The 71519-nt window shown below is 34.6% G+C and overlaps 9 protein-coding genes across 9 annotated transcripts in view; 5 read left to right on the top strand and 4 right to left on the bottom strand.

The window, feature by feature from the left end:
- LOC134265390 (alcohol dehydrogenase class-3-like) overlaps positions 1-493 on the top strand; it is a 10992-nt gene extending 10499 nt beyond the window's left edge. Inside the window, exons 11-12 of the mRNA XM_062747602.1 lie at positions 232-315; positions 356-493. Of these exons, the coding sequence (XP_062603586.1) occupies positions 232-256 (25 nt within the window). The 3' untranslated portion in view covers positions 257-315; positions 356-493. The remainder of the gene's footprint in view (positions 1-231; positions 316-355) is intronic.
- Positions 494-2691: 2198 nt separating this feature from the next.
- On the bottom strand, positions 2692-7517 carry LOC134265389 (NFX1-type zinc finger-containing protein 1-like). The gene is made up of 2 exons (XM_062747600.1): positions 4369-7517; positions 2692-2788 (listed from the first exon to the last, which is right to left on the bottom strand). The coding sequence occupies exon 1, from the start codon at positions 7447-7449 to the stop codon at positions 4390-4392; it is 3060 nt and encodes a 1019-aa protein (XP_062603584.1). The 5' UTR covers positions 7450-7517; the 3' UTR covers positions 2692-2788; positions 4369-4389.
- Positions 7518-11612: 4095 nt separating this feature from the next.
- Positions 11613-17676, bottom strand: LOC134265388 (NFX1-type zinc finger-containing protein 1-like). The gene is made up of 2 exons (XM_062747599.1): positions 12536-17676; positions 11613-12304 (listed from the first exon to the last, which is right to left on the bottom strand). The coding sequence occupies exons 1-2, from the start codon at positions 17667-17669 to the stop codon at positions 12108-12110; spliced, it is 5331 nt and encodes a 1776-aa protein (XP_062603583.1). The 5' UTR covers positions 17670-17676; the 3' UTR covers positions 11613-12107.
- Positions 17677-25275: 7599 nt separating this feature from the next.
- Positions 25276-31194, top strand: LOC134265387 (NFX1-type zinc finger-containing protein 1-like). The gene is made up of 2 exons (XM_062747598.1): positions 25276-30740; positions 30863-31194. The coding sequence occupies exons 1-2, from the start codon at positions 25469-25471 to the stop codon at positions 31048-31050; spliced, it is 5460 nt and encodes a 1819-aa protein (XP_062603582.1). The 5' UTR covers positions 25276-25468; the 3' UTR covers positions 31051-31194.
- A 3818-nt stretch (positions 31195-35012) lies between these two features.
- On the top strand, positions 35013-36161 carry LOC134265379 (uncharacterized). Its single transcript, XM_062747592.1, has one exon. It carries the CDS (start codon positions 35013-35015, stop codon positions 36159-36161), a length of 1149 nt encoding a protein of 382 aa, XP_062603576.1.
- Positions 36162-41660: 5499 nt separating this feature from the next.
- LOC134265381 (SET domain-containing protein 9-like) lies at positions 41661-44467 on the top strand. Its single transcript, XM_062747594.1, has 6 exons — positions 41661-41754; positions 42175-42488; positions 42740-42863; positions 42960-43075; positions 43370-43496; positions 43662-44467. The coding sequence occupies exons 1-6, from the start codon at positions 41669-41671 to the stop codon at positions 43747-43749; spliced, it is 855 nt and encodes a 284-aa protein (XP_062603578.1). The 5' UTR covers positions 41661-41668; the 3' UTR covers positions 43750-44467.
- A 2942-nt stretch (positions 44468-47409) lies between these two features.
- LOC134265385 (uncharacterized) lies at positions 47410-49161 on the bottom strand. Its single transcript, XM_062747597.1, has 3 exons — positions 48988-49161; positions 48395-48688; positions 47410-48281 (listed from the first exon to the last, which is right to left on the bottom strand). The coding sequence occupies exons 2-3, from the start codon at positions 48597-48599 to the stop codon at positions 47413-47415; spliced, it is 1074 nt and encodes a 357-aa protein (XP_062603581.1). The 5' UTR covers positions 48600-48688; positions 48988-49161; the 3' UTR covers positions 47410-47412.
- Positions 49162-53904: 4743 nt separating this feature from the next.
- LOC134265380 (protein BUD31 homolog) lies at positions 53905-57120 on the bottom strand. Its single transcript, XM_062747593.1, has 4 exons — positions 56964-57120; positions 54926-55048; positions 54495-54661; positions 53905-54328 (listed from the first exon to the last, which is right to left on the bottom strand). Exons 1-4 carry the CDS (start codon positions 57055-57057, stop codon positions 54278-54280), a joined length of 435 nt encoding a protein of 144 aa, XP_062603577.1. The 5' UTR covers positions 57058-57120; the 3' UTR covers positions 53905-54277.
- Positions 57121-66012: 8892 nt separating this feature from the next.
- LOC134265384 (28 kDa heat- and acid-stable phosphoprotein-like) lies at positions 66013-70013 on the top strand. The gene is made up of 7 exons (XM_062747596.1): positions 66013-66083; positions 66603-66730; positions 67068-67193; positions 67813-67940; positions 68358-68509; positions 68923-68978; positions 69688-70013. Exons 1-6 carry the CDS (start codon positions 66074-66076, stop codon positions 68952-68954), a joined length of 576 nt encoding a protein of 191 aa, XP_062603580.1. The 5' UTR covers positions 66013-66073; the 3' UTR covers positions 68955-68978; positions 69688-70013.
- Positions 70014-71519: the final 1506 nt, after the last annotated feature.

Raw genomic sequence — 71519 nt, 5'->3', positions numbered from 1 at the left:
TGATGAGGGAGGTGATTTGGTGTTTATATTTAATTGATTTAGCAATAAAAAGGGTCAATGAGGCACCCTTGGAAGAGATGAGGGAGGGCCTGAGAACCAAGAAATTAATTTTTTTTTGCCTTAATTTACAGTCATATACCCACTTAAGCAAATAACTGAGCTCTTAACCAAATAATTGCATTGATAAATCTTAGTTCAATTTTTCAAATGTTATTTTTCTCTATATTGCAGCATAAGGACTGTTGTTCAGTTGTGACCAGTTTAAACGTTCACTCTCCAAGGAACCAAGCACGATAGCTCTGACTGATTCTGTGTAGCTCTGACTGATTCTGTGTAGCTCTTACTGATTCTGTGTGATTGTGGTTGTTGATTGTATACTTGACATTCTGTTAATCTGTGATGCAAAAATGCTTAATCCAAAAATATTGTGATGTATTCAGACGTTATACAATGATGCTTATGATAAATAAAATGATGATAATGACACAAGTTATAAAAGATTTATAACTGATAAAAATTAATAAAGTGCTGCAATGTATTCTGATTTGTTTTCTACAGGCAAAAGTTAATATACAATGATTGAAACAAGAATCAAGTGTTGACATTAGCTTATGGACAGGAAAGACTTTTTTATTATCTTTTTTACAAGTTTATCATACATTTAAGAAATGAATTTGATTTTTGAAGATTCATAAGGACATGAACTATGACGGTTCATGAAGCACGTTTGCGCTTTATGATCAATGTGCCGACTTGAAGCGTTTTTGTTCATTTACCTCATGAGTTTTCAAAAATTAAGGGGGCCGACTATAGTTTTATTGTGTGAAAACTACAATAACGAAACTCTTCATTTTTATACCATATATAACTGACATTGACATCAGTGTACATGCTAAGTTTTTAGTAAATCTCCGTTCAGGTATTTTTGAGGGACCGTCTCAAAATACAGTATATTTACTATAGGATTATATAGGAAAATGCCCATTTTTAGCACTTTAAAGCAAATTATACAAATACTACAATAGACATTTTGTTTAAACTATAATGTTTTATGAGATATACTTTATTATACAATATATGTAAGAAACACAAAATTCTACCGTCTTGTTACCAGAGGGGACATCTCAAAATGCAAAAAATTAGCAAATTTTACTATTTTTATAAAGTATTACAAAATATGACGTGCAAAATGGATTCACATGAAAACATAGTAAAAATATCGGAGATATTCTCAAAATTCTATGTTTTGAATTTCAAGAGCGTATGTGTATTACTTTTTCTTTAATAATATTTTTATTACCCCTTTCTTTAAGAGCTACAGATTATCATAACGTCAAAAACACACTGCAACGACGTCAACCTGCCTATCAATTGCAAAATCGGTTAAAAAATCAGTTATATCAAATTCTAATTACATTTTTATACCTATTATTTCTTAATTTTGTTTAATTTTAATAATTAAGCGAAAAAAGTTGCATTAAAACAGTAAATACTCTTCGTTTTACTATGATGCGCGAAATATTGCGCAATGGAAACTATAGTTGGCCCCCTTAAATACATTTCTTATATTTACAAAATTTTCTGATGGTGTAACAACGGAGATATTCATGCTCATCTATGGTAGTTCATTAGAAAGTAAACAGTCTTCTGATTTGCTAGTTCATGAGAAAGTAAACAGTCTTCTGATTTGCAAAGAATCTTAAGAAAAAATACATGGAAGTGTAAATATACTGGTTGGAACATATCTTGAATCAATTAATTTTATAATACAAAACAAATACGAGAGGTACTGTGAGCAATGAGCTTACTAAATGATACATCCCCCCTCCCATATGATTATAATGGAAAGGTCTATGTTTTGCTGTGGCCGGGAAACCCAAAATATGTGTCGGATCAAAGAGTAAAATAGGAGGTGCACAATGGCAATATGTAATAAAGATTCTTTGAAAGTTTCATTAAATTTCACGCAGTGCTATAAGAGGAGTTGCGGGTAAGAGATAGGTACCCCAAAGCGTAACAGACAGACGGACGGACATAGCAATTACAGTATACCCTCCCACTTTTCAAGCAGGGGGTATAATGATTATGTATGCTTTTAAATTATAAAGCGTAACTCAATATTGGTGTGAAAATCAAAGATTTTCTATGATAAAACTATACAGATAGATACAATCAAAAAAAGAGTACAAAAAAGTGAAAGGATATAAAGTTTTAATTACTTGCATTTAGAAATTGCATTTCTAGCGATTGATAACAATGAAATAAAACTGTGAAATTGAAACATTTAATATGTATGGCAAGTAATTTAAATAATATACTTTAATTTTATTGGAAAAGCAGAATAATTTGTTGAGGTTAAACATGTCAAATATATTTGATAAAACATTTTCCCTAAAAATAATTTTAAAAATATAATGCTTTTCTTTAAAACAACAAAATTTACTCCCACGAATTTAATTGCTTTTGGAGTGAGCGAATATGATAATTTGCAAAATAATAGGATATAAGCCTGCTCATTAACATCTCCAACAAGTTTATAATAAAAAAAAAAGTATCAGATTGAAAAGAGACAAAAACTACAACAAAAGTCATGACGTAGTGACCACTTTGCCTCTTCTAGTCTTGCTGGATATTTCTTCACCGTATTTGATCATATCCTCCATTGGAAGTTTGATCAAATCCACCACTGGGAAGTTGTGTATGCTCCAGTAAATATGTCATACCTTATGTTATCAAACACGACAACATTCATACTCCATTTAGTGTCATTTCTTCTGGACTACTTTCCCTACAAATAGTATAATCAATATTTATGAAATAAACGTTTAAAAAATTGGGTTAATTTATAAGATTGAAACAAGATGCGTTTGTGAAACACTGATGACCAATATGGCAGCTTATGGGGAAGGTTGAAGTTTCTCAAATAAAAGTAAAATTTCGAGGTCAGGAGATCAAAATTGTTTTTACTCAAAGAGAGGACTTGTGTCAATGGATATATCTGGTAAATATGAAAGCCCAAGCATCAAATATTCAAAAGATATGGTCATTTTAATATTTTCTAAAAAAGTGGGCCAAACTCCAACGTCAATGGGTCGAAATTAATGGTACGCAAGGGAATACCTTGTCATAAGAAATACACATGCAACATATAAAAGCCTTAGCACCAACTGTTCAAATATTTGGCGAAGGTTAAAAGTTTATTTTCGTGTGGAAATTGAAAATTTAGTAATAAAAGACATGGCAAAGGTTAGATTTTTTTTTATAAATCAAACCCTAAGGTCAAGGTCAAATATAGTTAACTCCTGCAAAGGACTTGCCATGATGATTACACGTGCAAAAAACAAGCCATAGAACTAACTGCTCAAAAGTTTTGGCCAAGGTTAAAGTCGGGTAATTTTTTGCAAAAGTGTTTCAGATTCCAAGGCCAAGAGGTAAAATATGTTGGTACCCAAAATGGTCTTGTCACAAAAAATTAACACGTGAAGTTTGAAAGTTATAGCTATAACCAATCAAAAGATGTGGGTAGGGTAAGAGTTTTTGCGGACAAACAAACAGACAGACAGGGCAAGAACTATATACCCCCAAATCTCTGATTTGACCAAGATACATTTTGTGCTGCTATTTTTAGAGATTCTGAATTTCCTATTTGAACTGGTGCACGAAATGTGGAGATAACGAACAGTATTCAAGCTCAAACTATACAAACTCTTTGGAGCTGACATTTAAATTAATCTTAGGTAGGATCAAGTGACACGGAGAAGCAATCAACCGCTGCCGACCGGTCACACCAACCGTGTGCGCCTTGTCATGATCAGTGTTTAAATGTTGGCCTTATTTTGTTCTCTGCATCTTGAAAATCCCCCGAAATATAAGGCTCATATTACATCATCCATCATCGTGTTCAGGTTCGAAGAACGCGGAGGGCACTTTTTTTGCTAAGATTAGTATTTTTTGATGGAAGTTGCCTCCCCCACTATTAAACCATTTCTGTGGTCCTGTGTACATATTCTAAATATTCGACGATAAAAATAGGATATTTTTGTACAGGTTTTCTCCTGTTTTTATCTATTGCAGACCTCTTCTTGTTTTAAATGACCTTGTGATTTGTTTATCGGTCTTTCTATGAGGTATATCCATGCATCTTTCCGATTTCAAGAAGATAATACATTTTCTTATTTTTCCTATTCCTTACGTCATCCAGTGATAATAATAATCTTTATTAATACCCTTCCTTTAGCATTTACCAGTAATTGAAGCATGGTTGTCATAAGCGACATATGTGTCATGTTTCTTCCTAAAATGATTCATTTAGCACATAATTGGAAGTCCCTATTTTGAAGGGTGAAAAAAAAGTAATACTTTACTTACTTATATAGTTTCTAGATCATGTCACCATGGTGACGACATCGGATCCCGATCCTGATCAGGTTGGGCCTCAGACGAGGACGGAAGGCCAGAATCTTTTTCACACACGCGACAACTTATATATCCGAGAGGTGTCCGTAACCTTGTGGAACATCTAAGTCGTAGTTCGTGTTTACATCTTGGGTGTACTTTTCTCACCAACACTTCACAAGGTCTTTCATGGTAGGCAGCAATAGCATGGCATGTCAAGTCGCATATATGACCACACTCTCGCCGGTAACCACATGGTTTGCCACATCCTCCAAATGGGATCATGTCAAAATCCTCTGGTTTAGATACCTCTGTCGTTTTATTTGGATGATTGACACACTTTAGCAAGATGCTGTTTCCATAATTTCCATCATCTTTCGCTTTAAAAACTATTTTTTTCCAGGTCTCATTTTTCTGAATGCTTTGAAAGTTTCCAAAGACGAACAAACAATTTTTAGCCCTGGAAAGTGCAACGCATATTCGTTTTGTGTCTTTCAAATGACCGATTTTCATTTCTTCATTACTTCTTACCAGTGAAAGTAAAATGATTTCATTCTCCTCACCTTGAAAGTTATCGACTGTGGTAACTGAAATTTTCCCTTTGTTGTCATATATTTTATGGGATATTTTGTCTTCTGCTGACTTTATACAGTGCCTGATCACTTTGACCTGATCTTTATAAGTAGATAAAATGGTTATGCCCTTCTTGCTATATCCTTGTAAGAACAAGTATAGACACAATCTTGCAATCATCTCTGCCTCAAATGCATTTTTATGACTTGTTGAGTTCTCTGACTGGCTCTCTCGATTTGTATGGCAAAAAAAGAAAATATCGTTCTTTATCCCTCGAATACGTTCATAGTCTAATACACTTGGATGATTTCGCAGTGTTTTGTATATAGTGGGAGTAAGCATTGCAGATATTTCTGGACGCATTCTATGTTGCTGTGAAAGACATTCGTATGGCATTCTATTTAACACTAGTCTCTCCATCAAGGAAACGTCAGTTTTGTGAGTTTTTGACAATTCATAATTGTGAACGGCTGGTCTGAGTTGTTGGTGATCACCTATGAGTATAAGATGTTCTACGTTTTTCGTCAGACAACCTAAAATATGTTGTTCCATGACCTGAGCCGCTTCTTCCACAATGACAATTCTGGGAAGCACTTCTTGTAGGATATTCATCCCAGCTCCTGTTGTTGTCATGCCGACAAGAAAACAGTTAGAGACGATTTTAATATCATCAATTTTTTTCTCTTTTAGGTATATTTTGTTTTTCTCTTCAAATTCTTGCATTAGTGTGATTTCTTCTTGACGAAGCAGTTCTTGAAATTTCCCTCTCCAGAACTTGTAGAGCCTCCACCTATCATCGATAGAAAGTTCCCAAACATTTTTAACTTTATTTACTTCCTTCTCCATCATTTCGCCATAAAGACGGAATCTCATGGAGACATATTTTAGTATTTTCTCTCTGTTCTTTAAGCTGAGTGCTTTCCAAAAAGGATGCAAGAATGATTCCTTTTTAGGAACCAGAAGCTCCTCAGACACAACTAGATTTGATAACACTCCCCGAAGAAATTTCTTTTCGTCAAAGTGCAGATCATCAGCATAATCCACAATTCTTTCAACCAATTGTGATTTGAAGTCTTCTTCATCGTCTGCATCAAGTGTTATTTGATTATTTTGATTAACCGTGAAGTTCGTTGTTAAGACTGAATCACTAAAGGTTGGATTTTTTAATTCAAGCCATTCGAAAATAATTTTTTTGTAATCGGCGCCTTGCTGCTTGAGCGAATCTATATGTTCTTTTGAAATGCATCCCTTGGAATACAAATGATCTGGAGAAATGACACTGCTCTTGGTCTTCTCTTTCCACAGTTCGTTCTCATGCAACTTCTGTTTTAAATCGAAAATGTTTTTTCGGTGTGCTTTTGAATTGCTATGCCTTTGTTTTTTCCTGATCTCTGTTAGACTGACCGCTTTAATTCTTTCGATATTACTCTGCGAACCAATGCGAACAAATGGTGGTTCTGATCGATGTAATAGTTTTTGAAGACTTTCAATATCAAATAAAGCATTGAAAAATTGATCGAGCGCGTGATTAGTATAACTAAGCAACAATATGGGGTTCCTTCCTCGTTCACTGCATCCAAGTCTGTTATTTATCATAAACTCTACGATCTTTAGTCCCATCCATGTTTTGCCTGTTCCTGGGGGTCCTTGTAAAATTCCAAGCTCTTTGGTGAGACAGAGTCTAAGCGCCCTGTGTTGGTCTCCGTCCATGCCTAATTCTTCTGCTTTTGGCCAATGTTTTGTTTTGAGGAGTGGTACTCTGCTATAATTATGTTTCATTGCCTTATCTCGCACTAAACAATCGAAATCACCATTACTTAATATGCTGTAACGAGGTTCAGCGATACGGGTTTTGAGATCGACAATATATTTTGAGAACGGAATAACTTCTCTTTCACGGCGGAGCATTCTTTCGGCCATTGATTTCATTGACGTAATTGTATGTCGGTAGGCAGTATAGAAGGATGTGCTTTCCAGCATAACAATCCTTCCGTTTGCAGCTGCCTTCATTTCTTCAAAAGCGGAAAATTTTTTACCAATTATATTCAGGGAAATTTTCCCCTCTTTCAAGTTCTTAGTTTTTCGCTCTGCGATTAATGCATAAAGAAGTGTGTCACAATTGTCGTATGTTAAGCAAACGATATTTCCATATTTCAAAAAGCTACAGAAATCCCATTTAACCAACTTGTGTTTTTTTGTATCAAACTTAATTTCAACAACTATTCCAGAATCAAGGACACACTTTCGTTCTAGAATATGTACTCCTTCATAAATTCTTATACTTTTGGGTCTAAATTTTTCGTTTCCATTTTCTAAAGAATTTGATGTATTTGCCATGAATTCCTTTATTCCTTGCCTCAGTGGACCAAGAAAGTCCTCAACAAACAGATAGAATTGTTCAGCAAGGTAGTCTTCTTGGGACTTATATGCGACGCGTAACTGTCTTTTCGGTAGTGGTGGAGCCTCTTCATTTCTGATCATTTTACTTGTGGGCAATATTTTAAAGTCTATTAAGGCATTAAGAATGTCACTTGGACTATCTCTGCTATGGATTAACACCTTTCTGTGGTGAAACTGATCATCAAGACTAGGTCTACGACTGGTTTCTGATATTTTTCTGGAATTGCTTGATACCTGTAAATCTTTCTTATCATCTGTTCTTGACTTGGCACTGAGTGTACCTGCCTTGTTTTCTGAGACAACCATTTTCTCTTTTGGTAGATTCGACATATGTTTATTATTGTTATTATAAGCAATCGAACTTTCTGCACCTTTTCTCTGATTGCACTCTTGTCTGGTATACGCATAATTTATTCCGCCTGAAGAAATAACCGATCTGTCTACAAGGTGATCATCCAATTTGCTTCTGAAATTGTCATCAGTTACTTTACAAGAAAAATCATCATAACCATTCTTTTGTCTAGTTCCATCTGATCTACTAGAACTATTTAATCGTTGTTCTTCTGAATTATTTTTTACCACGCCTACGTCCCCTGAAGTGTTTGCATTGTTTCTTTTAGACTTTAATTTGTCCCTGAGATCGCCTAGTGTATTGTGAGTACTACTTTTAAAGGTTTTTGGATGATATGGTGTGTAGGAACCATTTAATCCATCGGAAACGCCCGTATTGCCTCTGCTTGACCAGATTGGGCTATTTGATAGGGTGCTTCTGTTTATTTTTGAAATTCGTGTATCTTCCAACTGTATGCTGGTATGCCCTCCCAGAATCTCTTCAAGTTCAGGTACATGATTTTGCCCCGAGCTGTTCTCGTCTTTTTTGGAATTTATTTCCCTTAAATCATGTTCATAGCGCGGTTTTTTTTTATGGGAAGGCTCTTTTTGTCCTTTTGTTCTTTTACGAGAGTTCATCTTTGAAACGTAAGTCAATCAGTTTCTAGATATATTGAATTTGTTCTCTGTATTTTTCTTTTTAAGATTTACGGGTGTTTTACTTAATTTCATTACTTTCAAAATCCTACAAAAAATTAAGTAATTTACATATAGTTATATTATATTATTAATCATTCAGTTATTTGCAAATAAACTCTACTTTACAACAAAGAGCTTTCCAAAAATGAATATTAATGATAAAATAATAATAAAATGATATTTTATGAATCATTAGAAAAATGAATCTTAATTTTATATTTTTGTCATAATACTAGCATTTATTTGTATATTCTGCGATAAGATCTTTTAAACATCTTGCAAATGAAAAGTATGGCTACTTTCGATAATTTTTGTACTAGCTTATTGTTTATCTTTCCTATTTTTATTTTTAGTTAAAAGTCTATCTACTGCTCTATCAAAGACTTTTGGAACAGGCAACGTTTCATTAATCAAGATTTTTGTTAAACTAATTAGATCTTAAGCAAGAGAGAAACAAACGAAATGAATTACTTTCTTTTATGGATTAAAAAGACTGTGCTTCTTACCTTTTGTCGGGCTAAGTATATGTAATATCATTGTAAAGAATACACTTATTTGTAAATCAATGAGGAACTTATTTCATAATTTCAATTCGTGGAATGAATATACTCATCTCCGGGTGGTTTTTAAAAACCCGTTTTTGTTTATTGCCCACGTTTTTGAAATGAATTAAAGTTAAATGTATTCATGACGCAGCAAATGTACTTTGACAGTTGAGCGGCTTTCAGTATGATCCCTGGTACAATAACGAAACATGGCTTGATTTCAACATGATCATACTAATCAAAACTCATTTCATACCGAAATATAAAAAACAATCCATTGGAAACAGTACAAATAAAAAGAAATATCGCATACAAATAAGAAATTATATCATACAAATAAGAAATTGTACAAAAGACAAATCGGTATAATGAAATTAAATAAATTGCACATTTGTTTCATAAGTTTTTGCTGAGTAAGGTTAAAAATATGTCGCAATTTTTTTTCGAGATATTTACACATGCCAATAATTTTCTTTGTAAAAACATCATAAGAGCAACAGCTTAAAAACTTTTCAACTTTTTATGCAAGTATTCCCCAGAGATAAATTAAAGTCCATGTTTTTTTTTAAATCATTGACAACTGCTTTTTCAATAAAAATGGAACTCATAAATTTACTTACCTGTTCATTGGTTATTTGCAAAATTAATAAGTACTCTGAAGTTGACATCAAAATGATGCTTGAGTTTCTGATTGAAAATATCTGTGTGTTTTTTTTTGAGACCAGGTCTTCCAACAGCATATTTGAATTTCCATGGGTACCAATTCCGCTCCATTATTAGCTGACCTATTTTTTTTATTCATATGAAACAGGATTCGTTCAAAAACTTAACTTGCATGAAAAGAAGGAAACAATTGCTGTGGCCTTCATCTCGACATTTAGATATATCGACTGCGTATTGTCAATCAACAACGGTAATTTCCATTCCTATGTCGATACGGCATATCCTGGTGAGCTTAAGATAAAAGATGCCACAGTCTGACACATCTGTTTCATACTTGGATATTTTACTTGAAAAATACGTTTATGGTAATCTAACAACCAAGATCTATGAAAAATGTGATGAATTCAACTTTACTATCGTCAACTTCCCTTACTTATGCAGAACTACACCTTCATCACCTGCATAATGAGTTTATATATCTCAGTTGATTCGATACACATGAGACAAGGGGCTCACGGCGGGTGTGACCGGTCGGCAGGGGATATACACCCCTGCGTAGCAGCTGATCCCAACTCTGATGTTTTGGAGGTCCCTGTTTATGCTCCTATTTTGTATTGTTTTATGGACTTTGATATTGAATACTGTTCATAATCTCATTGTGTTTCATCTCCATATCCTTCATACCCCTGTTTAAGCCGTTCATCTGTGTATACGGATGTGTACCACAACAAAAAATATAATTCAAAGTATTTACACTTATAATGTTCTAAGAATAATGTGATCTGGAATTTTTAAATACTTTTTTTATTTTAACAAATCAATGGTCTATATTAAAATGTTAATAAAAACGTTTGCTACTGCAATCCTTAGTAATGAAAATCAAGTAAAATTTTCAGAAATGCAATGCAAAATTTCAGCAATAAAAATATGTGACATTTATCAATGTATTCTGACTGTATTGACTAATATATAAATAATCACATTGATATAAAATTCAATCAGTTGTGACCAGTTGAATCACCCACACTGCAGGGAACTGAGCATGATAGTTCTGTGTGATTGCGGCTGCTGCATTGATTGTGTTTTAACCTGTAATCCAAACCTTTTTAACCTGAGAATAGTGTTATGTAATCATACTTGATATCATGTTGCAAAATATAAATTAAATAATAACAAGATTGCAAGATAAATAATTGATGAGAGAAACCAGTCAAGTTCTGCAATTTATTTTCTTTGTTGTCTAAATGCAGAAGTGGATATACAATGATAAAATCAAGAATGACATAAGCTCCCAGGAGAGAATACTTCTAGTCTTTTTTAAATGTTTATCAAATATACTGATTTTAAAAATATCTTAAAACAATAGATTTTACAATTAAACATATGTGATAATACAAATGTATGTGTTACTATAAGATTGTACAAAACAAGGCAACTACATGTATAATTGAAAATGAAAGATACGCAGAATCTGTTTAGTTGGACAGAATAAATCAAACAGGAGTACAAAATGAAATAAAATGAACATGCCATTTTGAACTACATACAGTATTTTGAATGACCAGCAAACGTAATTACATTAAATAAAACATCCTCTGTAAACTCGAAAAATTTACTATGTATGGCAAGTAATTTAAATAAAATAATAAAATATACATTTGTTCATGTAAATGTTATTGTAAAGGTAAAAAAATTTCGTCATTGATTAATTGCCTTAATTGCTTTGATAACACTTATTAATGAAATGAAATTCTCAATATTTTTCCAAAATAAAAAAAAAAACGATCTTGATAACAACAAAACTTTTTCTCTACGAATTCATTTCAAAGCATGAATGAAATGTGAGTTTCTAAACGTTGTACTTTTGAGTGTGGACGTAAGCTTATATGTTGTTTTCTCGTTTACGTTGAAAGGTTCATAGCAGGACAAAGTTGTGTATTTGTCATATTGTAAATTTTGAATTTACCGGGTGGCAGTAAATACAAAATTTACAACATGACATATTTATAAAAGCATAATATACAGTTTAACACTAAAAACCTTGATTTACTAAATGCCAGATCGATTGAAATACAATTTAACAGCAAACATCTTTCAAAAAATACTAATGAGTACTTGTCATGGCATTGATTAAAAATCTCACTTATGTCATGGTTAAATTAAAATATTCTAAATGATACAAAATGGATGAAACTGATACAAATGTAATTCTAACAGAGAAATCACGTCTAACATGACAGAAAAGCATTAAATCACTGATTTTTCTCACGTTTTACATTTGCTGATCCTCAACAAAACAATGTACAAAACAATGTGACTGATTTTCAATTGAGAAAAAAATATTCAAGCAAAAATGCAACAAAATTTTCTTTCATTCTGTGTCGTTAAAAAAATCGATTTAAAATTGACCCCAAGGAGTAAATCCTTTAAACTAAAAACAATATTGATCATATTGTCTCAATCGCATGTAATAGTGCCGAAGTTTTTTAGTAATAGAAAGTGTCAAAATCTATCATCAATTTCGTAATTGGCCATGTTAGCTTGTTCAGACCAGGCTGAAAAGGCTGCGCCGTCCATTTCTCCAGCAACCTCGTTGTCTCCCCGCAACTGATGTCGAGACCCACCAATCGTTTCATCGCATTCTGGACATTTAGACTCCACCATCGCTCCGCCACAGTCCCCTATAGCGTAAATATGACCTGTGAAAATCAAATAAAACATTCAATAACAAAAAATATTAATGAAACCTAGAACACTTTTCATATTAAACGGCGAACTGTTTCTTTGGCTGATTTATGATTCAAATATATTAAGAAAATGTGGTCTTACAAGACTGAAAAGTTGGGATTAAATATTGTCAAAACTGTCATGTGAAACGTTGCAGTCTTTGATCTTTTTCATTTCTTACTGCATAAAAGAAAAATTCTTACCATTTTTGCACTTGTACCAGTGTCCTTTCTTGGAAAAGTTAAACGCCTTCAAAATCATTGCCTTCTCCTTATCTGATATTCCTAGACCAGTAAGTGGTAGCTTTTCTTGCATGGTCGTTAGGATCTCTTTGGAATGTAATATATCCTCTATTTCCAGTTGCTTAGGGATTGGCCATCTTAGGTTAACTACTTGCTCATTAAGTGTGTTTCTGTCTTCTTCGGTCACTTGGGATGGATTATTTGAATCCACTTGTTGAACGAGCAAAGCATAGTCTACATATAGAAAGAATCTGTCTACTTCTTCACTGAATTGCTTGACCTCGTATTCGGTAAACATCGTACGTCTGTGTCGCAAAAGCCATTCAGTAAGCATTTGAAATTGGTCTACGATTTCAGTAGTTTCTTCTGAGGATTTTCCCATCATTTTATCAAACCTTTCTTTATATTTTGGAACTAAGAAAGTAAACAATTTTTCAGCTTGTTTGTTTGAGAATTCAAAGTCGTAATACTGTTTGGTTAAATTTAATTTAAATCTCAAAATTTCATAAGCTTCGTTAAATTTAGAGAGTTCCTCAAAAGTCTCTTTGGCGTTCAAGGTACATACTTTCTCTTTTTCAATTGTTTTCACGGCATTCATATCCTTTAAATTTTGTATTATAATGTTTTTGTATCTTTTACTGCGTCGTATTGGTGTCTGGCATAAAGGACATCGCAGAAGTTTTATTGCATGGCTTTCTGAAACCGATTCATCATTTCTTTCCACCTCCATTTCCATGAACTTGTCAAAGCCGTTCACTTCAAAGACGTGTTTGCAGTCTTCTAGTTCGATAAACAATGCTTTAGGATCGTCCTCTTCCCCAAAGAAAATTGTTGTTAATTCCTCTTTGTTACATCTTCTGCACAGCCTAGGACAGGGCTCACCGCATAAACCTACACAACGATGCTTACATCGCAAATCTCGGTTACATCTTCTGTTACAACGTGGTCTATCGCATTTTTCAAAACATTGCTTTTGGCAACGATATTGGTTTTCGCAATTTTCATCGCATTTCCAATCACATTGCTCCCTGCAATCAATACATGTTTCGCCACATTTTCGACGACAACCACGTTTTCCCAAATGATTACAACCGGACATGCAGGGTTTATTACAAGGTGGACAAGCTGTAGAGCATGAATGCTTATTGTTACAAGAATGGCCACACACGAGGACACGCTGGCATAATTGCTCACATACCACATGAAGCCTCCCACTAGAACAGGAGAAACAGTCCCCCTTGCATGCATGGCCACAGGGCAGAATCGTCTGACATTTCTGCTTGCATTTTATTTTCTTTGGTTTGGAACGTATACAGCATGGAGCCTCTATTTCATGCCCACATCTCGGGTGAACAACTGGCACTAGAACTGAACATTGATCTGGCTGGCATTTGCAACCGCAATTTAGTTGACAAATATGACCACAGGGATTTGTTTTGCTACATTTCTCTCGGCAGGGGTAGGTTTCTAAGTCTATAGAACACTTTACTTGTACTTTGTGATTACATTCCGTGTATACCTTGGTTACTAGAGTTCCACATGGTCCACACGACCAAGGATGCGAACAAACTCTTTTGCATCTATGCCCTTTATCACACATTTCCTTTTCGCAAATTTTCCTGCATGGCATATCATGGTATGATGGATCCGCGTGACATTTCAAGTCGCAGGCATGCCCACAGTTCAGCTGGTACCCACACGGCTCGTTACATCCTCCCACTGGCACCATATCAAAATCTGATGGTTTGGATACTTTTGTTATAGTCTGGGGATGATTAAAACAGTTCAAGGGAATATAACTTCCAAAGATATTATCTGCTTCTGCTTTTAAAATAATTTCACTCCAGGTCCTACTTTTTCGAATGGTTTGAAAGTTTCCAATAACAAAAAAACCCTGTTTTGCTCTTGAAAGTGAAACACATATTCTTTTGATATCATGCAGATGACCTATTTTTCTTTCGTCGTTTCCTCTTACTAAAGATAATATAATAATTTTGTTTTCTTCTCCTTGGAAATTATCTACGGCCGTAACTGCAATCTTTTCTTTAATATCAAGTCTAGAGTTTGGTAAATCATTTTCCAAATTCTTTACATAATTCCTGATTAACTTTACTTGATCGTTGTATGTCGCTAGGATGGTCACATCGGTTTTGTTATATCCTTGTAACAATAAATAGCGACACAATCTTGCAACCATTTCTGCCTCGAATTCATTTTTATGACTGGTTGAGTATTCCGATTGGCTCTCCTGATTTTTATGATTAAGAAAGAAAATGTCGTGTTTCATACCTTGAACATGATCATATGATAACACACTTGAATGATCCTGCAAGTTCTTGTAAATCGTGGGAGTAAGCATTGAAGATATTTCAGGGCGCATTCGGTGTTGCTGTGAAAGACACACATACGGCATTTTATTCATTACAAGTCGTTCCATTAACGAAACATCTGTTTTGTGAGTTTTTGATAATTGGTAATTGTTAATTGAAGGTCGAAGCTGTTGATGATCACCAATAAGTATCAAGTGCTGTAAATCTTTTGTAAGACATCCTAGTATGTGCTGTTCAAAAACTTGAGCGGCTTCCTCAACAATCATAATTTTTGGTTGAACCTTCTTCAAGAGGTCAATATTTTGTGCAGCTCCTGTTGTAGTCATACCAACAAGATGACAACTCGACACTATTTTGATATTTTCAGCCGTTTTCTCTTTTAAATACTTGCTATTTTCCATCTCGAAATCTAGCATAAGTACGTTCCTTTTATTTAGAAGATAATCTTTAAATTGCTGTACCCAAAACTTGTATAATCGCCATCTATCCTCAATGGTTATACACCAAACGTTTGCAACTTCTTGAGCTTCATACAAGTTCATGGCAACATCCAACCGCAATCTTAAGGAAATGTAACTCAATATCTGTTCCCTCTCTCGAAGTTCGAGAGATTGCCAGAAAGGGTGCAGTTGAGTTGATTTCTTTTTAGGAATTAATAATTCTTTAGTCACAAGAAGGTTTGACAAAACATTCTGAAGACACTCTTTTTGATCAAATCGCAAATCATCCGCATCTTCTACAATCCTTCTTACTAAATGAGACATAAAAAGGTCTTCATCGTTTTCGTCCATCTCCCACAGCTCATTTTTCGGAATATCTGCGGTATTTGCTTCATTGGAGAAATCTCTTATCTCCCTGCCACGAGGACCTATTTCTAGCCACTGAAAAATGATAGCAACAATATCAGTTCCATTGCAGAGATAACGTTTGTCCTGAAGTGATCGACTATGATTCTCGGAAATGTATTCATTTCTAAACAGAAATACAGGAGACACAATGCTGTCCTTTATTTTCTCTAACCACAACTCTATTTCAAATATCTCCTGTTTTAGTCTCATGCCATTCTTCCATTGAAATCTTGATCTGTTTCCTTTCATTTGCTTTCTGTGTTCTGTCAAAGTACAGTTCTGAATTCGTTCAACATTACTTCGTGAACCCACACGGACGAAGGGTTGCGTTGTTCCTGAAAAAAGTTTCCTGAGGCTATCCATATCAAATAATGCATTGAAGAACTGATCAAGAGCATGATTGGTATAACTTAGTAGCAATATGGGTCTCTTTTCGCCCACCTCCTGGCCAAGATTGTTGTTCAGTAGAAATTCTGCAATTCTCAAACCCATCCATGTTTTTCCAGTACCAGGAGGTCCCTGTAAGATTCCAAGTTTCTTTGTAAGACAGAGTTTAAGCGCCGAGTACTGGTGTTCGTCCATTCCTACTTCCTCTGCTGAGGGCCACATACTTGTATCAAGAAGCGGTACTCTTGTGTAATCCTTGTCCATTATGCACTCCTCAGGCTTCAATAGGCATTCAAAGTTTACAAGTTTGACCTCACCGTCTTCACTTCTGCTATAGAGAGGTTCGAGTACATCAGTTTTGAGGTCAATAATATGCTTTGCAAAAGGAATTCTTGCATCTTTGGGATAAAGCACCATATTTCTAGCCATAGATTGCATGGACTCCAAGGTGTGCCGGTATGCAGTATAAAAGGCTTTACTCTCCAGCATCACAATGCGTCCGTTTGCCACATTCTTCATTTCTTCAACCTCTTGGAATATCTGTCCTATCAAACTCAGAGAAATTTTCCCCCTTTTCAGGTTTTGGGTGTTTCGTTCTGCAATTAATGCATACAAAAGTGTATCACAATTACCGTGAGTTAAACAGACAACGTTTCCATACTGTAGAAAATTGCAAAAATCCCACTGAATTCGTTTAAATCCTTTTGCCTCAAACTGTATCTCTATTACCATGCCGGAATCAGGAACACATTTCCTCTCCAGAATATGTATGCCTTCATAAAGCCTGACACTTTCGTGGCGAAATCTCTTTTCTGTGTCGGGATTCAGAGCATGTTCCATGTAATCTTCTATTCCTTGTCTTAGAGGACCAATGAAATCCTGCAAAAACAGATAGAATTGTTCTATAAGGTAGTGCGCCTGGGACTTTGATGCACGTTTTAACTCCCTTTGTAACAGTTTTGGGGTAACCTTGTCTCGGATCATAGCACTCGTCGGTAATATTTGGAATTGACTCATGGTAGACAGTTCTTTTTTCATTGAATCAGAGAATACAATTTCTCCTTTTTCATCGACTTCTAAATTTTCTCTTTTTTCCTTCATGTCCAATCGTGTTGATATTTCTGATAAAGTTTTCTCCCTTTCCTGGTTATTTGTACGCCTAACCAAATGAAGAATTAGATTCAAAAACGCCTTCACTTTACTCGACCTTAATGTAGTATCTAAGGAGAGAGCAACCAGTACCTGATAGGAATGTCTTATAAATTCTTCATCAGAATTTGTCAGCTCAGAACGAACTAGAATACCAGATATTAATGCCATAAGGTCTTTTCGTGCAAAGAAATCAAATTTCATCAACGCTTCACACACATCCGAGTTTTGTTCTTCGAACAGATGGGCTAACATTTTCATCAAACACTGTAAATTTTCATCTCTGAAATTTTCTTCTGATGCCAATAACAACTTAAGATCATCAAGATATTTCAAATTAAATCCATCGAAGTCTTGGATTCTTTTAAAACGCTGCATCATGTCACCTTTGTGTATTGTTTGTTTTCGTTTTGAATTGCTGTTAAGAAATCTGTCTGAGCTTGTATGTCTCTTGTTTTTCTGGTGATAAATGTGTACCCTTTTGTATAGTGTGTGCCCTCGGAATGGAATTGAAGGATTGATTTTTGATGTGTCCTAAAGTAGTTTGATTGTGGTCTGATCTGAAACTATGGTTAAATGGTTCACAAGTAGAACTGGTTGGTCGCAGTGGTCTGTAGCAAGGACTGGTTGGTTTGTAGCTAGGACTGGTTGGTCTGTAGCTAGGACTGGTTGGTCTGTAGCTAGGACTGGTTGGTCTATAGCTAGGATTGATTTGTTTATAGCTAGAATTGATTGGTTTAAAGTCTGGACTGGTAGGTCTGTAGCTAGGACTGGTTGGTTTGTGGATAGAACTTGGTTTGAAGCTAGAACCGGTTGGTCTGATAATAGGACTGGTTGGTTTGTAAATAGAACTGGTTGGTTTATGACCAGGGTTGGTTGATCTGTTTTTAGAAATGGTTTGTCTGTGGTTAGAATTGATTGGTCTGTGGCGGCAAGGACTGGTTGGTCTGTAGCTAGGACTGGTTGGCTTGTACCTAGGACTGGTTGGTCTGTAGCTAGTACTGGTCGACTTGTAGCTGGGACTTGTTGATCTGTAGCTAGGACTGGTTGGTCTATAAATAGGGCTCTTTGCCCTATATCTTGGGCTGTTCTTTCTGTAGCTTGAATTTGTCCTTGGTGATTCTTCTCTATGTGTAGAAACGCTTGCCTTGGTTCTGGATGTAGAACAGTCTTGATTGGTTTCTATTTCCCAAGAATCCGTCGAAGGGTGGTTCAAGTTTCTTAAACTGTGTGAAGACCTTTGTGGATTAGCATGACCTTTAAGTTTCTTTCTCAAATCGAAAGGACAATCATTATCTCTTTTTGACCAAATAGTGTTTCTTTTTTGTGCGCTTTTTCTTGTTGGCATATAACTAGACTTTGACGTAGAAGCAAGCCTTGAGTCACTACTTCGTTCATATTTCTTGTCCTGCAACATTTCAGATGGCCGTAAACTATCATTCCGTTCCGTTGCTGGGTTAGGGTCATATCGAATTCGCTTTGTATGGCGATTATCTTGTTCCTGCCTCCTCTTCCGGGAATCCATGTTTATTTTCTTTCTATCCAAATTTAAAATTTGTCAACTGGTTACTAGTTTTCTGTCCGAGAAATTGCATTTGACTGAATAATCATCCTCGGTTATGATCTCACCTTATACTTCAGGATCCTGCAACACAACAATATAGTGTGTTTCTTTAAAGTGTAAATAGATCAGAACCAGGAAGCATAAAATATAAAATGTTAAAAACTAGTAATATACATTATTCGGGACATTGCTCTTTTGGCTATAAGCCAGTTTTTGTAATAAATCCTAGCATTTTTATTCCAGTGAAAATTGGAACACTACTTATCGAGTTCTTTTAAAGAGATAACCCCTTCCATTCTCAATTTAAGGAATATTAAGGATATTGAAAATAAAACGTCTATTGCTGAATTTCTCGAACTCCAAATCTAAGCTTTACAGACTGAATTGCTCGTACAATAAAAGCTGTTAATTCATATAAACAATTCAATTCTTCCATTAAAAAAAATATATGGACTTTCCCTATATATTTATACTCAATCGCATCATCTCGGATTTTTCCGTCAGAGGTCGGAAAAACAACCTCGAATGTATTAACATCATCGGATGTTAAAATTTTTTTACATCTTCCTGTTTATTCAAATATAGGATAGACAGATTTAGAAGTCCCTTATATAGTATATTCTAAGTAATTTCATAACATTCAGCAGTCTCGTTTAAAGGCATTAGTTCGTAAGTTCTATGGTCGATATAATGACCTTGTCAGCAAATACAATTTAACACTGAGTCAAATGCTGACTGACGTTTTTTATACCAATTATTAGTCCATTATTTATACACTATTTGACGACGGATTTTTCCGTTTTTTCCTGATCATGACAACGAGCACACGCCGGTGTGACCGGTCGGCAGGGGATGCTCACTCCTCCATGGCACCCGATCCCATCTCTGATGTTTCAGGGGTCCGTGTTTGCTCTGCTCTGATTTTGTATATTGTTTAATGGACTTTGAGATTGAATACTGTTTGTTATCTCCATATCCTTCATTGAATAAAGTTAAACTCCATATTCCACAGATAACAGGTCTCTATGCATTTATTTCGTGAAAAAGGAGGGTTGTCATGGCGGCTACCATATACATTCGAGGTCGTTTTTCCGCTAGTCGGAAAGGCCCGAGAAGTTGTGATTGTATAAATTTATACTGTCTGTGATATAGATATCTACTCCTATTATCAGGGTATTGTGGACATTGGAAAACTTAAACTTATAATTGTCATGATTTGAACAATTGGAAGTTCATTATGGAAATAAAAAAGTAAAAATATGATGTTTTAATTATAATTAGGGAAATTATGGAAATATTTTAAAATCTTGACAAAGTACATACCATGCATTTTTGCAACCTCTAGATCTAGCGAATGTAGATCATTACTTTTTTTACATTTACATTTTCTTTTTTTTTTCATTTCTTTCTATATCAGTTTATGTTGCCTTTTTTAAGGTAAGCTATTCAAAAAGTTGTTTCACAAACAAATGCACAAAGTTTCTGTGATTTAGCTGTAGAACCTTTTCATGTCATTAATAATAAAAAACTAATAAATTCTTACCTTCTTTAGGAAAAAGATGCCCCTAAAAGTATGTAACATTCAAAATCAGATTACGTAGACCGGTCCAAATCATGTATACTAGCATATGTTCTACTTTCTTAATTGATTCGGGGAAAATAAATGTATTTACGCAATCCACCTTGTTTTTAAAAAACCATGTTCTGGATTTTACGGAAGAGTAGGATTATCTATAATGAATATATCAGTTTTTTAAACTTTATTTTATGCTTACCTTTTATAGTATACATAGATTCAAATGGTATATCTAATGCACGTGAATGATTTATTTATAGGTATGACTAGGTTCATTATCAATATCTTTTCTACTGACGATATGCTTTAGTGCAGTTGAATAAACTGCACTCAATTTTAAAATCAATTGTTGCTGAGTAAGGTTTTTAAAAAACGTGTTTCGATTTCATTTCGTAGAACTCTTTTGTTGTCATGTTATATATATTCTTAAACATCTAAGCATTTAAATTTAATTCTGGACAAAAAATACGGTAAGTTCATTTTCTTACGTTTCCTGGAGTTCGTGGAATTTTTTCATATTTAATTTATTTTCAGTGGAATTGGTTGAAAATTACAAATGAAAATATAGACACTTCATGAATATTTAAAATTTAAAAAAGAGTTTAAATATATTTAATAGTAACTCTATGGCAGTTGCCATAGAAACGGTTGTTTGGAGACATTAACGCGTCTATTTTCATTTTAATTCTGAATTCCTAATCTGAATTAACATTTCCTAAAACGAGGTAAATTATTGACAAGCAAGTTGATGAAACAAGAATATCAGCAGTCTCGTTTAAAGTCATCATATGTAATTTCTATGGTCGATACAATGACCTTGTCAGCAAATACAATTTATCATTGAGTCAAATGCTGACTGACGTTTTTCATACCAATTGTTAATCCATTATTTATACACTGAATTGACGACGGATTTTTTTCATTTTTTTCCTGATCATGACAAAGAGCACACGGCTGGTGTGACCTTGTCGGCAGGGATGCTCACTCCTCCATAGCACCTGATCCCACCTCTGATGTTTCGGGGATCCGTGCTTGCTCTGCTCTTATTTTGTATTGTGAATACTGATCGTTATGTCCATATCATTCTTCTTGCATTATGACACTAAATTATGAATATGTCTGTTGTTTGCTTTTAACAAATCACGATAAAATTTTTGAAAGAAATTCCACGAACTTTTGGATCAACCCTCGTACATGTTTTCTCATCGAAAAATTGCATTGAAGTGAATGATAATCCTAATATCTTAATGTTTTAGAATCCTGTAAATGTCTGTGTTTGCTCTGCTCCTTTTTTTTGTATTGTTCTATAGACTTTTGTATTAAATACTGTGTTTTATCTCCATATAATTCATCCTGCAACAAACGGTGCGTTTCTTTTAATCTAATTGTAAATGGATCAAAACCAGGAAGTTTATATCGTTAACATTTTATATTTAAAGAAAACTAGTAATATACATTATTCGGGACATTGCTCTTTTGCTATATAGGTCAGTTTTTGTAATAAATCCTAGCATTTGTATTCCAATGAAAATTTGGACATTCCTAATGGCTTACTAGTATCAAATTTCTTTTTAAGAATGTTGAAAATAAAACGTCTATTCTTCAGAGAAAAAAAAAACAAGGCGTGCTATTATGGATTTCGTTGAATTTCTCGAACTCCAAGTTTAAGCTCTATAGTCTAAATCAGCCTGATAATCAAAGCTGTTTAAAAAATTTAAACAATTGAATTCTTTCATTAAAATCTAAAGTATATGGAATTTGAGTATCTATTTATAATGTCTATTTTATAGTTGCATAGATACGCACAGTAGTCTTAATCTACTCCTATGATCAGGGTACTGTAGACATTGGAAAATTTTATTAAAAAAAAAACTAAATTGTCATGATTTGGACAATTGGAAGTGCATTGTGAAAATAAAAGATGAAAATAAAGTAAAAATATGAAGTTTAAATTAAAATGAAGTAAAATCCGGAGAAATTTTTTTTTTTTTAAAAAAAACCTTTACAAATTGCATGTACATACCATGCATTTTTTTTCAGTTTGCAACCTTTGCGAACATTAGAACGTAACTAACTAGTATTTGAATTTATTTATATTTTATTTCTTGTATTGGAATTTGGAGGGATCAGTTTATGTTGCGTTTTTGAAGTAAGATATATAAACAAGTTGTTTTGCCAACAAATGCATGAAGTGTCCGTGATTTAGCCTTATAACCTTTTCATGACATTAATTATTAAACAATGTTTAAAAAAACTAAAACAAAAAATCTTACCTTCTTTTGGGGACAATATTGCCCTTGGAAGTATATAACATTCAGAATCAGGTTTTGAAGGTCCAAATCATGTTAACATTGTACTAGTTTCTGCTATATACTTTCTCTATTGATTCAGAGAATATTTATGTAAGTAATCAATACACCTTAATTATTTTTAAAAAGCCCTGCTCTGAATTTGACAGCAGACTAGTATTTTTGATATTGAATATTTGGCATACTTGTCTCTAAAGAAAAGAAAGATTAAAAAATAACAAAATTTTACAAAAGAAAAGTGATTTGCTTTGAAAAGCTGCAATGGTAATCAGTTGTTTATTTGAACCATTATTGAAAAATCTTTCCCTGAATAATATACCTAGATTTAAAGGGTATATTTAATGCACGTGAATGATTTATTTATAGGTATGACTAAGTTCATTATCAATATCTTTTCTACTGACGATACGCTTTAATAGTGCAGTTGAATAACCTGCACCCAATTTTAAAATCAATCGCTGCTGAGTAAAGTTTTTTAAAAACGTGTTTCAATTTCGTAGAACTCTTTTGTTATCACATTTATATATATTGTCATAATATTCTTAAGCATAATTTAATTTTAGACAAAAATTACAATAAGTTTCTTTTTCATACATTTCTTTTTCTCAATATTTACTCATATATTTAGGCCTGTACATGTTGTACCCATATACGAGAGCTGTTTGGAAGTTATTGAGACATTAACTTTTACTCTATAAAGGACAAAGATAAATTCATGAAAGTTGGTCAACATTTAACGTAGAATAAATAAAACAGTTAGGAAAATGTCTTATTTCCAGGATGAATAGATGACTTCTGGTAAAATTATAAACATGTATGTGTGTTTCTTTTCGCCTGATAAAATAAAAAGTATAGTATTAGTTATAAACTTTACATGTAATAGTTTCGTGGAAGATATTAAAGAGACATGTTTTCTTACTAAAGTTAATTAAACTTCCTAGTTGTTTTCTTGTTCTTAATTTTAAATTTAATATCTCAGTTTTATAATTACATATCGTTGTATCTCGGAACACTAATGGTAGGGCGATGTAAGCTACAGAACTGTAGCGTTATGGTTTTAGAGTATGTACATAATGTATACTCGAGCAGGAGGGAAAACACTCCATGGTAATTTAGTTCTCAGCATACGTAGTCGCATTATATGAATATTATTCATGAGGGGAAGTAAATAAATTCTGAAAAATTACGAACAGTGATCAAGTTAAAACGGAATTTAAGGCTCATACATATTATTATCAATAGCATATCTATAATTATAATAATTTGTTTGATAAAATATTCAAGGGATAATTATCAAAAGCATATGTATGCACAATAAAAATACATTAATTTAGCGATATATTGTGATTTAAAGCTTAAAATGGATAGCTGTAAAGGTTCCAAAATACGTACTAAAGTGCACTCATTCTTTTGATAATTTAATCTCAAATCTAAACAAGAGGCCCATGGGCCACATCGCTCACCTGAGAAGCTTTGGCCATTCTGTTCTTTACCAGATTTCCACCTTGTAATACATATTGTGACCCCACCCTACCCCACTGATCATAATTTAAACAATTTGAAATCTACGCTACCCCAGTATGCTTCCACATAAGTTTCAGCTTAGATTTTCAGATTTTTTTTTTCAGATATATTTCTATGTAAAAATTTGATTCCACATCGTGGCCCCACCCTATCCCCGGGGGTCATGATTTGAACAATTTAGAATCTACACTACCCTAGGATGCTTCCACATAAGTTTCAGCTTTTCTGACCCAGTGGTTCTTGAGAAGAAGATTTTCTAAGATTTTTTTCTATATATTTCTTTGTAAAACTTTGATTCCCCATTGTGGCCCCGCCCTACTCACGGGGGTCTTGATTTGAACAACTTAGAATCTACACTACCCCAGGATGCTTCCATAAAAGTTTCAGCTTTTCTGGCCCAGTGGTTCTTGAAAAGAAAATTTTCAAAGATTTTCCCTATATATTTCCATGTAAAGCATTGATTCCCCATCGTGGCCCGCCCTACCCCCAGGGGGTCATCTTTGAACAATTTAGAATCTACACGACCCTAGAATGATTCCAAATAAGTTTCAGCTTTACTGACCCAGTGGTTCTTGAGAAGAAGATATTCAAAGATTTTTCCTTTATATTTCTATGTACAACTTTGATTCCACATTGTAGCCCCGCCCAACCCCCGGGGGTCATGATTTGAAGAATTTAGAATCTACACTACCCCAGGATGCTTCCACATAAGTTTCAGCTTTTCTGGCCCAGTGGTTCTTGAGAAGAAGATTTTTTAATGACCCCTTCCTATTTTTGTCTTTTCTTGATTATCTCCCCTTGCGAGGGGATATGTCCCTTCATTTTTACAATTTAAATTTCCCTTCACCAAAGGATGTTTTGTACCAAGTTTGATCAAAATTGGCCCAGTGGTTCTTGATAAGAAGTCGAAAATGTGAAAAGTTTACAGACGGATGGACAGACGGACGACGGACAAAAAGAGATCAGAAAAGCTCACTTGAGCCTTCGGCTCAGGTGAGCTAAAAATTTAAAAATCAAAATTGGGAGAAGAGCAAACAAGGACCTCTATAAAAAATAGGGGTCTGGTTCCATAGAGGAGTGAGTATCCCCTATCCACTGGCCATAACCGCCATGTATTTAATCATTTGCATTGCAATCAATTCATATAATGCTCACAAATGAAATTTTATTTTCTACAGAAAAAGGAAATATATTTATAAACTAAAACATGGGACGTCGAAAAAGAAGACGATCGTTAGATCGTAGACCATTTGAACCAAAACGACGGCGAGTGAGAAGTCCATTTGATTTTCGAGGTTATGCACAGTACGTATCTGAAGAAACTCAAAACGGAAGTGATGACGAGATCGGTCCCGTGAATTCCATGGATATAAGCGGCGAACCGGAAGGGGAAGAAAAGTTGCCAGTGGAATTGGAAAATGTAGAAAAAATGCTTGATGTACCAACATTGGAAGAACCTGACATCAAACATATTGTATGCATGCTGACAACCGCTCTAGGCAGTGATCCAAACAGCATTTGCTCACTTTTAAAAGATAAGGACTTTTTCCGTAGACATGATGTGTTGAGTCTACTTACTGAAAAATTGACGTCAGAATGTTGTGATTCAGAAGAATGGCTCGAAAATATAGTAAAACTTGTACTTTTAATTACAAAACAAAAAGATATCAAAACAAAGTACACAAAAACCATACTAGGACTGCTCTCTCAAATAAAATGTATCAGTGATGACACTATGGTCAAGGACCAGATACGAGAAGTTATTAATACACTGAACGTTAGAGAAAAACTAGAAAAGCTCAAAGAAGATGGTGATACCCCGCTTATTCTTTCTAAAGAAATAAAAGACGAGCTGCAAAAATTAGTTAATTGGCCAATTTTACCATCAGCACAGATGATTCGCCAGAATGAATCACTCCCGATATTACCCCGCGACTTAAAATTGCCTTACAAAAGTCCCGCCCATTATCTGATAGACCAGTTCAGCCTGTTTTTAGAAGATTTTATCGGTCCCCTGCGCCGGGGGATCCGGAATTATATGGAATATGTCAACTCGAAAGAAAAACAGGGAAGGTTCAAAGACGATAACGTACGCGTCTACAAAAGAATACGTCTCCTTGATAACAAATGTGTTCCCGGAGCAGGTGTTGGTCTAGAGGTGCAGTTTGACAAGGAGATGTATAAGAAGATTCGTTGGGAGAGTTGCAATTTCTTGCAATACGGCAATGTCGTTTGTTTAACCTATGATGATTGTTCACATTTAGTGTACGCATTAATTGCAAATCGTGATCTAAAACAACTAACAGAAGGCAGAGTGTTGCTGAAAATTTTAAACGAGGACGCGATTGACGATCTACGAAATGTCCAAGAATGTCGTCTCGTTATGATAGAAAGTAAATCCTTCTATATGGTTTACGATCACACATTGAAGTCTCTGAAGACTCTTGCATCTGCAATGCTAGAGAAAAATGAAAACATACCGTTTGCAAAGTATTTGGTTTATTTAAAACAGGACGTTTTGGAACCTCTTTACACACGCAAAAAAAATTTTGACGTGAGACTAGCAGACTTTGGATGTCTATTGCAAAATGGAGAGCAAATATCAAAAACGATGTATAAGAAGGTTCCTATTCTTAATGTTGATAAATGGCCAACAGCAGAGGTATTAGGATTCAACAAAGATCAATATGAGGCGCTCAAAAAATGTCTGACAAAGAGAATTGGTATACTTCAAGGGCCGCCTGGGACGGGGAAAACCTGGATGGGATTGCGAATAATGGAATTCTTACTTTGCAACAAAAGGAAATTTGAAAAAAGCGACAGTCGACCTATATTGCTTCTCAGTCACACTAATCATGCACTTGATCAGTTTTTTGAGAAATTACTTAATTCAGAGAACCTCCGTTTTCTGTTTATAAGGAAGGAGCGGCCATTTGTAAGAGTAGGCGGTAGATGTGTAAACGAACGAGTTCAAAAGTTTATGCTGAAAGAACACAGAAAACAAGAGCGATACTGGAGTAAAAACAGACGGCATGTACAAAATTCTACTAAATGTGTCAAGTACATTGATACGTTTCTTTCCTATTTACAGAAAAGTATAGTATCAACGAAGTGTTTGGAGACTGAAAACATAATATCCCCTCAACATGTTTGGTCACTAGAAAGAAATTTTAGATTTCATGAGAAGTCTGTTCCATGTAAAGAAGCTATTATTATTGCTTGGCTACGCATACCTGATGCAGCGATGTACTCCCGTTTCCACGTGAGCAATGCGCAAAGTGAAACTGGAACAGAAATAGATGACTTATTTTTGCAAGAAAATCAAAAAAGGATTCTTGGTGATGATGATGATGATTTTGAGAAAGAAATATTACACGCCATTCGTCCTTCTTTTGTCTTTGCAGATGAACATCTTATTCCAAACAATGTGAAAACAAATGGAATAATATTTTACACTGACACTTTCTACAAGATCTTCCGAAATGTTTGCATTTATCAGGATTTTTGGAACCAAGTGCCTTATGAACAACGCAGAAAAATGTTGTCATATGTTCAACAAAATCTACGCCACCAGGATACTATGCCAATTCATAATGTAAACCGCATTCGTAACGTATGGAGGCTAAGTCTTAGCGAACGCTGGAAACTTTATAGGTTTTGGATTCACGGTTTAACAATAAAATTTCAAAATCAAAGGGCGAATTTAATTTCTCATTTTAGCAGGAAAAGTCAAGATGATCACCAGGAACGCTTTAGACGTGATCTTTCTATTCTGACCTCCTGCCAAATGATAGGAATGACCACGACTGGCGCAGCGTCAAATATGGAACTTCTGAGAGAGATTCGACCACGGATTGTTGTAGTGGAAGAAGCGGCTCAAGTTCACGAGCAGCACATTCTCGGCTGCTTAACGAAAGATCTACAGCATTTGATTCTGATCGGTGACCACCAACAACTTCGTCCAACAATGAACAACTATGATCTTAGATGTCAATATAAAACAGATGTTTCTCTGATGGAACGACTCGTCATGAATGGATTTCCTTTCCAATGCTTGACAGAACAACATCGGATGAGGCCAGAAATATCTTGCATGTTGACCCCTACAATTTATCCATCTCTTCAAGACCATTCGACTGTTCTAGAATACCAGAATGTTAAAGGGATGAAACATAACATATTTTTCTTTGATCATCAAAATCCAGAAAGCCAATCAAACTATTCTACAAGTTACACAAATGACTTTGAAGTTGAAATGATAGCCAACTTGTACAAATATCTTATTTTGCAGGGTTATTCAAACTCCGATATAACAATTTTATCAGCCTATAATGATCAAGTAAGAAAGATAAGAACAAGAGTCTCTGAAATTTCACAACAATTAGTGCTAGGAAGGAAGATCACAGACCAAAGAGTGCATATCACTGCTGTTGATAACTTCCAAGGAGAGGAGAATAAAATAATTTTGTTATCGCTTGTTCGTAGCAATGAGGATTGCAAATTAGGTCATCTAGGAGACCCACAAAGAATCTGTGTTTCGCTTTCAAGAGCTAAGGAAGGATTTTATGCTTTTGGAAACTTTCAAATGTTGTATAAACGCAGTAATGATCTGTGGATGAAAATAATCTCAAAGGCAACAGAAAAAGATGTGCTCGGGAAAAGCTTATCATTAGTTTGTAACAATCACCCCCAAAAGATCACCAGCATTTCATCTCCAGATGATTTTGAGAATGTGAAAGACGGCGGGTGTGATGAACCTTGCGCTACTCTTCTTCAATGTGGACATGTGTGTGAAAGAAAGTGTCATGCAGATGACTCAATCCATGACCTCCCATGTCAAAAGGCGTGTTTAAGAAAATGGTGTGACCATGGGCATCTGTGCCAGAGAAAATGCTTTAAAGAATGCGGGCCATGCATGGAAAAAGTAAAAAAGAAGTATTCTACTTGCGAACATGAAGTACGTGTTCCTTGCTCAGAGGATCTAAGCGATCATCCTTGTCCGGCAAAATGCACGAGACAGCGTGATTGTGGTCATCCCTGTACATTGAGATGCAGTCAAATCTGTAATCAACATCCATGTCAAGATTTGGTGCAAGTTACACACCCAGCCTGCGGTCATGAATCATTGATAAAATGTTCTGCAAAGGAGAGTTTTCTCTGTCAGAAGGAATGTAGGGAAACGCTTCCTTGTGATCATTTATGTAAGGGTACCTGCCACAGTTGTTCAAATGGAAGATTACATATACCTTGTAAACAAGTATGCTCGCGAGATCTTATATGTGGGCATAATTGTAATACAGGTCATCTTTGTTCGAGTATGTGTCCACCTTGTTACAAAAAATGCGAAAGATTATGTAAACATAGGGAAGGATGTCCTCGTTTGTGTGGTAAAATCTGTGAACCTTGCATGGAGCCATGCAATTGGAATTGCGATAGGAAATGTAAAAACTCATTCATATGTTCTAAACAGTGCTTTGAAGACTGTGAAAGGCCTCCCTGCAACAACCGTTGCAAAAGGACTTTAAAAGATTGCAATTTTCGACACAGGTGCGCCGGAGTGTGTGGTGAGATATGCCCAAGCTTCTGCAAAAGATGCAACAAGGATCAACTACAAAAAATGTTTCCTGAAGCGAAAAGAAACGATGAAACCCTTTTCATCGAGCTCGTAGACTGTGGACACATATTTGAGCTGGAAACCATGGATAAACATATGCAGTCTGAGTATACTGATGAGCCTAATAACGATAGACAAGTTGTTTTGAAAATGTGTCCGAAATGTTTCACTCCTATTAAGAGAAGCAATAGGTACAGAAATGTCAACAAACAAATATTTCGTGACATTGAAGAAGTAAAACGAGAAATTGAAGAAGAAAAAGCCAATTTGTTCTACAATAGCTTTTGGATCAATCAATCAATTCAAGAGAGGAAAAGACTTATTCCGAGCCATCTTAGAAAATGCATTGAGAAACGGATGCCCCAAAACTGTGAAAATATTTTTGTCAGAAAATTACTCAGGTATCTTATATTGAAAATAAGACCAAGAGTCAAAGAGCTTAAAAGAGCGCATAGAGAACTTCTTCCTGAAATGAAGGGAACATATCTAAGTATGGTAAAGTGGATTGGTAAACACACTGACATAGTTTTTACAGATCATGAACTTAAGCAATTCGCAAATGAGGTGGAGAGATACTTGTTATATTTAGATTTGGTTATAATGAAATGTGAATTGGAAAAAAATAATGACATGACTAACATTACTGAGAGTGACAAGGAACTTCTTGAGTTCCATATAACCAGACTGAGATGCCCAGCTAGGAGTACCTTTGAACCTGAAGACGTTATAAAGGCTACGGCTGCGTTCGATGAACTTAGGAGAAAAGAGCCGACTTCCTGTTCCTGGATTTCTGACGATAAACGAAGAATCAGTTTAAAAAATGTGGCGTGCACAAAGCAAGGCCAGTGGTACAAATGTACTAATGGTAAGTTTATTGGTCATTCTTTTGGCAGTAAGTAACCTTTCTTCTTTATTAAATACAATTATTATAGAAACCAGTGAACTAACCACCTACTGAATGAGTCGTTGTCTGCTATATCGTAACAGGTCATTTCTACAGCATTGGTTTTTTCGTCGATACCGGTGACGAATCGCAGCAGTGTCCAGAATGTAGGTCATCGATAAAGAACTCTAATAGAAGTAGTGACGACGAGGACAATGACGGTGAAGAGGACTGTGAACCACGAAGTTTTCACCCTTCGACCCCGCCCCAAGACAAGGGGAATGTTTCTTAAACCACAGCGATGATTGTCTAATTTCAGATCAACGACAAAAATCGTTGAAGATTTAATTTTATTTAACTAAAATCCATCCATAATACGATTTTGGTCTTTACTTTTCGATGACATACTCATGTGATTATAATTGTATGAATTAAGAAAAACTTTATCAAGTTGCAATTCCATGATGACTGCAAAGTTATCATGGAATCAGTTATTTTCTCTCTGAATTGTAAACTTTATATCAGTTGGAATTGATATTGTGTGTGTGTGTTTTTTATATTGATTTCAATAAATATGAAATTACGAAATTGGTATTACTTTAGCTACTCGGTATTCAAATAGGTGAAAATAAAGAAGAGTACTCGATGAAATATGGAGATATATAATGTGCAATTTCCATGTTCAACTGTCCAATCAAAAAGATAAAAATCAGGAGCAGAGCAGTCACGGACATCTTAAACATCAGAATGAGATGAATCAGGTGTCAGGATGGGGTGAGCATACCCTGTCGACCGGTCATATGGTCCTAGTCATAATCGGGGAAAACGGTAAAATCCGTAGATAATGAAGTGTGTGAATGATTTTCAAACAACAGTCATAAGTACGCCAGTTAGCATTTCACTAAATGAAAAATTTTATTTGTATCGACCATGATAGAACTTTATGGGCAGCGAAAAGGGCAAAAATTACCATATTGAGAAAACAAACAAATATTTTAATTTCAATGACCATAAAAACTTAACAAATGATATACAATGCATAATCAACAGACCTTTTCGCAGAACAAATATACATTAAAGCAAAACCAACGACCACGTACGTAATGAACATATATGAATGCAAAACCAACGATCATCTTTGCAGAACAAACGTAAATAAAAACACGACAAACGAAAAAAACTTAACAATCTTGCACGCGGTAAAACTAGTCTTCCCGACACCCGGCTCCAGACGGTCCCGGATTTTCTTTTTCTTTCTTCTTTTTTTTTTTTTTTGGCGATTTCTTTTTTATCGGTGCACAGAAACTCCTCAAACTCTGAGGCACATATTCTTTTAAATGAATTCAATGATATGTAAAAACTTAAACAAATTTGCATATTTTTTACTGAATCAGCAGTATCACCTGCCAAAAAGCGGTAAATGTAGTACTCCGTTATAAATATGAAAACCAAAAACGGACATCGATACAGCTAGACGTAAGGTGTCGTAGATATTCTATCAAATCAAAGTACTGAGGGATCATATGAGATGACTTAGGTCACGTGATTCCATTCAACCAATCAGTGCTTAGTGTAACGCGATTCCAAACAAGACACGTTATATTTTCGACAAGGATTTTCAGTCAATTTTGGATTGTTTATAGTGTTTATCGAACTGATATTGCTGTATTTTCAGCTATAGCAATACGAAGTTTTTGTTTATTTTGACACGTTTTTGTTTATTTTGACACTTCGTGTCATTCACCTTCGTTTGCTTGTGTTTTGGGTCAAAATCTTTGACCCTTAACGAGTGCATTGTTTACAAACAATGGCGAACTTGGCCAATGAACCTAATCGTTTGAATAGCGATGCTGTCTTCGACAGTTTGGTTGCGGGAGTTCAATCCCATAATGACAGAAATCAATTCTTGTCCATTGTTGTGCCTGAAGCTGCAAGAGAAGAAACAGTTCAAACTGTTCAGAGTGATTGTGTAGTGGGCGGAGCTTCGCCTGCTTTCCCGCCATCGATGTTGATGGACGCCCAGAAGACCCAGAATGCTCTGCGCCAAACAAATATGGCTGCGCCCATGGACGAAGACGATGATGATGATCATGTGCAATGGAAAAAACTGTTTTTTCAAAACCAAAGTATACTTAATCATCTCATGCGGCAAAGACCATTGGTTAATACCACAGAACAGCCTGTTTCTAAGAAACGCAAGGCACGTATTACCATTCTGACATAAAACAATAATTTCAGCAGTAATTGTGCAGCTAAAAAATTTCATAATTAAAATAGAAAGGCAATATTCAAAACAATATTATAAATAAAATCAGGTTAAAAACTCTGTTATTGAGAGATCTAACACTGCAAGATAATATGATGTAGTTTACATGGATAATTGTGTTTTCAGGTCGCAAATGAGCCTGATGAACTAACGTCGGACAATGATGACGAAGAAACTCTTGATGACCTGATATCCAAAGTGCAAAAGGATAAAGACGAGGACAAGGATGAAGAGGATTTCTTAGAATCATTAGAAGAGTTTATGGTAAAAGATGACAAAACAGGACCAGCTCTAAGTGCTGAGTTAGCAAAAGTTATCAACACAAATTTCCAAGTAAGACCATCTGAAGACAAGGCAAAAAATTTGTGTGAAAAACACAACAGACCCGAAAACTGCTCTAACATGACGGTGCCCCGTATCAATGAAGAAATATGGCCATCGTTAAAGAAAAAGGCGCAGTCAATAGATTTTAAAATCCAGAAATCCCAAACAATTGTGTTAAAAGCTTTGAGCCCCGCTTGCAGACTTTTAGACAAATTGATTTCGGCAAGAAAATCAAAAACATCGGAAGTCACAGATATGAAGGAATGCCTTGAACTAGCACAAGATACAGTAAAACTGTTGCAATTAGCTTTTACAGATTTATCTCACAAACGGAGATATTTAATCCGGCCAGAATTGAAACAGAGTTATAAACCTCTGTGCAATGATTCGAACAAGGTCACAGAATTCCTCTTCGGCGACAACGTAGATGAAAAGATCAAGAAAATTGATACCTCGAAGAAAGTGAGCAAAAAACTCCAAGGATACAGTTTTCAAGGGTCATCTGCAGGAAAAAATCAGGGAAGCCATCAGAAATCTTATGGATCTGGCTACAGATTTAGTGGAAAACCCCAGACACATGGCACCTACTCCCATTCCTACAAATATGACCAAAACAACAATGGGTCTTTTTTAGGGAAAGGCAGGGGCAGGAGACCACCTCAAACCCAACAGAAGTAGACAATTCTACTCAACCAACAATCACAGACATAGCTCATCTTGACCATTCTGTAAGTACAGTTAATAGTGAGGAAAAATGCAACATTCTTGAAAAATTTCATAATACACCTGATAATTTCTATGGTGGAAAAATTTGTTCTTATTTTGACAAATGGAAGGAGTTAACATCAGATAGGAAAATTCTTAAAACTGTACTAGGATATCAACTTGACTTAATACAGTCTCCTTTGCAAGATAGGGTTCCTCATCAAATAAGGTTCTCTCCAGAAGAAATGATTGTCATTGATACAGAAATTCAAAAACTCCTTGACAAAAAAGTGATTGAAAAGACAGAAAGAATGGAAAATGACTTCATTTCAAACATTTTCACTAGGAAAAAACATGATGGAACTTTTAGATTAATTCTAAATTTACAAGATTTGAACAAGGATGTTGAATATCACCACTTCAAAATGGAAACAATAAAAAGTGCTTTGTGTTTAGTAAAGCAAGATTGTTGGTTGGCCTCGGTAGACTTAAAAGATGCCTACTATTCTGTACCAATATATTCCGCAGACAGAAAATTCTTAAAATTCATATGGAGAAATCAGTGTTTTCAATACACTTCTTTACCTAATGGATTATCTTCTGCCCCACGTGTGTTTACAAAACTTTTAAAACCAGTTTTTAGTACATTGAGAAAACAAGGATTTGAAAGTGTACCATATATAGATGACATTTTACTGTTAGGTGATAGTTTTGAACATTGTGCTCAAAATATAGGAAGTACATCAACATTACTTGACAATTTAGGATTTACTATTCATCCTACCAAATCTGTTGTTGAGCCTGTGCAAGAAATAGCATTTTTAGGATTTCTCATAAATTCTAAGAAAATGATCGTTTCTTTATTGCAAGACAAAGCAAAAGATATAAAGGATCTAGGGTCTAAATTAATTATCAAACATGAAATCCAGATAAGAGAGTTGGCGCAGCTTATTGGGAAAATGGTTGCAGCTTCACCAGCTGTCCAACATGCACCTCTACGATACAGAAATCTTGAAATTTTCAAAGATAATATGTTACGACAAAATAGAGGAGATTTTGACAAAAAGATTCTTTTGACCGTTGAATCTATTAAGGACATTTCATGGTGGTGTGATAATATTTGCACAAGTTCAAAGGCCATCCTAATTCCTACTGTAGACATTATTTTAGAAACAGATAGTTCTCAAAAAGGATGGGGAGGTTGTGAAATCAAGTCTGGCAAGAAGACTGGTGGAAATTGGTCAAATGAAGAAAAGCTTTATCACATTAACTATCTAGAACTTAAAGCGGTGTTTCTGAGCATTAAGACATTTTGTAGCACATCAGAAAACACACATATACAAGTTAGATTGGACAACATGGTGGTTATGCATTATATAAACAACATGGGGGGCAGAATTCCTGAACTCAATTTGTTAGCTAGGGATATCTGGTTTTGGTGTATAGCAAGAAACATTTGGATAAGCGCCTCTCATATTCCTGGCATTGACAATGTAGAGGCAGATAGACTGTCACGCACTATCAATGATGATTTAGAGTGGAAACTGAACGAGACTGTTTTTGACAGTATATGTCAAATATTTAACTTAAAAAATGGAATTGACTTGTTTGCATCCAGATTAAATCATCAACTTGATAGATATGTGTCTTTTCTCCCAGACCCCGAAGCTATTGGTGTTGATGCATTTTCTTTTCCTTGGAAAAATGACAAATTTTATATTTTTCCTCCTTTCAGTATGCTGGGGAAAGTATTGCAGAAAATTCAGCAGGACAAAACAAATGCAGTAGTAATAGCACCACTGTGGCCCACACAAGCGTGGTTTCCAGCACTTCTGAAAATGATTTATCTGCAACCTTACCTTCTGAACAACAAAAACATCCTTACAATGCCAACAGATCCGAACAGACAACACAGGATTCCAAAGCTGAAGATGGGATGTTTTCCGTTGTCCGGAAACTTCTTCAGGACAGAGGAATATCGGAAGAGCTTGCTGTGGTCATTTTCAACTCCTGGAGGAAATCTTCTCAAAGATAATACTGGAGTTATATCAAACGATGGTTGCAATTTTGTGATTCAGGAAAAATTGATTCATTTAATCCAACTGTAAATAATTTTCTTTGTTTTTTACAAACTTTGTTTGACCAAAAATTGTCATATAGTGCAATCAATACAGCAAGATCTGCTGTCTCATCATTACTTTCACTGTGTGGTAAAGAAAATTTTGGATCTCATACTCTAATTAAAAGATATTTAAAAGGTGTTTTTGTCAAACGACCAACATTACCAAAGTATAGCTGCACATGGGATGTGTCAATAGTTATAAATTATTTGAAAACATTATTTCCATTTTCAGAATTGTCTTTGAAACTTCTGTCATGTAAAACTCTTATGTTATTAGCTTTATTGACTGGTCAAAGAGGTCAAACATTACATTTGTTAACTGTTGATGATGTAGTTGTAGGAAATGATTATGTAGAAATTAGATATAGTTCTTTGTTAAAAACTTCCAAACCAGGAAAGCATGTAAATAATGTTAAGTTTCCAATGTATGTAGAAAAGGAATTGTGTATTGTGAGGACACTATGTGAGTATTTAGAAAGAACAAAATTTATAAGACAAGATAAGAAATTGTTTGTCAGTACTATGAAACCTCATAAGGGTGTTAGCAGAGATACCATAAGTAGATGGATACGTGATACAATGGAAATGTCGGGGATAGACATATCTAAGTTTTGCCCACATTCAACACGGGCAGCTGCTACTAGTGCCGCTCATAAAGCAGGAGTACCAATAGACATTATCATGGAGAAAGCTGGCTGGTCGAACGCTAGTACTTTTCAAAGGTTTTATAACAAACCGATACAGACATCTGCACAGTTTAATGAAAGTATTTTAAAAAGTGTTACTTGATTAAATTCGATATGAAGAATGTAAATAAATGGAATGTTCTTTAGTTCTACTCTTAATTTTATTTATTTATGCATAGACAAATACATCAGCTCTGAAATCTCATATGATCCCTCAGTACTTTGATTTGATAGAATTCTTAAATTAAACGAATATAACTTGTTAGATGAAGTTTGATTGTAATTCTATCAAATCAAATAGTACTGAGGGATCAGATGCCCGCCACAATTTTAATGTATTATCATTAGTAAATAATAAACCCACCCTTGGCAGGGATTTATCAAGGCTGTTTTTACTACCGGTAAACGGTACCTTTCCCCTCTTGAAAAAGTTGAAAAATTCCCCTTTTTCAGATAGAAAATTCTCCGATGAAACGGAGAATATTTAAAACATCGTACTGAGATTTTCCGTTTTTGTCCGATTGAAGTTTAACAGCATATCCTAATTCACCATCCTAGTCATTCAAACGCTTTTAAAAGAGAGAGTAGATTATTCAAGCTTCTATTTGATATTGAATCGGTAAACACATGTGCCATGTCCATGATGTCAAAATATACGTATGCGATTGCAGAGTTAAGAAAAGTGTAGATGAGTAAGATGGAGCTTAAATCACTATGAATCGGAAGAATGGAGTAACAACAAATACAATGTTAGTAGTGAAACATGAAAAACGGAATTGATTTGTGAAATATATCGAGAGAAAAAATTAAATAAAGTACTGACCTAGTTTAAATTTTTTTTTCTGTTATTTAATATTTTGTCTCAAAAGTGAAGTTTTTGTGGCCTTTGTAAAGGTCTACAAATGACCCTTAGAAGCTCTAAGAATGCAGGATTTTGCTCCATTTATTTAAAAATTTTCCGGGGGAGCATGCCCCCGGACCCCCTAGAATACTCGCGCCTTCGGCGCTCAAATCGAGCCTGCGGCTCTCATTTTTCCCCTTTACATATAAAACGGTAGTAAAACAAAATAGCTAGATAAATCCCTGCTTGGGCATTTAGGTTTCAGTAGATGTAATTGTCTATGGTATCTGAAGTCTGATTGGTTGAATGGAATCACGTGACCTAAGTCATCTCATCTGATCCCTCAGTACTATTTGATTTGATAGAATTACAATCAAACTTCATCTAACAAGTTATATTCGTTTAATTTAAGAATTAAAGGTGCATGGACACAGATTTGAAGTTAATATTTTCTGTATAATATTACGACTTATATATTTTGATAGCATTTCACACAAAAATATATTAAAAATCTTATTTCATCTAAAAGTTATTAAAAATTTATGACGGGTTTGATTGACACATCCCTGCACTCTCACAAATTTTAATTTTATTCTTAATACTTAGGAAAAGTGGCAATCTTGTTTCAATAACTTTAAGATGAAATATATACATTTGTGGTAACTCTCCATTATATAAACATACAGAGAGAAAATATCTTCAATTCTGTATGAAGTTTGTCAGAGGTCAGAGGTCAATACGTGACCTAATCACACGGCGCAATAATATCTACCGGTACATAAATATTATAAAATGACCTCTACTTGCTTTTCATGTATAAAAAATGAATAAGATAAGCAAGTAAAATGATAATTATTTTATTTTAAATGTAAACAAGTATTTCATACAGTTTTTGGGCTATCGATTCAACCTGTGTACATAGAGAAAACTAGGAGCATAGCGTTTGTTTACATTTTTCTTCACTTTTGTCAGCTGCACAGTCTCAACGTTCATCCATATTTTTTTGGATAGACCTTTGCTTAAATTTTCATGGTAAACTTTTATTTTATCTTTAAATTTTACTCACGATAAATGTGTAAATCTGTTGGATAATATCTTTGCAATCATGCCATGAACAGCTGCCAAACACCTCGGCGTTTTCGTAGTTCAATGTAAATTAAGATGTCGCCAGTGTCTCCGTGTTTATCAGTGTTTTACGATCAGTATGCCTTTAGTTACTGAAACCGTGGAATATTTTTTATCAAATTGCAAATTAACTGGCTCGGACAATTTTCTCAATCCATCGGATCCATCCATCCCTTTCCAGCGACCGAAATTCCTCCAACTTTTTATCATCAAACTTCGGACGTGTTTCTTGCGTCTTTTCAGCATCGATTATCATTTTTCACGAATAAAATATTCCCAGACAACAATCTGTTCACTATTACTGATCACAAGTAGCTTTTCACAAAATATTCCCTTCGAAATAGATTCCTTAGCCTTATGAATTCGAAGCGTAACCGCCATGCAAGCCGATTTACACCTTGCGTCATTTTTCAAAATCTACGACGGACGGTTAGTGCAATAACTTAAATTCGAAAATATTCAACTGTCTGTCTCAAATGTATATATAAGTAATAAATAACAAGTTTATAAACTTCAATGGGAATTGAAGTGGGTCGGTACGTGATCAAATCTTCTGAGAAGGCCTTCGGCCTTCACAGGATTTGATCACGTGACCGACCCACTTCCATTCCCCTTGAAGTTTATAAACTTGTTATTTATTTCTTAAATAAGATAAACTTCAAATCTGTGTCCATGTATGTTTAAAGATATTGAGAAGATATTTCTTCTCAAAAAGATGGAATTTGTATTTCAGTAGAAATTGGTGGTGTTAATAAAAAAAATGAACATTTGAATTCTATAAAAATTCATAACATCAAAATAATTTGATTTCAAAAAAGATTTTTATCAAAATTTTCATAAAAATACCTAAATCTAACATTGTAATTATGGTAAAACCATGCAAAATGAAGGTATTGCATTGTTATAAATTGAAGTAGCATCGTTTTTAAAGGAGGGGGCGACCAGAGAAAAAATTTCTATCTAGCTGAATTTTTTTTTTAAAAACTTGACAAGCAAAAACAAAAAGGAAACTAAAATGATATAGCCCAAACTCGGAAATCCTATTTCGTGTGTGTGAATGAGAGGGTGTTTGTGTGTGTGTGTGTGTGTGTGTGTGTGTGTGTGTGTGTGTGTGTGTGTGTGTGTGTGTGTGTGTGTGTGTGGAGGGGGGGGGGTGTTAGGATCAACTCCTTTCAGTACCAATTTTTTCTTAATATACATGTACTAAATAACCCTTTTTTGTCCTTATTCTTAAATTTGGCCCGCTTGGCGTATAGTATCGCGGGTTCGAATCCTACTGTGTGACGTGGGAACCGGTTAGACAGAATAAACCGAGGTCCCGTGTCGCAGGCCAGTAGGTGCTGGCACGAAAAAGATCCCTCACTTCTCAATGCCCCTGAGTGCTCAGTAAAGGACAAAAATAAGCTCTTCACCGACAAATACTGGCGTCTCCATATGAGTGAAAAAGACCCGAGAGCGACGTTAAACAACATACAGTGAAATCTATGGTTTGAAAAAAATGCCCAACCCCTTGATGCTGCGTGCCTGTATATTTGATGCATCGTTTGCCTCTTTTGAAACAAACTGATTAAGAGGAAACCCCCCACTAAAATGTTACAATTTAATTTGGTGTAATGAAGGATATGGAGATAACGAAGGGTATTCAATATCAAAGTTCATAAAACAATACAAAATAGGAGCAGAGCAAACACGGATCTCCAAAACATCAGAGGTGGGATCAGGTGCCATGGAGGAGTGAGCATCCCTGTCGCCCGGTCACTTACGCCATGTGCTCATTGTCATTATCGGGAAAATCTGTCGTCAATTCAGTGTAGAAATAATGCACTAACAATTAGTATGAAAAATGGCAGTCAGCATATGACTCAATGATAAATTGTATTTGCTGACAAGGTCATTGCATCTGCCATATAGAACTTACGAAATGATGACTTTAATCGAAACTGCTGATTTTCTTGTTTCGTCAACTTGTTTGTCAATAATTTAACTTATTTTAGAATTGTTCATACGTAGAGCATGCTCTTGCATATCTATGGAATCAACTGAGAGATATAAATTACGTATGCAGATGATAAAGGTATATCGCTGCATTAGTAAGGGAAGTTTACGATAGAAAATTAAGTTATATAGAGTCATCACGTTTATCATAGAGTTTGGTTGTTATTAGATTACCATTAAGTCTTTTTCAAGTAAAATATCCAAGTATGAAACAAATGTGTCAGACTCTGTGGTATCTCTTATCTCAAGCTCACCAGGATACTCAGTATATCGTATCGACATAGTCCTGAATGGAAATTACCATTGTTAATTGACAATACGTCGTCGATATATCTAAACAACGAGTTGAAGGCCACAACGAGTGTTTTCTTCTTTTCACGCATAAGATTTTGCACTAATTCTGCTTCATATGAATATAAGAAAAGGTCTGCCAATAACGGAGCGCAATTGGCACCCATGGGATTTCCAATAGATTGTTGGAATACCTGGTCTCCAAAAATCACATAGATATTGTCAATCATAAACTCAATATCTCTTTGATGTCAGCTTCAGAGTACTTTTGTGTGCAATCAGAATGTGTTTTAACAAAATAATTTTGCAAATGACCAATGACCAGTTGAGTAAATTTAAAGATTTCCATTTTTATTGAAAAAGCACCTGTCAATGATATATATTTTAAAAAGCCTACTTTGCCTATACCTATATCTAATTAACAGATAAATCACCAAAAAAACTTTTAGTGAGTAGTGAGCGCGCCGCGCCGCAATTTGGTAACTTTCCTACAATGCTAGCGCAAGGTATTTAAAAATCCTTAGCTTTAGCATCTTATTGACTTATATTGATGTTATGTTGAAAATTTATCACAAAATTAAACAGAAGTGGTTTCAGTATCGCTACAGATTCGTACCTTGGATCGCTTTGAACTTGAACAGGTAGGTAAATGAGAGTTATATCCCGTTTTGTTTTATATTTCATCAGTATTGAGGTCGAAAGTTTCGGTCGAATTTCCTCGAGAAAAATGTAACGTTATATCTGCAAAAACTCTTCCTATTTATCCTTGCTTTTGCCTGTTTCTGAACTTGTGTTTATTAACATGATAAAAGCTAGTGTATATTCACATCAGAGCGGGGGTGTAATTGCTTAGTGAGCATTATAGGCTCACAGACTTCTTGTTCTACCCTTGCCTTAATTAGTACAGAGGCCAGGGAAACATCTAGGCATACATTTATAATTGTTATCCTTTTAACAAATATTTTATTGCTTTGAACTATTCATAATTACATGTCTGTTGGCTATATAGTCACAATGGAAGATTCTAGACAAAATAACAGTTGAGATATCGTACTTATTAGGTCAGCGAAAACAGTGGACAAGGGTCACAGTGATAAATTAATACCAGATGAAGTGGTCCACGGATCTCTAGTGAATCTGTTCAGTAGATTCCACCAGTTTTATCAGCCTGGTCAGAGGGTGTGTCTGGAGACAGCATACAGAGCTCTGACTGACAGAGACCTCGCCCACATCGCCAGACACAACCTACAGGTCACAAGGGACCAGCTGGGCTTCACAATAGAGAGGGGACCAAGCACCGTCCCTCATGGGGGAACCGGGGTATTGGTTACCAGTGGACACGTGCCTCGGGGAACAGTAGTGTGTTTTTATCCAGGTATGAAATATATATCCAAGTCATGGAAAAATTGCATGCTTATGTGTCTGTCAATTTCATTGCCAGAGGTTAGGAATTTTATCTGTAAAATGTTATACTATTTAATTAAAAGTAAATTAAATGTACCTATAAATCATGCATGCATGCATGCAGTTGGCTCTTTTCTTAGAATTTGGCTCGTCTGGAAAGGAGTAGGGATTCTTCAAGTTCAACAATGCTAAAACTTTCATACACGTGATATTTATTTCCAGGAACAGTATACTATCCACATGAAGCGATTTTATTCCAGAGCATAGGCAATACATTCATATTCCGGTGTATAGATGGAGTACTGGTTGATGGAAATGACAGGTCTCTCTCCAAGATGATATTCAAGTAAGATCATTTATATCAACCAGAGTATTCCTGTCATTAATAAAATAATAAACATTAAAGGATCTCACATATAATTTTATCTTTTTCTTTTCCTAGGTCCTGTTCCCAGAGAGATAGACAGGGTCCATTTGATACATGTGACTGGTCGTGGATGACTGATTACCCCCAGAATCCTCTAGCTATAGGCCAGTACGTCAACAATCACAACAAAGGTATACCGGGTAAACAGAATCCTCTAGCTATAGGCCAGTACCTGTATCTTTGTAAAATTCTTGTTATTATGTTACAAATTTTGATAAGTCAGTACAGCAAAACTCGGTTATAACAAAGTCACTGGGACCTATGAAATTGCTTCGCTATATCCGTAATTCATTATAACCGTATAAGAAATTCATTAAATTTTTATAGCTGGGGATCCAAGATGACTGCGCTATATCTGTGAATTCACAATATCCGTGTTCGTACTAAATGAGTTTTACTGTATGCTTTTCACCTTGTTTCTGTAGAGTTCCCTGCTAACGTGGCCTACCAAGAGTATGATGTGCCTGTGGATTTTCCCTTTCACCTCAAACAGTTCATACCCAATGTTTTCTACTCCTCCCACATAATGGAAGACCATACAGCCTTAGAGAGGTTTGTGAAATGGTTATCTGAGTCACTCAGGTGACATATGTCTTTGTTTTCATCAGTTGTCTTGTGGGTGTTCTTGTACAAAGTAAGTTTGATTATAATGATGATTTAAATAATCAGACGGTTATATTGTATGTTGTTTACAGTTTTCTATTTACATTGGTACAGGAGGCTGAGGATGGTGGTTCTGGTGGCGGTCAGGGATATAAAGCCCGGGGAGGAACTCTTCTCTTCTTACTTCACCATCGTCCACTGAGGGGCTTCCAAACTCTGACAGCCACTTAACATCATCGTCCAGAGAGGGACCACCAAACGCCGTCATCCACTGAGAGGGGCCACCTTACACTGACATGGATAGGGCAGTAAAATAAAGCCATGTTAGTGAGATGGTATGAAGTCACTGAGGCTCCCATTAACATGGATCCAACACCTGAGCTAACTGATATAAAAGCAGTGAAGGGTCAACTCACATTGAACCACCCTGGAGCCCATCAGATGAGAAGTGGAACCACTTAGGAGGTTACTGAAATTAGAACTGTTAAAAGGACATCAATGACCTACCCATTCAGTTCATTGGAAGGAACCACAGGGGAAGTGGCTGAAATATATTACTCAGAAGACCATCAACATTAACTGACCCGTCAGAGCACATCAAGGAACCACTCAGGATACTGTTGAATTGGTACCACTGAGGTAGCCACCAACAAGGAACCTGCTGTAATGGAAACACTCAGGAGGCCACCAATTTTAATATCCCCACAGGCTAATGCTGAAATGAAACACTTCTAGGTTACTGATATGACAAGCATGTGACACTGCCACAAAATCACTTATAAAGTGACAGTGGCCGACAAATGACTCATAAAAAAGAAAAAGGATGTGATCTGATCAGCCAGTCAGACTGGGATGTGTGATGTGTAAACAGTCTAGAGAAATCACTATATTTACTTATAAATCATTAGGTACAAAGGTTAAGCCACAAAAAAAAAAACAGATGTAAAATTATTTTCATTAAAATTACATTTTTGATATGCTCTTTGCATTTGTTGTGTTGCAGTACACAATAATATGTTTAGTAGGGAGACATAACAAATAATCAAGTTTGAGAACCGTGAGGGATTGTGCCAAAGGGTGACAACCCTACTAAGACCTAATAGTTTGTGTTGTCTTCCTACTAAATACACTTATAATCTATAAATAATATGGTTTAATTATCCTGAAAAATGTTAATCTAATAAAGTATAATATATCAGACAACCCACTTCAAAAAGTTTAATTCTACTAGTCATCATGGTCATGTTTTTCAAAATATCTCGACAAATATGGTAATTATGTACCAGGGTCATCTCGCAATTACATTAATTTTCTCAGCAAAAGGGAGACAACCCTCAGCCCTGATAAAAAATTTTATCCAACCAAAAACCATGGGAGAGTGTATATTTATGTACAACAAAACTCGTTTAGTATGAACACGGAAATTGTGAATTTACGGATGTAGCAAAGTCATCTTGGATCACCAGCTATATAAATTAAGGGACTCCGATTCTCAGCCAGGAAGGATAACTCTTTAATTTATAATTTCATTCAAAAAGTCTCAAAATCAAGCTTGAAAATTAAGATTTTTCATGCAACAATTTTCATTATATACCTCTCAATGTCCTTCAATGTGCTTTGAAGTTTCCAGAAATTTCTAATTGAAAGTCGAAATTTTTACCCCCTAAAAGCATTTTAAAATTACATATATCAAGAAATTGATGTTCATTTTTATCTAATCATAGATATCAATGTTTATTAACATGATATTAAATAAGAAGTGATTTATTGAGCTTTGCAATGACAGGAGAATCGTTATACACTTTGCATTGTAAAATGATCGAAGTAAATAGAAGAAATTATTAAAGTACCTTATTTGTAAAAAAAAAAACATGTCCAATTTCTTCAAAAGCCTGGATACCTATGATTTTTATTTTCAAAATGTGTTAATTGATCAAAAAAAATGCATAGCAGGTGTTTTTATTTGCGATTCCTGAAAATATATTTGAGATTTACTAATTTTCTCTATATAATATGATTAATTTGAAAGATGAAGTTTGAAGAATTATCATGGGTTAAAACACATTACTTCGAAAATTCAGAGACATTTATGTGATCATTTTCACTTAGTCAATGCTTAATTTTCAGAACCTGAGGATAGGAGTACCTTAATTAAATTTCCCATATGGTTATAATGAATTACAGATATAGCGAACTAGTTTCATAGGTCCCAGTGACTTCGTTATAACTGAGTTTTGCTGTACACACAGAAATGTTTATGTCCCTTTATCAACAGTATGCTTCCCACTATGTTTTAATTAAAGTATTATCCAAAAGTTTGTCATAGATGCTTTGATTCAAGTTTCAACTAAAAGCTAGTAAAAAATACCCTAAGCACTGAACTCACACAGTGATAGCCCTCTATAATGACCATGATGACCAAGTGAAATACTTGGCAGTCTATGCAACACTCTCTGAAAGTTCCAGGAAATTGAAGTCAGGGGAATAGAATGGACACTAAACCGTGGTTTGCAATGATGGGGTTTGGGAGCAGTTATATTAGCCAGCTGGGCACCCATATATACTGTATGTCTACGTCATACATTGGCGTTTTCAAAATTGGCGCAATCACCTGGTATTGAGTTGTTGGTGTGTATTCATGAATTAGTGCTATACACTTCCTCAGAGTATATTGTATTAAAATTTAAATGATTTCTTAAATTAGCAGTATTCATTAATTTGCACATTCATGTCCATGCAAAAGCATCCAAAATATGAAGCCCTTCTTTTGAAGTACACAAGTTATACAGTATTTATGTTTTGCTATTGAAAATTCCAAAATGCATAAAATAGGTGCACAATGGCATATGTAAAAAATTTGTGCATCGTTTTAAATTTATTCAGTTGTATAACAGAGAATGGATTTTCCAATGGTAGCAAGGACACCAAAAAGCGGACCATCCCTTCACAAAGAGCATATCAATCTATGGGAGATGGGTATCCCTAACATCAGGTCCAGTCCAAAGACTATTTCTACCTATGTAGCTATTAATAGCTGCGTAGGTATTTAAACCTACCAAAAGTTGCAGTTTTTACCTACCTTCTGCTTTACTTGCACTTTGTGGCCCAACACAGAAACGACGCAACAAGGTGAGCACAAAATTTCTTAATCAATCACACTAATGATGGATAGGACAAAAATTTGGCCAAAAAAATGATTACTTCGTATATTTGCAATTTTGCATAAAAATTAATGTAAAATTGCCGATACACGAAGTGATCATTTTTTAGACAAAATTTTGTCGTATTCATCATTAGTGTGACTGAAAAAAAAAATATGGTATTCACCATGTTGCACCGTTCAGTTTTTTGGGCACAAATTGCAGATAATACAGAAAGTAGGTAAAAATAGCTCTGTAGGTAGAAATAGTTTTTGAACTGGAACTGAACATTATGAAAAGAATGACATGCTGTGCTATGGAAAACCCCAAACGTTTCCTGCTCTAATGCATTTCATCGTCGATTTAGTTGACAATTTCATTTAATGTACAGTAGTACACTGTAAATAACACTTTAAGCCAAGTGCCCAAGATTAACAATTGATGTGTTTAATTCAGCAGATGTTTCAATGATCACTTCCAAATCACCAAATCCAGCAAATGTAAAATCATGAATTTTTTTAATGAGTAATTTCACACAGGTATCAAAATTAATTCCTCACACTTAAGTTAGTGCATGCCCTTCAACTGGCACTTTGATTGAAGTAAAATACAGGAATCAACCAAACACAATCAAGCATTATATATTTTTCTTTAATGAATTATGTACAATGAACAACTATTTACACAACATACAATCAATCCCTGGTAAATGATTTGGAGAAAATTTAATGAGATTTGTTTTTGAAAGTTACTTTCAACCCTTTTGCTTTACAAACTTCTGAAATTAAGTCTTTCATGTATGTAATTTCCCGTGTTAATTGACTGACTTTATCATTAAGTTCTTTGTTTTTCTCGGCGAGTTTTTCCTCTTCCTTTTTGAGAACGTCTGCCTCCTCCCTCTTTTTGTTGCGGTATCGAATTGCTGCGTTTTTGTTCTGATCTCGCTTCCTGTCTTTTCGATCTTCGGTGGTAGAACTGTACGGCCCAGATCGCCTTTTCTTTGTCTTTTGTTTCCCACTAGACCGCGATTTCGGTTTATAATCCTCGTCATCACTCTGTAGCGGGGAGTAATCTGGGTCATTGCCGTCACTCTGGCTACTCGGTGAGGAAGGTTCCGATCCTGATAACAAACTGTCTATTTCTTCAGCAGAGAGAGGAGAGCTGATAAGGCTGTCAACACTTCCGACATCAAGCAGGTCAGACTGCGTGGAGGACGTAGTGTTCAGACTCGTGTCTCCATAACCCGAGTCAAACGAGATTTCTGATGGAACCTCAGTCGTGTCACTGCTGGAACTCGCAGCAACAGACTGAAGTGACGCTAAGTGAACACTTTCATCCAGTAAATCAAGATGAGACAACTCTTGCTTAACCACAGGTGTTTGATTCACTCTAACTGGTGGAGATTGTTTAATTGTAATTGGCTGTGTGAGCAAATCGTGTAAAACACTGTGGTTTACGTTTGTGTCTTTTATCACAATGATTGGCTCGCTAGCTTTCGCGACCTCTTGCGTCGTCGGAGTGTTCTGGCCTGCTCCCATGACCTCAAGGAACTGCTCGAGACTTCCTGCCTCCATCCAGTCCAGATCCAACGGATCTACAATGGAAAAACATGTAACTTTAAATATACAATTCTAAGATAACGTGTAAAACAGCAAGGCAAGCTCATTAACATATTAATAAATGTGTTGTATGGAGGACCATGCTTACCATCTTGACTCAGAAGGAGAAGTTCGTCCAGCACTTCCTTGCCGGCTTGGTCGATGACCAGTTTGGGAGCCGGGTCATTACCAGGGAAATACTTTCCCACATTGTCCTCATACTCCGGCAAGATGCTGGACGAATCCACTTCGTCCAGCATCGCCAAATCCTCGAACAATGGGAACTGCTCCATCTCTAGAACTTCCATATCCATCGTTAGTGGTTAAAAATTTACTCAATAGGGGGGTTTCTTGTGAAAATTGTGAAGTAGTGGCCAAGGCCTCGATGAGATGCGGGTAAAGCCTGTTAAAGATGAAAAACATTTTATTATTTTTTCATCAATATCATCGAGAGGATTTCTTCATAAATTTATACGAGATCAACGTTACATTTAACTGCAAACATATAATAGTTCAATATTTGAATGAGTCTCAAGTTCTTATTGTCAACAAAGCAACTTTACTTCTACATATAGCCATCTTGGTCCAACTGCCAAGCATTTCCGGACACGCAGTACAATATGGCGCCATTTTGAACAATACTACAGTAGACGTAAGCACACAATAAACAGAGTTTTTTTCTTATAAAAAGTATATACTCACGCCATGATTATATATTAAAGTTGTCTTTGTGCTAAGCCTAAGCTTTCGCACGCCTGAAGGTCACACCATTTATCAAGCAGCCATCGTTAATCGCTCGCGAACGAGTGCGGATAAATACAGATACGTGCTTTCTGTCTTGTTCTCAACATAACGAATGATCACAACGTGCGCTGGTGCCCGTAGTAGCCTAAATCACCAAGGTCATGTTACTGAGCGATAGAAGTATAACTCTCTTTTTGAAAAAAAATAAATACAGATGATTTAAGATAACTGGTAGATCTTTCACAATATATATATATTTTTATTGTTTTTAAGGAAAAAAGAAGAAATGACGATTGATAGATATAAGGACTATTTTCTATGCACAAGGATATCCCAGTAAACAGACACACATAGTTGCATCAGAAAATTTGGAGATTTGCCAATTTCATAAGGCGCACTTGTTTCATAAGCCGAGTCAAGCCGGTTAATATTCCGGAACCGGGCAAGTCACTTGTTTCAAATACATTTTTAGCCGCCGGGCGGTTAGCCCGGATAAAAATTTCGATGAAAAGCAATATGGCGGATAACGGAGGTAGAAATGTTCTTGATGGTGAAACATTCGTTTTTTATCATTTGTCGTAGTCTCGGTGTCAATAAACATACACTACTGAGATAATAAGAGACTTTTACAACATATTTGTTTATATTTGCACGACAAAAATTTTTTTTTTTTTCAATTTTAAAGCTGCTTTCCAGTTCTGTGGGTAACGAGACCCTATATGTACATTGAATGGAACTAGTAAATATTAAAACGAAATATAACCACTAAATCGTTGTTCTCGTGCGTTCAGATAATTTTGATAATTTTTTTTTTACAGCAACAGCACCAATACCAGCCAATCCGGCTTATTTTTCACTCGTTTCAGCGACACTAACCGGGTTCATAATTTCTTTTGGTAATTTCTTTTGGTTTTCATGATTTTCATTGGTTAGGAGAAACACACCTCCCTACGTCAATTTCCTAATTTAGATCAGGAAACTCATGTTCCAGTATTTGACATGTTCATTGACGATTTAACTTTTTTGTTCTATTTTAAAATAGTCTAATTTTAAAAGTGCATTGTGTAAGTGTATTAGTCTCATTCCAAACATTTTTAAAAAGGTTTCAATATCAAGTCAATGGCGATTGTTGGCAAATATATAAAAAAGAGGCCCATGGGCCACATCACTCACCTGAGCACTTTTGCAATTAACTATTAATTAATGGGGATCTTGTGAATTAGGGATACATGATTTGAACATACTTAAAATGGGGATACTTCAATGTTTCTCTGTCTACTGATGGCTTTAATTTATTTTTAAAAAATTATATTCCTAATAGTCTTTTTCAATGTCGACCCTACCTCACTGGCGGATTTAAGGGGGGCGTGGGGGGCGCACGCCCCCCCCTAAAATTTTCAATGAATGATGTGACTAATATTTAGTATGCCATATTTTGGTACAAAACTAACCAAACCACTGTTATTCTGCCTGGTTTTACTCTTAAAATATACAAAAATCCAGGAGCTTCCGGGGGCTGCGCCCCCTGGGCCCCCGGCCACCATTTAAAGTATGATATGACTAGTATTAAACACGTCGTACTTTGGTTCATCACTAACCAATACCACTATTAGTAAGAAATAAGTAAGTACATTGTTTTTTATAGTGGAATGTATTACACTACAATGAGAACTGAAAAACATTCAATACAATTATTATTCAAACATCCGGACCTATATGCCAATTTTAACAAAAATAATTGAAAAATATGCACTATTATTGTGCCTGGTTTTACTCTAAAATACACGAAAACCCAGGAGCTTCGCCCCCTGGGCCCTCACCAGGGCTTCACCCTCACTGGGGGCCTTAGGGCGGCCCCCAGACCCCTTGCCTCAACAAAGTTATCCACGCCCCCCCTAACCACAAATCCTGTATCCGCCCCTGTACCTTGAATCTACACTAATTGGGGATGCTTCTGTACTAATATGACTAATCATGGTTTCTCTGTTCTCAAAAAAAAAAAAAAAATGAAAATGATCTTTCTTATATTGATCTCACATTGCAGGCACGGATCTAGAATTTTATTTTTAAAAAAGTGGGTGCCTGGGTGGGGTTCCAAATTTATTAAACCCCCAGAACCAAAGTTTGGGGGTATGCAGGAATTTTCTTGTCAGACTGTTTTGCACTTTTTTCCAGGCTAAAACTTTTTTAAATCTAGGGAAAAACACTTGAAGCTCAAACTTCTACAGAGATTCCTACTGATCCGCCAGTAGTACATACTGTAATTTTGGAGCAATACATTTTCAAGGTCACTGCCCCAAAAAGTATTTTTTAAAAATCTAGCAGGGGCGTAGCAACCGGGGGGGGGGGGGCCGGGCTTTTTTCACCAACCTTACTTATACTATAGGAAACGTTAACGATGTTCGATCCTGATATTTAAAGTCTTAAAAATTTTTTGCCAAGTATATTTTTAGTTTCTTCATACATAGCTTAATTAAAATTCAAATAAAAAATGGGAGTCAATTCGCTTCTTTTTGCGCTACAGTACATTTAATATGACCCTTTTGCACTGAAATTTGTGTCTTAATTAAATATCAGATTTTTGACGTTTTCCCTCCAATATTTTTATCCAATTAAAGCATGAAACAAAATGAACTCTAAGTTTATTTTAAAAAAGACACTTAAAAATTGTGACTAAGAAAAAGTTTCAAATTGCTTCGCATAATCAATTATTTGACTTTTCTGCACTAATAAAAAGTGATTTTTCTAGCATTGAAAATTATTTTAAAGTCTCAAACTTTTTCTGATTTTAATTAAGCAAATAGGTCAAAATTATATTGAATACATAGAAAAGGACATCAAAAGTGGGGGTATATGATGTAAATTTTTAGATATTACTAAAAAAGTGTCAATTTTACGTTAAAATTGGCTCAATTTTTCCCCGGATTTTCAGAATATATTAACTATATTTGTTGATAGAATGCATAAGAAATAATTTAATAGATATTTCAGAACCAGCATAACACATTTCACTGCAAAATACAGCTTTGTGCGCAACCAGGTTGGAAAAATAGGAATTCAAAATTAAGAGTACTGTTATAGTTCAAAATGGAAAAACTGATCATTTTTGTCTAAAAAAAACCTTCCGCCACAAAATATAGTCCCTAGCTTAATTCTACTTGAATGGAATTTAATCGCGGTTTTTTCATTGAATATATAGTTAAATTTGCACTGTAGAATTCAGAATTAATGTTAGAACTTAAAAATGAAGCAGAATTTTATAAATAAAAGACCTGACCAAAATACGCTAAAAATCTCAGGATCGAACGTCCTTAATTGAAAGCCTGGTTGCCTCCCCCCCCCCCCCCCCCCCCACCACACACACACACTTTTAGTGATGTACCGAAAATGTAGTATTAGAATTGGTACTGAAAGTTGAAAGTAGTTGACACTGAGAAAAAGTTTACCTCAACCCCCCCCCCCCCCCCCCCCCCCCCCCGCCTCCCACGAAATAGGATTTTCGACTTTGGGTGACTTTGGATGACTTTGGGTAACTTTTTTCCTTTTTTTTCACTTTCAAAAACGATGCTAAGTGCCTGTTTAGGACATATCTTTGTTATGGATATCCACTGGAAGCTCATTCTTGGTACTGACCAATCGTTGTGCCTGACCCTGACCCTAGAGATTTATTACCTATGGGTGTTTTCCAGTGGCGGATCCAGAAGGGGGGTTATAGGGGTTGCAACAAACCCCCCCCTTGGATTTGCCAAAAAAGAAAGAAAAAGAAGAAAGTCCCAAATTTTTGTTGTGTTTTACAATAGAAAATATTCAGTGAAAGGCTAATGTTGTAATGTATAAAGAAATTCGATTACGAATACAATATAAAACCCCAGTCCCGTTACAAAATAGGATTTTCGGGTTCGGAGATATAGTTTCCTTTCTTTTTCAAAAACTTTTCAGATAATCCATACAAGTATTTTTTCCCAGGTAAATCAACCTCCCACTTTTAAAAACCATACTCCACTCAGTATCCTTTTGAGTTATTTACCTACATATATGTGTAAAATGTACATTATAATAGCTTTTCCCCTTCACCCCCGCCCCCCCCCCCTTTGAAAAATTTCTAGCTACGCACCTGTGTTGTGACCTTGACCCAGCATAATTCCAGCAAATTCAAGGTCACTAATACAAAAAGGGTAAAATTCATAATCGGTATAGATAAACATGACATGTCCGTATTTCTTTGCAAGATTTCTAAAGAGCAGAGGATTTATGCTTATAAACAAGATCTTCTTGGCAATTTCAAGGTCATATTGACAAAATAAGAATGAGCAAAAATTGCAGCAGGGTGGGGGATTATTTTCTTTTTTTTTTAATTTTCTGAACTTGCTCCTCAACCTTGAAATTTCCAAAGAGGGATGTAAATCCCTGTTTCATACCCCCACCCCTTATGAAAGATCGGCACTTTTGCTTTTACACTCAGTCTGAATTATGTAGACAAAAATAAAAGCTCATTATTTACATTTGCAAACACTCCGGAGTTAGTTTTTCTTTTCTCTTCAATGTGTGGTCTCTGTTAAGGTTGAATAAATTATACATAACGCATGTGCACAATTTTTTTTCATATTCATAACTGAATATATTGTTTTGAAGTGTTTGAATTGAGAGACAGCACCCTTAATGTTTATAAGGCAGAGTCAAAATACAAGGCCACAATTTTGTATGACCTTTCTAGGTTATTTATTAGAGCATTGTAAATCTTGCGTCTCTTGTTTATTATATGCACTAATCCTTGTAAAAGCTTAGTATTGGTAAAGAACACTCATATTAAGTCAGTTTCCTTCTGCAGACAGAATTTCTGAATTAAAGGACACAATTAAAAACTTGCCAGGTTGATAAATTATAATCATTTTATAATAAAGTCACATTTTTATTCACTATACACAAGATAAAAGTCAACATGAAAAAGTTTTCATTAAAACCTTAAGATGCACAATGCAGTGTTATGTTTGGCTTATTGCTTGCATGAACGTTCAATACACAAAGTTCTCCAGTGTTTGCCAAACCTCCATGAAACAAATGTCATTATATATAGTTCCAGATATCACATTTCTCTTAAATTGGACCAGTTCCTGGAAATCAATAGCTAAGGTCACATCAGCTAAGGTCACATCTATGTACAAATGTAGTTCATGGTGGATGAGGAGAAGAATAATCATCACATGATCTTGACAATGAATGGTTCAATGAAGAGAATGGAATATTCCGGTCATCCTGAGCACCCCCGACACCCACAATGGACACACTCCACAATCTTACCCTAAAAAGGAAAGAAGCATCATTTACAATATCTTCCAAATGACAAAGTCCTGATACAACTTTTAAGACTAACTTAAAATGAATCTATATTTAGTTGATCAATGAATTTTAATTGGTGTTAAGTCTTTTGCTATATTCTGTGATTTTTAATGAAATGTCACACTTACTGCCTCTAGTTTAGACTTGGGAACACGACAGATACAGTTGGCTCCGAAATTTGTGTCCCTCGTTTGTATACATCTCAGACAGCATAGATTTTCATAGCCCTGCTTTTTCCACTTCGCAATCAAATTCTTGTCTGCAATATTCTCTTTCAGGCAATATTCATATAACTCTGTATCAAAACAAAACAAAATAAATGGATAGAAACAAGACTGTAATAATACATGTATTTGTAGGATAATTGTCTAATTAGAATGTTTAACTTTCTTGATACATGAAATATCCATCATCTTTTTTAACATTTAAAAAAAAAAATAAACACAAAATACTTGAACATCAAAGTTCACAAAGGAATTCATTCTCTCAGTCTCAATTAACTCTTTCTCAGTTTTGGTAAAATCAGAAAATAGATAAAAATGTGAGCTATAAGGCGTACGTCTACTGATGGCCTTCCTTCTGTAAAATAAATCGTAAATGTATCTAGACTTCTGGTGGTGGAGTCGGAATATTGGCCACAGTCCCTCAACTTTTCTCTTCCCTTCATGTGGATCAGTCTCAGCTGAAATGAATAACAGTATGTTAATATTTCATAAAAATAAACATATTTTCATAGCCTTTACAGAATGATTTCTATTTTATTGTACAGTATAAATATATACAAAATGGGGTTAGACTTTACTAGTCCCCAGATTTGCAAGCTTACTACACAGTTTGACTGATTAGGATAATAAACACGGGTGATAACTTGTACTAAGTCATGAGTGCATGTAATCTGAACAATCAAGAGAGTTCAAAACGTAAGGTGGCATGTAAATTTGAAGCTAGAAAAAAACGTTGAGAAAGTTAGTTGAATTTTTGTCTTTACTTGGATTACTAGTATATTTTAGGTTTAAATACTTACAAAACCCCAGAAAGGCTTGTTATAATTAATTTGGAAGTTATTTTCAGTGTAAATCCCTTAAAATATTCTTCAAAATCGTTTCGGAGCGATTCTGTAATTTTTTGCTACATTTCAAGTATATGGGAGGTATTCTAACTATGGTTAGGGCTTGTGCTTGTCCTTGATTATGTATCTCACTTCACAAAAATTTGCCCAAAACAGCAGTAACCTTTTGAAGGAATATAAAGAAAAACTTTTAATAAAGTCACCATGGCAATATTATTCAGAGACTAATAATGGCATTATAAGAGAGATTCTTGAACAGTAGTATTAGTAACCTTTTGACGGAATATAAAGAAAAACTTTTAATAAAGTCACCATGGCAATATTATTCAGTGACTAATAATTATAAGAGAGATTCTTGTAGCCTTTTGTATGAAATGTTTTGTTTAAATATGACCAAAACTGATGAATGGGTAGTATTTTGTAAGTTAAAACACAAACATTTGGTCCAATGTCCCTTTTTCTTAATGTTCTATTTTTCTAGATATTGCATTTTTCACCCAGTTTACTCCTTTGTTTACTTCTCCACATGCCCCAGTGCTAAAAATAGCACCAAATGACATTTCATAAAAACGGGAAGTAACTCTTAGACTAAGATGGGGATAAACACATGTACATTTTATCAGAAAGTTAATAAAGTTAAAACTTACAAAACAAAGCATGGGAAATTGATTAAATACAGGGAAATATGAAATTTTGAAAGAGTAATTTTTTTTCTGGCACAGAAACTTGAATCGCATGCATGACAATTATCATTCTCATACTCGTAATTGTTTTATTTTAAAAAAAAAACGTCTAATCATGTAGTGAACATGTTGAAGTTCTCCAGAATTATTTACATCATGCCATGTGTACAGGATAATTAACCCTCAAAATAATGATCATCACTGATCAGCTGATTGACTAGATCCCCATTGTCATGCTTCACAGAATAGTAGCCGATTAACGACAGTGGTTGTTTTAGCACGGCCCGGCTCTGAGCCTCTCTCTTGAGGTGCATGGCAGTTGTAGTATAAACACAATTATAAACTTCTCAAGTGATTAAAAAGTAGTGTTAGGACTGAAATATAATAGAATTTAATAATGGCGGCTGTTGATTTTAACCATGGCGTGCCACCATGGTGAAACCCCTAGTGGAGAACTCTGCTTATGGCGACACTTTGTTAAATCACCTTAGTACCAGTAAAGTCATTCCACAGAATGTTCAACACAATATTTTACAGTTCAAACTCTAGAATAAAACACTGACCACTCAATCAGGTGGCCAATTTTGTGGGTGACCAAATGGTTTGGTACCTGTAGAAAACATTTAATTTGAACCTTGAGAAAACCTTTTTTTAACATAAAGTGTACTTTCTTTATTACTTTAAATGTTGGATTGGTAAATTTTCAGATAACGGTTGTTTTACTGATATATTTGATGATAAAAACTCTTACCCATTGTTGTTTATGTAAAACAAGATCATAGATGGTTTGTAAACATGTATATAAAATCTCTATAAACAGAAAAATAAATAAAACTGTATATTACCCTCTCTCATTTTAGCATCAAGCTCGTCGATTGTGGGTTCAATGAGTTCCCATCCCTCAGGCGGGGGTTTTCTGCTTCTTTTTACTTTGGGCATTTTTCTCTAATCCCAAAACGTAAAATGAGACGAACAGACAGACAGGACTGTTTGGAAATCCTCGAGGTTTATACTCTTTTCACAGAAGACTCCCGAAACTATGACTCAAGGGAGAAATTATTATTTTTCCCAAAAGACACTCAGAATACAGTGGCATTTGAGTGGACGTGAAATATAAAGATTTCTAGTCGTTTCGGCCTGTTTTAATTTCGGCCCGAAGTATTTTCGGTGCCTAGTAGTTTCGGCCTGAAGTTGTTTCGGTCTTAGTCGTTTCGGCCTCAGGTAATAACTTAGTAATACATTTTCTAACGTGTATTTTTCCTATCAGAATGTATAATAATGTATCCGAAGCCATCAAAATAGTTAAGTGTATTTCACAGTATTTCCCTGATTTTTTTTTTTTTTTAATTATTATTCATCAAAAATTTTATATATTTAAAATCAGGAGCAGCAGCACTACATAAAATAAAGAAAGTCAACCACATGTATATATATATTAGAACATTTTTAATTTTATTTTATATATTTTATTGGCACAAACACAATTATAGCAGTGTTTTCCCTAAGAACCGGCTACCGGCCAAATTGAACGCTTCAATTGACAAAAATGCCGCCTTGAAATAAAAATTTGTTGTAAGATCGACAGAGATTCTGTTCATAAACCTAAACCCCTATAGCTAGCCTGTTACAACTGATCTCTAACCCTTTACTTTGAAATTAAGGGAAAACATATAGGTACATTAATTTGAAAATGTAGTTGACATGAGTCACATGCCATGCATTGTCATCTCAATCACAGTATAATTTTTGTCACTGTCCAGCACAATTATTTACATCAACATGGCTCAAGAATTAACATTTAATTACTCATGGTCAGGCCGTGTATCCACTAGCTATAGACAAAAAGAAAAATAAATAAATAAATACAAACATTAAAAGATTTTTATAATTTAAGTATATTGTTTCAAATGAGGTTTGGATTTCTTATAGACCTCTTTTAAAGAAATATATTTTTCTGTTGTGCGAGAAGAATTGTTTGACCTGTAAATAAATGCAGATACCGAATACCTAACTTCCTTTCTTTTCTCGTTAAGCTATACATTTTATCACTTTCAACACATTATTGTGAAACTTTGAAAAATACTTCATAATTAACTGATGAGCAATAAATTTCACAGCAGCAGACTTTTCCGAATCTTCACGAGTTCGTATAATAAGGTTGTAAAATTACATGATCATGGTCATGGGCTGCTACGCATGTAATAAATATAAATATATTCATTACTTAAGTTAGGAAATTGCAATTAGCTAAAAAAAAATCCCATCTGGCATCTAAATGATGCAGGGGTAATTAATATAATTATGTCAATGCATGATAAATCGAAAATTTTGTAATTTACTTCTATCGCCTACAATCCTAATATCTTATTCTGTTGAAATCTCGTATAACATTTTAATCAATTGTTAAAATTTAATTTTTAAAAAATCATTCGTGATTTTCACGTGTCATTGCCGAATTAACCCCTTTTACAATACTTCTTTTGGACTTTTATTTTGAACTTTATATGTTTCATCTGTTATTCTCATTTATCTTATTTCTAAATCTTTATTGTTTAAAAACCAAATTTTTCAAATCCCTCTTTCCCGATCAACGACATATATGATATTTTGACCCAAACTCCGTGGTCATATACAACATTTATATATTAAACATACATCCCCCAATTATTATTTGTATTTTTTTTTCTTAGTTCGAAATAACCAGACGTTTATGAAGTTTTTTTGTTGTTGTTGTTGTAAACATTACATATCAACGCAAATTAATCGGAGTTTAGACTAGTAGCCATGCATTATTGTGCAATATTATTTTTACATACCTGCCATTGCTGGTTTTCTTCTGGTGATGTTTAGGAACAAGTGATACTTTGAAATCGTGTGGAATCCTTCATATAGGCCCCTCATTTTCTGACACCTTGAGTTATATCTTGTGTATTGGGGAAAGTGACACACTGTCACTTATTGAGTTTACTGAATTTTTTCTTTACCCTCCCCGATCAGACCTCATCATCTGACACTTCACGGTATACCCTGTATACTGGGGATACCTTAAAAATCCGTTCTACCCTCACTGACAATTTTACAGTTACTTTGACAATAAATGTCATAGTTTAAAGAAAGAAATGAAATGTACACGCATACTGACAATTTTACAATTACTTTGACAGTATGTTTGACAATAAATGTCATAGTTTAAAGAAAGAAATGAAATGTACACGCATACACTTTAGAGTGAATATATTTTAATCCAGCTTTATTTTATCATACTTTATAAGTTTATATATAAAATCATAATGCACTTTCCTTTAAAAATAAAACACCAAAAATTCAAGTAATTAAGGTCTTCCGTTTCCAACGGAAGACCTTCTACTGATTCTGATGATTAAGATTATTCTTATTATTCTTTTTTTTTTTCTTCCTAGACGCCAACTTTGAGGCCTCGTATCTCGCTCATTTTTCAATGGATTTTGTTCAAATTTTCAGACATTATAGACGGTAATAAACTCTATCAGAATGCTGTCGATAATTTCAAAAAGTCACTTCCGGTTTTGAGTTATTTCCCTTTAAACGAAAAATTATAGCCTTTCATTTCCAGACAAAGGCTCAGAGACCACTAGAGCTGGAGTAGAAATTTTACTGGTTTTAGATAACAAAAGGATTGAAGTTGTGCACATCGGTTTTTGTTTTTCAATTTCTCTATTCAAAATGGCGCTATACAGGGGTCAAAAAATAGAACGCCTAAAAGAGCGAAAATTTACACATGTTTTCCTTTTTATCTTGAAAACTAAAAATATTTTGTTAAGACATGTTGAACAAAAGTTGTGCATAATTGCAAGGGCTTTCATTTAATACTATTGAAAAGGGGCTGGCCCCTAAAATAAGGGATCTCTGGAGCTTGAAAGTTTTTGCTTTATAACTCAAAAACGGTAAATATTTCGTTCTAGATCTATCGAGCGGAATTGTTCTTTAACACCTTTTTGATCTGATGAGAATGTTTATTTGTTCGAATATATACCGGGGGTTTTGCATAATATGCAGTCGAAAGCAGGCCAGGTAAACATGTAGCGTTTTTATTGGACAAGTAAATCTGACCTCATAATGTGTATAACTTGCTATAAATAATATACCCTACGGTATTTAATGTTGATTTTCTTCAAAATAAGGTTTTAAACGTGTTTTATGATTAACTATTAAATTATGTATTACAACTACTTTTTCTATTTTTCTTTATAAAATTTAATTAGTTTTATAGTGAACACGTCTTTAAAAGCGGAAGATATAAAATCTATCTTTCTACGTTTATTATTGTAACAAACTATATAATTAATCTTAAACTTTATACATTGAATAATTCACGATCATTAGTTGCATACATTTTACGATCCCATTGTTCAGCGAGATGTTTTACAGTTATGTAATCAAAGCCGCGAATCCCACGCTGTCGATCTAGGTCATGAGTGTACCAGGCACCTGTGGACATAAACAAAGCAAGTGTTTGTGATTGTATTAGACCATTGTGTAGAAAGACCTAACAATTAATAGAAAACTGTGTTTTTAATTACATCGCGATTCAATAAGATTATTTTACCCATCTTTCATATTTAATCGTAATTCCAAACACTGGTGCATAAAATCATTTTGAACTGTGTTCGCTTTCTTTGGCCTGTTCTCGCAAAATAAAAAAAAAAAACTCTATTCTGTGTTAATGTATTTTATTTCAATTGTAATTGAGAAGGGGCTTCGGGAAATAATTATAATTAGTGATGGATAGTGATAGGTAATATTGTACATGTACGTTTTATTTTTACCATGATCACTCTTTTGTTTCTCCATTAACCGGGGTATCATTTTTTTAAAAGATTAAATAAACATTGAACATAAAAAGTAATTTATAATATACTATTATTCACGTATTTGTAATACCGGTATAGCAAACAGGTTATATCCAGCTATGTCGCTTTGTGTCTAAAGTTGTGTTGCCCGGTCCTCGTTTACAAGCACGTGGTTGCAGAGAACAATGGGCATATATGAAAATCCATTGTGTACTCCGATAGTTACAAATTGAAAATTTGGTTTGAAATCTGTCGTTTCTTTCATATCATTTCATTTCACACTATTTCAGCTTGTTTAAATCAATCGTAATCGCTTGTACATTTATTCATTGTAAGTTTTATGTATTTTGATAGCCGAATAAACACTAGCTTGGTTTGCAATACCCCCCTGTTTTTATCGAGATGGAGATTGTTTTATGAATATTAAACTTACATGTACGCATGCATGGTAGTTGTAAGTGGAGGTGACGTTTCTAATTCACGGGAAAACATCCAACGTTAGATTAAGCACTTTTGAGTATGCAGTTATTTGCTACTAAACTTTAAAATGTTATTGTACAAAAATAATATACTTTTTCGTTGAATAAACAGAATATCTCAACATTGCACGATTTGACATGCTTGTACATGTTCAGTCAATGTAAGTATAAATATACATGAATGCACTTTTGCCTAGAATAACGGCCAAAATATATACAACCAGAGTTTTAGAATACGATTTTTAAAAAAATGAAAATTCGTTAATGCTTTTTATCATTAACCAGTATCTCGACGATAAAATATCAATTTTAATTCTTTACCAAACGTCCTCCCGGTCAGTCATTGTTAATGTTGGTGACATGAAATGTAGATACTAGGGTCTCAGTAAATAATTTCACCTTAATTATCCTTATCGTCATTCGGTGTTTTCATCATTAGAAATAAATTGTTTGAGGACGTCTTGTTTTCTCTTCTCACATTGGTAACGCGTAGGAAAAAGTTTTTAAACAAAGCAAACGGCATTTTACAAAAAAGGAAAACGAGAAGAAAAAACGTGTCTATTTAGATTAAGAACACAACGCATCATTGTATTTGATTAATCCACATACGGTTTTTTCCTTCTCCCATGCATTTCGACTATACGGAAAAAAAAGGATCAGTAAATCCTTTGGTAATATTAAAAGAAAGGTGTTGTACCTTCAAAAGACACTATATCCCACAGGCCTTCAGATCGCTTAGAAAAAAAATTGTGTGTATTTTTTTTTCCAACACCTCAATTTTTTTTCTAAGCGATCTAAAGGCCTGTGCTATATCCGAACAGTTATATTACACAGACTACCAAATATATCACGGCGTCCCTGAAAGAATTATTTTTAAATATTTCAATTAATTCTAATTTACTTCAAAGAAAGCCACGCTGTTGTATACAAACATTCCAAAAATAATCTTTCATGTTTCATGGACCGACACGTGGTTAAATTTCCTCTCATCACTATAAGTACCCCCCCTTTAACATGTTTAAAATGAATATACAATGTCTTCCTTCTAAGCCGAGAATGTTAATTGGTTGATTTGTTTTTGTACATGCGTATATACATGTAGATTAAGGCTGGTGTTGAATTCCGAAAGAAAGTCACAACCTATTTTTTTATGTAAACCAATAATCATTCTATGCCCCGCCATGAATATGGCTTGGGATATAATGTTTGTCATGTCGGACGTCTTCCATCCTGCCTTATCTCCTTCCGTCACTCTTTGCCTTTAGCTAAGTTCAAAGCTCAGTTTCAAACAAACTAACCAAGATATTCTTAAAAATAATCAAACTTCATACACAGTATAGCTGCAGAAAAAAAAATAACAGACAGGAGAGTTGTACTAAGCCACCCACTGAAAAAACCGGTCCTACAAAACAGAGTACGCTAGTACATATGTACGATAGAAGACTTTAGAGTAAGCTAGTAATAACTGTATATTTATTGCGAAAAAGTTTTTGAAATAAAGCCTTTTATTGCCTGACGGCTGACGTCACGCTAAGGATCAATATTTCCTGGGTTCGAAGAGGTCACAGTTAGCCAGCAAAATTTTGTGCATGCTGATTATCATCGGATTTGTTACGTATGTATTTCAGCAACAACAGTTATCTATTCTGTTAGCAGAAAAATAAACATATTGCTAATACAATACACTGAAGTATTTATTTTCTCTAGCCTTTTGCTAGCATATATTCATTTCATGAGAGTTCTTATACGGATATATGTCCGTTTGACCTTTTTTCTGCGTTTCTATCCTACTGGATTAGTCCATTTGTCTTCTAGGTAAGGGGTGACACTATTATTTCGCGCCAAAATGTCACATGTAGGTTTTAGCACCCTTTTTCTGGACTATTCTATTGAATGAAAATGAAAACTGCATGAATTATGTAAAGTCTGTTCTTTTTTGTCAGAATCCTGGTCGAGCTTTGGGAAAAAAAAAACAAACAATTCGGTGACATTGTGAAATGAGTTAGAAGTTACATCATTTAAAGTAATAAAACATTTGATGTTGACCCCTCATTTCTGGGAAAAACTTCCTGAATCCGCACCATGGCATTCATATATCGCCGTCAAGTTTGTTGGGTCATTTAAAGCTTTAATTATTTTTCCCACGTTTCCAACAATCTTTGATACTTTGGCATACCCAAGAAACTATCAATCATATTCTACACGTCAGTCAAAATTGTTAGATTCCCAATTTCTTGTAGTTATCATATTTTCAGCTGCCACCTTTATATGTAGCAATGCTTTCAAGCATTAATCAAATGTTTTTCCTTATTTACTCATCCTTTAAAACCATTTTAGACTTGCGGACAGAGGTGTTCATCTTTACGTCCCGGGTTCGAATCTACAGCGGGACATGATCATGATTTCATTTTTTATTTGAGATACAAACAGTATATATGGTTTATGTTTTGTGCAACATCTCCATAATTTACACCAGTGAAATAATTTAACCCCCCCCCCCCCCCCCAATGTAAACGTTTATAGTTTACATGTATCATGCTCATAGATTATATAGATATTGATGACATTAGTCAGCCAAGCTTTTTGAAAAGCTGTTACTTGTGTTATTATTTGTTTATTTATTCGCGCAAAGGACATTGGGTAGTAAAGGAGCTCTGGGAATGTTGCACAACAAAATTTGCTTGACGTGTGTACAATTCCGAACTTCTTTTCTTACACGTTATTCTATTGAGCTCGCTGCGCTCGCTATTATACGGTTCTTGAAAATGACGGTTCTTGAAAATGAAAGAAACGTCGTAGTCTTTATGAAAAGTAACCGATTTTCTTGATTGTACAAACATTTTCTAAGAAATTAGGGAGGGGGGGTAAGTTATACAAAGAAAACAAATAATATGTGTCATTTTAGATTGCCGACGTGCAATGATCTGATACATGTGTACCGTATTTATGAGAGGTTCATATCTCTTCCCTCGTCTGAAAAGTGTCGCATCCATTGATATTTTCTTTTTTGCTACGATTTAATGCTTTAAAAATGATTTCTTTATTTAATTTGGTTATTTTCGATATATAAATATCTGTCCCACCTGTCTGTGGGATGCGATAGTAAAGTGTCTGCCGTCCGTTCGTCTGTCTAGCTATCTGTCTGTCTGTAAACAATTTTTCAAAATACTACTCTTCCTACCGTTTTGGTCTGATTTCAATATAACTTGGCACACAAGTACACATCTCTAAGATACATAGTATAGTGCATCGGTTTTTGAATGCTTTAAAATGCGACTTCTTCAACAGTTTTTGTCTGAATTCAATATTGTTTGGCACATAAGTAGCCTTCACTAAGATACAAAATATCGTGCATCCGTTTTTGATTTCGATGAACGGTGTTGCCATGGTTACTAAAAATAGATATTTCTGTATATAATTCCTTAAAAATGCTACTCCTCCTACAGTTTTAGTTTGATTTCAATATTACTGGACACACAAGTAGACTTCAATGTGATACATAATTAAGTGCAACGTTTTTGATTTCGATGAACGGTGTTGTCATGATTACAAAAAATAGAAATTTATGTGAAATTCCTTTAAAACGCTACTCCTTCTACAGTTTTGGTCTGATGGCAATGGCTAGTTTTCTCTTCCTTTGTTATAAGTACAAACAAGTAGAGCTATAGTCTCGGCATTGTGTTGAACCCAATGAATCATTTTGCCTCGATTATAGTCAGAAAAAAAAACTCATGGCTGAACATATCCAGTCATTTGGACGAGTCAAGATTAGTGACAGTGAAACTGTAAATTCGCTACCATTTTTCTACTAGTGAAACATTGCTGATATAATGCAGGATGGGACGTGACCTTGACTCGAGTTCAAAGTCCCCAAGGATAAGATGTTTTTGGTTGGATGCATGGACAGAAAGAATATCTAAACAAAATGTTTGAAATTTTCCAGACGGTAACACATGGATAATATTTTTATAACGAGAGGTAGTCATTGCTTAGATCAAAGTCATTTGGAGAGTTCAAGGTCACTTGGAAAGTTCAAGGTCACATTTACACATGTATATTCCTTTACAGTCTTTTTCCTAGCTAAACATTGCAAGTTGCTTCTCTTAAAAGGTTTAAATTTTCACTTGTAGAACTTAAGAATGTGGCTTTTGACCTAGACTCAAGGTTACGTCTTCTTATCCGTTGCTCCAACGGAAGACCTATTCGTTGCTTTGCAACGAGCTCGGCTCTAGTTTAATTCTATAATTTAACTGTTTAAAACGTATACACAATTGAATGCCTGGAAAACTTTGATGCCGAAGTTTTCTACTTGTGTGAACAATCAATCAATAGCAGTTGTTTATCAACTTCAATTTTAAAACACAAAACAATAAAATAATTTCAAAAAAGATTTATTCACTCCATTTCTTTATCATTTTTTTTTAAATCATTTTTTATCGTTTTCTCTTTTATCATATTTTTACCACTTTCTTCAACCCAGGCCGAAACGACTAGGTATCTAATGCCGAAATTGCTACAGTCCGAAAAAACTTGAGGCCGAACGAACCTCGGGCCGAACTGAAGAAAGGCCGAAACAACATGCATCGAATATAAATACGAACTACTCCCTTGAGAAAAAAGGCGAAGTGTGGCTGATTTCATCTAAACATGCCAAGAGGTAAATATGTTTATAACACAATTCATTTTCTTTTTAGGGGGTAAAATATAGTAGTCAAATTTTAGTTATTCAGTTAGAATGTGAAATAAGCCCATTAATAGCTGAAAGTCTGTGGTTACAGTCAACCACCAAATGTGTGGTTGTTGAGTTTTATCTAATTAAATCCAAAGAAAATAAATAGTTTGTTAACCTAAAATACGAAATATGTCATCTCTGAAATTCATTCAGGTTTAAAAATCGATGTAAAGGGTTTAGTAAAGCTGTTTGTTTGAAATCAGCTCGAATTTCCTCTTCAAATTATATATGATATGATTGTTAAAAAATTATTTAACATGTTTAAGCTTCTAGTTCTAAAACCACAGTGTTTCTGACATTTTAGTTGTTTTATTGGTTTGACATGCCTCCATTGAGTCCCATCATGTGCATGATAAATTATGAAAGTGTTAAGTCCATACCCAATAACCTCGTCCTTCTTAATTTGAATTTCTTGACAATTAAGGCTTGTTTATTGTTTGATAGGAGGGCGTGGCGGAAGGGGAGGGGGATATGGTCCCAAGAAAAACTACAAAGGACAGAGACGACATTTCACAGATGCAGAGGAGCTTAAACAGCAACAGGAAAGAGATAAAAAACAACAGGACTGGAGGGTAAATATTCTAACCATGGTGGATTTAGCTTTTTTGGTTCATACAGGCCACGCAAATGTGATATATTGTGAAGTCACTAATTTTCTTGACATTGAGGGATTTATTCATGAAGTTATGATACTATAAAGATTTTATAGAAACAGTTGGAATTAATTGTCAAATTTTACTTGATTTAAATTGGAACAACAACTTACAAGAATGAAATTGCTGGTATGACTGATATGATGTAGAGATTATTAGGAGTCTAAGTATAGATTGATTATTACAGAGACAGCATAGTATATATTGTATTAAAGGGTTAAAATCTTACAGTCTTTATATGGATTGATTATTATAGAGACAGCAGGGTATAGAGAGTGATGAAGAAGAGGAGGAGGGGAATCAGGCCACCCCCCAGAGCAGAGGGGCCCCGGGGGACCTCCCTCCCTCCGACTCGGACTCAGAAGAGGACAGTGACGACGAGGTAAACCAACCAGAATCAAGTGTTCATATCGCATGTTATTCTCAGTTATTGATTTCATCAACTTAGCATTATGTTTTTACTGAAAACTGGATTAATCTGTCAGTAATTTGAACGATTGAATCAACCTTTACTTTGCATTTAATTGTGTTTTGCTTGAGCTTAGTATTTTACTTTTGTTACCAAATATCATTGATTTAATAAATGATGGTTTATCAGGAAACTTGAAATGTCTTCAAAATTATGGATATTTTAGGTTAATAAAATTTTTAAAGAGAAGGTATCCACATTCAACTATGATTTTATAAAACAAAACCCAATAAATTTTATTTTGAAGTACTGTATTAGTGATCAATTGTACACTTTTAAAATCTTGATTTTTATTGAATTCTTCAAATTTATTCATAGCTAAGACAAATCGAAGCATACATTATTGGAAAATCGTTGTTCTATATAGAAAAATCATAGGCACCTAACTTTACTTATTTTTCTTTTAATAAAATATACCCCTTACCTATAATAATAAACTAGGTAGGGGGTTATTTTTTTATTAAAAGAAAAATAAGTAACATCAGGTGCCTGTGTTAGAAATAGGGAGGATTATTGAATCTCTTATTTTCAGGACAGGAAAGCAAAAGGTGTGGAACATTTGATAGACATTCAAAATCCAAACCGGGCCGGCGGAAGGCAGCTAAAGAAAGTCACAGAACTGGATACAGGCGGGAAAACCCAGCTAACGAGACGGGAAAGGTAAGGAAATACTGGAGACTGTAAATCACTTTTTATTCGTGAGAACTTTATTTTCACATAATTACACTAACAGTGTGCTCGTGAAATTTTAATTCTCGCTTGTAATAGTATTCCTTAGGATTACATTGAGCAATATTACCACAATTCGTGAAAATTTAACTTATCAAGAGTAAATGACTATCTTGCGAAAACCAGGTGTAGCAAAAATTAAGTGGTCTACAGTATTATAGTCGGGTATATCAATCACATTTATGGATAGGTGAGAAGACAAAGCTAACAGTATGTGAATAATAAAAATAAAAAATTATTGTATTATGTATATTCACAAAGAAAAGAAGATTGTCACACATCATTTATCTTCTAGGTCTCAAAATCTTATTTTTGAAAATAAATGTGACAAATTTCTTTTATTTAAAGGGAAGAAATAGAGAAACAGCAAGCTAAAGCTCGCTATCAACAGCTCCACATGGAGGGGAAAACAGACGAGGCTCGGGCGGACTTAGCTCGCCTGGCCATTATACGGAAACAGAGAGAAGAGGCAGCTAAAAAGAGGGAGGAGGAGCGGAAAGGTAAGAAATCTTAAAGTAATTGAAAGGAAAGATACAGGAATTATTACTTAAGTCTGAATGTAATCGATAGGAAAGGTATAGGAACTATTACTGTAGTCTAAGTTTAAACTTGAGTAGGGTTTAGTTATTATTTTATGCCAGTCTTTCCAAAAAAAATTAATTTATTTAAATGAACAAGTAATAAATTACAGTCCTTTCGTTGATTTTTTGAAATGGTAAAAAGTATCATTTAAATGTAATTTCACATATTAAAATGTGAAAAGCGGGTATTGGAACTATTTATACCATGGAATGCAGGTACATACAGTTTTATAGTCTATTTAGATCTATCAGATTCTCAACATTGTGTGTACCATATTTACCTTTTCAGAACTCTCAAAAATAAAATTCATTACATGTATTCATTATTGTAGCTGCAGAGGAGGCAAAGGGAAGTAAAAGCTGATACAAGATAACACTAGTAAATAAAGTAAGTAACAGAGTTCCAGATTATAAACAATAGGATTTCTGTGGCTATTTCAATGCATTGACAAATACTGATAAATGTTTTTATGCTTATTAAAATACTTCTGAAAACATCTATAATAATTCTTGTTATTTTATGTAAGAGGTGCCTCTCAGAATTTTATTTGTGTTCATATGAAGTATAAGCATTGAAGTCTTAATTATTGTTTGAACATTTAATTATGTTCATGGACAAGCAGGAAAAGAAATAAACAAGCCTTTGATCATAAGCATCGATAAATTATTTACTGCCAACCAATTATTATTCACTAACTAGAGGTACTGTGAGCGATGAGCTCACTAAATGATACCCCCCGCCTCCATATAGTTATAATGGCAAAGTCCATGTTTTGCTGTGGCCGGGAAACCCAAAATATGTGTCTGATCAAAAAGTAAAATAGGAGGTGCACAATGGCAATATGTAATAAAGATTCTGTGAAAGTTTCATCAAATTTCATTCAGTGGTATGAGAGGAGTTGCGGATAAGAGATGGGTACCCCAAAGCGTAATAGACGGACGGACAGACGTACAGACGGACGGAATTAACGATTACTGTATACCCTCCCACTTTTCAAGCGGGGGGTATAATAATGTTAAAGCAGTGTACAGATGCTTATTTTTTATTTTTTCTGTTTTGTACCTGATTATTTTCTATCTTTATTAATATTTTTCAGACAAGGTTGGAGCTTTTGAGATCTTGAGTCTGCTGTACATTTGATGAGACGAGGATTAACATTTTTTCTGTCAAGGGATATTACTCTGTTGTCAGAAAAGGAAAAGAAAATATCCTCAAGTTTTTGATGTTTTTCGATAATCAACACCAGTTTCTCTGCTTCTTATCTGAATTATAAACAGCACAAGATTAAACAGTTCTCCAAGAACCAAGACAGGAAAAAGTTGTATTTAAAATAGTAAATATAAGAAAATATACTGTATGTAAACTATTTAGATGCATTAGAGTTGTTATAATATATCAAATTTCATATTATCTATCTTGTAACTATTTTTTTTTCACTGCCTTAGTGTGTTTTTAGGAAATATAAAAATATGAATGTATGAAATATATGTCCCTTCATGATAATGCAGAATGATAGAGCAAACTATGATTCTAGTTACAATGTAGATCATAAAAAAGGAATGTTGAATGCATGTATCTGTATTACTGGAGAAGCACAAATTTTCATGGGGACAAAATTTCATTGATTTGTCTTCTGTAATAGATTCTTGGGTATTTAATTTTGTTGTTTTGAAGGTAACTCAATCCAATATATAACCATATAAAAATTTCGTGTGGGATTTAATTTAGTTGAAAATTGTTAACAAAGAATTAAACGAAATTTAACCACCCCACGAATATTTGTGCTTTTACAGTATTCAGAAGCTTAAGTCTCGAAGAAATATTTTTCTTCTTTTTAGAATCCAGCGGAAAAACCATACAATTGTAGGCAAAATATAACTTTTGTGAATACTTGAAATAAATATCAAGAAAATTCTTAAACACGACTAATATTTGACTTACCAGAATTGTACACAAGATAAAAAGTTCATTGCAAAGTTTTATTTGTACATGCACTACAATTTTAAGCATGTAGCCTCTATGTTTGAAGATGAAGATGCTACCATAAGAAAATAGTGCTAATTATACGCTTTCTTCAATTTTAATTTTTTTTTGCCTGGTGCGGGTTGTAGTAATTTCTGTAATTCTTTGATCCTTGTGAAATGTTATTTTCATGAATTGTTTTTCTCTTCCCATCAATTTGTCACTGTAATTAGATTACTACATTGTATAATGATGTCAACCATGCTTTGTTCCATTGCATAATCAATAAAATTCAATGGAAAAAAACTTATTTTTCAAAGTTATTCAGTGTCAGTGAATCAAGATATAAGTATAATTATGTGAATCAAAGTGATGCTCAGTGGTTACACTAAAATCCATTCCATCAGCAGTGTTCATTCAGTTCAGGTACATACATATATACTTAACTGTACTTATCCAGTTGTCATCAGTACATCAACTTAAGTCGTAATTAGTCAGTAGTACACCCATGAAGTCTCATATTTAGTAAGTAGCCATCAGTAAGTCTGCTGTTGTAATATTTAGTCAGTAGTCATTAGTGATCCTACAGTACCTATACTTATAGCCAGTGATCATCAGTATGTCCAATGTAATCATACTCATAAGGTTATATCTACAGTGTCATACTTAGCTAGTAGTCATTATAATGTTTAAAGTAATTGTGCTTATCAGTAATTGCCACCATGTATGTAATATCCATACTTAGCCAGTAGTCGTAAGAATGTCGACAGTATCTATACTTAGCCTGTAGTCATCAGAATATGTACAGTATCCATACTTAGTCAGTATTCATCAGTAAGTCTACAGTTGTAATATAAAGTCAGTAGTCATCAGAATATGTACAGTATCCATACTTAGCCAGTATTCATCAGTAAGTCTACAGTTGTAATATAAAGTCAGTAGTCATCAGAATATGTACAGTATCCA

Source organism: Saccostrea cucullata, unplaced genomic scaffold (genome assembly GCF_032062105.1).
Source record: "Saccostrea cucullata isolate Sc308-1 unplaced genomic scaffold, CSIRO_AGI_Scuc_v1 ctg301, whole genome shotgun sequence".
In the NCBI taxonomy this organism is placed as follows: Eukaryota; Metazoa; Mollusca; class Bivalvia; order Ostreida; family Ostreidae; genus Saccostrea; species Saccostrea cuccullata.
The sequence above is the reverse complement of the archived record's forward strand: the minus strand, read 5'-3'. Positions and strand labels throughout refer to the sequence as shown.

Coding starts and splice junctions, on each gene's coding strand:
- LOC134265389 (XM_062747600.1), bottom strand. CDS start 7,449: ATGATCAGAAATGAAGAGGCTCCACCACTACCGAAAAGACAGTTACGC.
- LOC134265379 (XM_062747592.1), top strand. CDS start 35,013: ATGGTTGCAGCTTCACCAGCTGTCCAACATGCACCTCTACGATACAGA.
- LOC134265388 (XM_062747599.1), bottom strand. CDS start 17,669: ATGATGCAGCGTTTTAAAAGAATCCAAGACTTCGATGGATTTAATTTG. Junction 12,305..12,535: donor CTGGTACAAGTGCAAAAATG/GTAAGAATTTTT, acceptor TGATTTTCACAG/GTCATATTTACGCTATAGGG.
- LOC134265387 (XM_062747598.1), top strand. CDS start 25,469: ATGGGACGTCGAAAAAGAAGACGATCGTTAGATCGTAGACCATTTGAA. Junction 30,741..30,862: donor GTGGTACAAATGTACTAATG/GTAAGTTTATTG, acceptor ATATCGTAACAG/GTCATTTCTACAGCATTGGT.
- LOC134265385 (XM_062747597.1), bottom strand. CDS start 48,599: ATGGATATGGAAGTTCTAGAGATGGAGCAGTTCCCATTGTTCGAGGAT. Junction 48,282..48,394: donor TCTCCTTCTGAGTCAAGATG/GTAAGCATGGTC, acceptor TTTCCATTGTAG/ATCCGTTGGATCTGGACTGG.
- LOC134265381 (XM_062747594.1), top strand. CDS start 41,669: ATGTTGAAAATTTATCACAAAATTAAACAGAAGTGGTTTCAGTATCGC. Junction 43,076..43,369: donor CGTCAACAATCACAACAAAG/GTATACCGGGTA, acceptor TTGTTTCTGTAG/AGTTCCCTGCTAACGTGGCC. Junction 43,497..43,661: donor GACCATACAGCCTTAGAGAG/GTTTGTGAAATG, acceptor ACATTGGTACAG/GAGGCTGAGGATGGTGGTTC.
- LOC134265384 (XM_062747596.1), top strand. Junction 66,731..67,067: donor AAAAACAACAGGACTGGAGG/GTAAATATTCTA, acceptor TGATTATTATAG/AGACAGCAGGGTATAGAGAG. Junction 67,941..68,357: donor CAGCTAACGAGACGGGAAAG/GTAAGGAAATAC, acceptor TTTTATTTAAAG/GGAAGAAATAGAGAAACAGC.
- LOC134265380 (XM_062747593.1), bottom strand. CDS start 57,057: ATGCCCAAAGTAAAAAGAAGCAGAAAACCCCCGCCTGAGGGATGGGAA. Junction 54,662..54,925: donor AAGGAAGGCCATCAGTAGAC/GTACGCCTTATA, acceptor GTTTTGATACAG/AGTTATATGAATATTGCCTG. Junction 54,329..54,494: donor CCAAGTCTAAACTAGAGGCA/GTAAGTGTGACA, acceptor TTTCCTTTTTAG/GGTAAGATTGTGGAGTGTGT.